General features: G+C 42.7%; 1 protein-coding gene and 1 pseudogene across 1 annotated transcript; both read right to left on the reverse strand.

Moving 5' to 3' along the window:
• Positions 1 to 1,090: 1,090 nt before the first annotated feature.
• LOC139422419 (protein AATF-like) lies at positions 1,091 to 5,954 on the reverse strand (annotated as a pseudogene).
• Positions 5,955 to 7,808: 1,854 nt separating this feature from the next.
• LOC139421949 (LIM/homeobox protein Lhx1-like) lies at positions 7,809 to 11,716 on the reverse strand. Its single transcript, XM_071173086.1, has 5 exons — positions 11,547 to 11,716; positions 10,136 to 10,359; positions 9,355 to 9,629; positions 8,550 to 8,715; positions 7,809 to 8,182 (listed from the first exon to the last, which is right to left on the reverse strand). The coding sequence occupies exons 1-5, from the start codon at positions 11,714 to 11,716 to the stop codon at positions 7,809 to 7,811; spliced, it is 1,209 nt and encodes a 402-aa protein (XP_071029187.1).
• Positions 11,717 to 70,240: the final 58,524 nt, after the last annotated feature.

The raw sequence follows: 70,240 nt of genomic DNA on the forward strand, positions 1-70,240 counted from the left end.
TTTAATCCTAGTAAAAATTCCCTCTCTTAGGTCAGTTAGGATCACCACTTTACTTTAAGAATGTGAAATGTCAGAATAATAGTATAGAGAATGATTTATTTCAGCTTTTATTTCTTTCATCACATTCCCAGTGGGTTAGAAGTTTACATACACTCAATTAGTATTTGGTAGCATGGCCTTTAAATTGTTTAACTTGGGTTAAATGTTTCAGGTAGCCTTCCACAAGCTTCCCACAATAAGTTTGGTGAATTTTGTCCCATTCCTCCTGAGAGAGCTGGTGTAACTGAGGCAGGTTTGTAGGCCTCCTTGCTCACCTACGTTTTTTCAGTTCTGTCCACATAGCTTTCTATAGGATGAGGTCAGGGCTTTGTGATGGCCACTCCAATACCTTGACTTTGTTGTCGTTAAGCCATTTTGCCACAACTTTGGAAATATGCTTGGGGTCATTGTCCAGTTGGAAGACCCATTTGTGACCAAGCTTTAACTTCCTGACTGATGTCTTGAGATGTTGCTTCAATATATCTACATATTTTTCCTTCCTCCTGATGCCATCTATTTTGTGAAGTGCACCAGTCCCTCCTGCAGCAAAACACCCCCACAACATGATGCTACCACCCCTATGCTTCATGGTTGGGATGGTGTTCTTCGGCTTGCAAGCATCCCCCTTTGTCCTCTAAACATAGCAATGGTCATTATGGCCCAACAGTTCTATTTTTTCATACTTTTCATGACTCTGTACTAGTACCCCCTGTATTTTACTGCTGCTCTTTAATTATTTGTAATGAAAAAAATGTACTTATCTATTTTTTACTGAACACTTATTTTTCTTAAAAACACATTGGTTAAGGGTTTGTAAGTAAGCATTTCACTGTAAGGTCTACCTACACCTGTTGTATTCGAGAAATGTGACAAAATTTGATTTGATTCTGGTTAACAATTAATAAGAACCTTACTGTAATAGTTTTCCATTCAAATGGTCAAAGAGATACAAAAATTGCTTTTTAGCAAAAAAAACTATTTCTCAAGCTAAAATGTTGCTAGGGACTGTCTGGGAGTGTTCTTAGTGTAATCTTAGTGTAATCTTGTAATCTTGAAAACTAGCTGTTATTGGCAGAGTTTTTATGTTAATTTATTGTTTTGGTACATTTTACCCCTTTTTCGTGACATCCAAATGGTAGTTACAGTCTTGTCCGAACGCTGCAACTCCCGTACGGACTCGGGGAAGGCGAAGGTCGAGAGCCAAGCGTCCTCCGCAACACGACCCCACCAAGCCGCACTGCTTCTTGACACTGCTCGCTTAACCTGGAAGCCAGCCGCACCAATGTGTCGGAGGAAACACCGTACAGTTGTTCACCACCTCATGGGTCTCCCGGTCATGGCAGAGAGGTTTGGAACTCGCTTTGTTATTGGTCTATATCAACTTATACCGCCTGGTGATGTCACCAGGCAAGCCCTATCAGGACATAACACAGCAAATGTATTCATACTTTTTAAGTGTTAGTTTCATCAGCTGTTGTACAATATGATACAAAACACAGGGGGAAAAAACGTTTGACTACACTGGGCCTATAAAGCCGGAAGTAGGTTGAAATTCCAGAGCATTTAATGTTAATCAGGAGAGTGGTCCATGTAGCAGAGTACAACGTGTGCTGTCTGTGGGTGTGGAGTGTGGAAGAGAGACAGTGCTGACCTGTGTGCTCCCCAGGTCTTACCCAGGGAGATGGGCCTATTGTCTGGGTTCTGATGGAGCAGCTGGTCCTGTAGCTCCAGTGGAGAGCCTTCAGGGCTTTGTGACCTTACAGAACATCATAGAGAGTACATGCTTTTGTCAGGATGTAATATACAAACAGAGAGATATGGGAACCAAGAGGGTAAAGATAGGAGGAAACATGCTATGAATATGGTGTCCAAAGTAACCTTAACATTGGTCTTTGTCAAACTCTGAAATTACGATTCGTAGTAAATATGATTACACATTTTTAATGAATTAGGGAAGTATGAGTGTAAATGGCATAACGGTGCAAGTCAAATCGTCAATATTAGCTGGGTGGAAAAGGGAAAATAATAAAACAAAGTTATGCAGCATAACAATAGAAAATGTAACTTCACTTGTCCAACCAATCTACAGAAAGTATTCCCCCCAAGCATAAAATGTTTTGGAGCAGATCTGCCTCGGCTGTTGTTAGTCCACATCTTGTCAACATCCATTAAAACATGCCACAAATCCTCGAGACTTTGCCCTCCAAATCACAGGTCGTAGGAAAAGAAAGGAGGTGGGGAACACTTATGATTCCTTCCTCTTCAACTTTAATCAAAAGTACACTGGCACGCTGGAGCCCCCTCCCTCCCTTTCATAATAATGGGCCGCTAAAAATTCAGGAGGCAGGCTCCACATCAATCACTCGCCAGATTTGAGTCCAATGTAATAAATATGCAAATGAGGAGAAGCCAGTGTCTCGTAGCTTTGAGATCAGCGCAGGGAGAAAGAAAGAGAAAAACTGTATTAATTGCCCATGGCCAGAGGAATCCTATTACTGTGGGCATTGATTCTAAAATTGTGTGAGTGATTTTCATGAGGGAGGTGGACTACCATCACGCCTTGAGAAAAATAGTATTAGAAGAATCATGACAAATCTGTCAGGTTTAAACAATAATGAGAGAAAGGCAAACTTGCGTTTCACATATGATTCCACTGTGGAAACACAAGGATTAAGATATTCTTATAAGAAAAGACAGAAAATATTATTTGGTTATGACAATCTTCCTATAGTGATGTTTTTACCGAGAGCCAAGCCTATTTCAGATTCTAGTCACATAGTTTGAATTATTTTCTACACACCAAATACTAAACCATAACACTAGCTCCAGCCTTGTCCACCAAGATTAAAAATTAATGTTTCAAATGCCATTGCGTTTAAAGTAACTTATTTTACGCACTAATAATCACTGCATATGCAGGCAAGCAATACTAATTTTCTAAATCTGTGTCTGGGAGATAACATGTCTAGACAAAACATTCAGTATTATCACCACATAATTTACTGGGTTGTAAACTTTAATGTGTGTTTTTGTGTAATTTTCCTTTTTTCCTCAATTTCCCCCTGGGGATCAACAAAGTTAAATTAATTTCATATTCTTGGTAGCTGTAAAATAAAATGTACTGTTTAAAATATAACCAGAAACAATGCACTCACTATTCTTCAACGCTCCAGCAAACACTGCTCCATCCCTCTTCTTGAACTATGGGAAGGTATGTGGTTGTGGCAGCTTATTGGCTGTCAGAAGAGCTTTCTGCACATTCATTTGCCCCTCAAGTAGCTGGTCCCAAAGAGCTGTGAAGATTCAATAAAATAATGACAAGGTTGTCTACTGAGAAAAAGAGATGATAATATGGGCTTAAGTTGTTTCATCATAGTGAAGAATATATATTACACATAGCAGGTCTATCAAAATACATACCAAGTTGATCTTTCCAAGCTTTCCCTTTCTCCACCTCTTCATCCACCTTCTCTTAAGAAAATATCATCACAGCTCCCACATCGTCATCTTCATCCTCCATCTGTTCATCCTCATCTTCCTCGTTCCCTCCATCCTCATCGCCACTTTCTTCATCATCATCATCTTCCTCTTCGCTCTCTCCAAAGTGATCCATCCCCTCTGTTAGCTTATGTAAGTCTGTCTCTGAGGGAAGTGTGATGTCCGTCTCCTTCTGCTTAGACACCAAGCTTTTCTTCTTAGCAGTGTCACTCTCAATCTTTTCATCATCTCCATCTTCAGCCTCTCCATCCTTCAGATCAGCATCATCAACATTGTCATCTTCAGCTTCCTCCTTGTTTTCATCATCATTGTCCTCATCCTCTCCTAAAAACCCAAATCGCAATAGAATGATAAGACCAGGATTCAATATTACATTTGAAAAAAACAAACAGATGTTCATTAACAACCATACGGCAATAAAATGTAGCATTTCTAACTAATGCAAGCAGTTAAGGATGTAGATGGCCTTCCACTCAGCAGCTGAATAATAGTAGTGCATGCCGTGTACACAACAGCTTAATGCTGTTTATCAGTTGTCTTCTAAGTTTAAATTGATTAGCTGCATGGCCCGTGTTTGACTTGTAAATCTTTGCCTTAATCAAGGCATTTTGTTTGGATAAACAGGGATTAGCTTGATTAACAGCAATGCAATTTCTCCATTTAATAGCCAAAAAAAAAAAACAGCCCACTTGAAGATGTAGGCCTAAGCTATTCTATGTTACATGCTTATTGTAATTAAACGTCTAGACATGATATGACAATACACAGCTGAGCATAGATTAAATTGGAAATAAGGAACCTACATCATTCTATTAAAGCTACGGTATCTTGTTGACCAGCAAAGTGTTATGGTAATAATTATAGGAGACGTTTACAAGATTATAAGAGAATCTAGTGTGGCGTGAGAGGCACATTTACTTGTAATTTATTTTGAACTGAATGATGGACAGTTACTAAATGTAAAGGTGTCCCTTGCAGAACCACAAGAGGGCAGAATTCTACAAAAGACCATTTTCAAATGCAGTGCCTTGATGAAATTGCTTTTGAAATACATTCTTCCTTCCTCCCGTCCTATTTATTTATTTTTTATTTAACCACGCAAGTCAGTTAAGAAAAAATTATTATTTACAATGACGGCCTAGGAACAGTGGGTTAACTGCCTTGTTCAGGGGCAGAACGACATATTTTTACCTTGTCAGCTCGGGGATTCGATCTAGCAACCTTTCGGTTACTGGCCCAATGCTCTAACCACCTGCCGCCCCAAAAGTGTGAGCATGTATCCTAAGGGTAATCATGTATCTGATTAAATAAGTAAAATCAAGGTTACTACCTTATCGTTTCACCAGTCCAACCTTGTCCGATCAATTCCAGGGACAGAAGGAGAAAAATATGCAGTTCAAGTACTTGAACCCAAACAACCAGCTCTCATCCAACTTTCTAGAAAGGTTCTTTATTTCCTTTTCCCTGTGGTCAGTTGCATTGATTATCCAACATACATGTTTAACATTATTATAAATGACACATTCATGTTCCAACTCACCAGAACCTTCGATCCCCTTTAGCATGTCTTTACGAGGTTGCCTTGCCCAGGTACCGTTTGTCTGTCTCTTCCAGCAGAGTTCTAGCTTTATTCCGGAGGCCACTCAAGGCAACCACATCATCACCACCACCACCACCCTCAAATGCCTCTACCACCTTGGCTTTCGTCTCTGGGAGGTATCCAAACAGTGAGATTGAATGATTGAAAATCATATCTGATCAATATACAAAGTGGCTGGCAATAATAGCTTACTGTTCAGGATCAGAATGTTACAATTAAATCAGAAGAATTCTTCAGGAGAAAGACAAGTCAAGTGGAATAACTGACAGGATATTGCCCCTCTCCATAAGGTCATGTCAATGTTGATTTGTACTCTTCAGCATCGAGCCGAATAACTAGCAATGACAATGAATATAAGAGGTTTGGAGAGATAAGAATACTAGCTAGTGAAAATATTAAAATTGTCATCATAGCTAGCTAGCAGCAACAATAGCAGAATCATGTTATTGGAACTGGTGCAGTGGGTGTTCATCCTACCTCACAACAAACACATGTCTAAGTGGATGGTTGCCAGTACTGTTGATAACTTTTGGCTAACAGGGTAGTCCTTTTTGAGCATCACAATCGTTTATATAGGTGTTTCGTGCTTTCAGTGTACTACTAGCCTGTTAGCTAACTGGCTAGCTTAGTTTTGCATGCTACCCGGCGTGTGTGTAACGAGTTGATACATGAAAACGGAAACATTGTTCTCAAATTGAAAGCAAAATATACCTATAAAACATTACAAATAGTGTATATCATTATCATCCCCTGGATCCGTGAACTTGGGCAGAGGATTTAATAAATCCTCGAGCTGTTGTGATTTGTAGCCAGTCATCGTTCCATGCACTCACAACTAACACGTGTTAATACCTACGTCATCAAGAGGCGACTCAAAGAAAATACAAATTGATTGACGAAATAGATCTGCAACAGTTTAACTTCAAGCAACCGGAGGTTGTTGTTTAGGCTATTGATTTTGGATTATTAAAATAATTCAACCAGATAATGTCGGGTGGACGAATACTATTCGACGTAATTGTTGTTCAGCATAATACACCTTAAACCCTTCAGATAAAGTGGGTTATAATATATGGTAAATGAATAATATACTTTCTATATGTTGTAGGCCTACTTCTATAATTAGTGTCACAGGGTTGTGACTGCAATTTTTTGGTGCCAATTCATACATGTAGGATCTCATTATCATATTTAAAAAATCTTATTGCATTTGAGAAATATGTAGGTCTACCGTTATATCATATGTTCTTAATTTATAGGCTTGATCTTCCTCTTTCCAAACTCCTATCCACTTATAGGAGAGGCCTGCTCAGACATCCTCATGTCAATGTATCTGATGATGGAGAGCTGAGTAGCGTTGTCGACGTGGATGTGGCCCTCTGTGTACTGTAGTCTAATCAGTGAGTGGATTCTGTTCATCGGACACACCCAATGTCAGGGATTTAAATAACGTAACACTAGGGCCTAGGGGCAGTTGGGTAAACTGTACTTTAGGTCGACTGTTTAGAAATCAAGAAGTGTGCAGAAGGTGTGTTAGAAGTGAGTGAGAAAAGAACAGTAGCGTCCATCTTTTCAACCTAAAAATGTCCACCCCTTTATCGTTAAAAAAGCTTGCAGTTTTTTTGTACGTGTTTTATTATACAGTGAATGGTCTAATATGCACTAGAGGTCACATAATCATATGAGAGTTGATATTTCAAGAATATAGCAGCTGCTGGTAACATATTTGACCATCAATGTTTAATCATTTGGACTTTCATGTAAAGACACAAAATAAAGCCTTTCGGACACAATAGACAGCCTCATTGTATAATTAACTATAATTTAACACATTCTGTTAAAAATGCTACTATGTTTCTTGTAGTATGTTCAGCAGTTGATGACGCAAAGCACTAACGAATTGTGCTTTTATCCTTATTTGGCAACTGTCTATTTGTGTTTTTAAATGTTCTTCGAAGTAAACACAATAATACAATCTAGCACAGTGAGGAACCATGACCATAATATAAATAGAATAAATACAAAAGTTTGGTTTGTTGCTTGAACGATGTTCACATCTGAATCAAGAGGTTTCAAACAATGCTCATATTCAAACCCCTGAAGTACAGTAAATATATACGTAAACAGTTGACTGTTCTACTGTATGTCCACCTCAAACCATTGTCCATAGATTTTTAGAAGGTTGACTTCTTCTTCAAATTCAAGTTATTTTCAATTAAATAAAAGATTATACAACTTTTTAAAGTTTTCCTTTTGAAGGCAAACTCTCTAGGATTTGGCAAAACACAGAAATATACAGAGAAACAAAAACAAATTTAGAAATAAGCACGAATACCAAAGCCATCATAAAAGCTTTAGGTAAAAAATCATTATCATTTGATATGGTAGACCCTCTAAAGCAAAAGTTCTGCTGAACGCTTGTACAGTATTCACCATTATATGACTGCTTTAGAGTCTACACTGTTACTGTGTGAATCTTTAAATAAAACTGCAACAATCAAAACAGCAGTAAAGGTAGTTAGAGACAAGTAATAAATTAAACGCGTATATATTATTATATATAAATTAATTGATGAATAAATAAATAATATAAAGTAAAAGGGATACTCGCTCAGGACTTCAGTTGCCTCCTAAGTCAATAGTTAGCCTTGGCTTCATAATGTCCTGTGGGCTACCAGACAGTGCCTTCGCTCATCTCTGAGGAGGGGTGTGACAATTGGTTGCTGTATCCACTGCCGTTGATGGACAGTGAGGTGAAGGGTGTGCTGACGCCACACATCTCACTGGAGATGCTGTGCATTGACCCGGGTCCGTTGGGCTCGGGGCTAGGCGAGTCCACTGGATGGTGAGATATGATGTCAGTGAAGCACTGCACCTCACCAGATGGGTGGTGCCCAGCCAGGTGATGGTCCATGCCACCTAAAGGGGTGCCAGCGGGGCCAGAGGAGAAGCCTAGGTCCACTGGGGTCTGGGCCTGCAACAAGGGGGGGCCTTGGGTGTAGTACTCAAAATTTCCTCCAGGTCCATAGTATTCACTCTGATAATCTACAAACATATACACCAGAATTATTATGGGAAATGCTTATGTGGTGAAAATAAAAACTTTAACAAAATGTCTTGTACCGGTACAATGCAACTATAGGAATGTCATTTAAATTACTAAAAAAGTACAACTATTCCATTTCCAGTAGTATAAAGGGTTAATTTGCCATAATAGTTATTTGGAGGATGACAGTATTGTAATTTGACTTTTTTTATGCTATAAAACACCTGTGAATTATGAGGGAAATTGGACATTTAAATAAGGTAAAAAGGCCTGTGCATGGCGCTCATAGTCAAAATGCATTTCTGATGATCTTTAAAACACAAATGTGTTATTTGGGTGAACCATGGTGAATATAAAATACCTTACCTCCATAGTATGAGAAATGGCCGTTGGGGACCAGCTCCCCGGGTTCGAGTCGGTCCACCAGAGTTCTCATTCTCCTTGGACTGCGGAAGAACGAGTGCCTTCTCGCCCCCAGTGCACTCAGCTGCTTCATGCGCCGCTCTTTAGACCGACGATTTTGGAACCAAACCTGCACACCACAAATTACATGGAAATGGCTGATTGAAATGGAGTTTTCAGCCCCGGTCAAATATTTATTTTGTACATCAGAAATGTGTGCAGCATCTCGAGGTCCCAGATCGGATGACATGTTGTGAAATGCCCTTTTAATAACCATGACGTGATTAGCCTATAGGCCTATACCTCTAAATGGGTCCTTGGCTCAACTGTCAAATGCTTAATGATCTTTAACCTAGTTTATCGTATGAAACATACGAAACGTGAATACCAGGGACTTAACAGCCAGGGACACCCCCCCCCCCCCCCCCCCCCCCTCCCACCACCCTTTTAATTCCACAATTGCCACATTCTCGTAACATATGCTAAAGCCTAAGAGTCCAACATTTAGCCGCTATTTCAAAATGAGAAAACAAAGACCTTTGCATTGATGTGTATAGACTATAGATAGCCTAGAGGTCATGGTGTGAAAACATTGTGAAGTCATGACAATATGTGCTTCTGCACCACTTTCGTGGTAAGCAATCTGCATATCTTGCCATCTGCCATTATTGACCTTGAAAATACTTTCTCACAGACCCGTATAATAATTCTGTTTTTTTTTTATTTTTATTGTTCATGTGATACAGACGTAAGCGAAATGGACTCTTACCTGGATCACTCTCATGTTGAGACCTGTCTCCTGCGCCAGCTGTTCTCGAATGTGTCTTGTGGGTTTTGGCGTGGCCGTGAAAGCAGCTTTGAGGACCTCAAGTTGCTTGGCTTTTATAGTTGTTCGAGGCCCACGTCGTTTCCCCCCTACGTTCTGCTCATCGTTTTCATTGCTACCCACCTCTTTATCGGATAAAGGCCCGATTTCCGAATCTTTACCATCATCCTGTGGGTCTTGGGAATCTGGAGATAGACTTGGGTCACTGCAGGTCGTGACTGTGAGATGAAAGAAACATGAAATGAAATTACTTTCAATCTATTCTTATGTCTTTATATACTCTTCATGAACGAATATACAAAAAATAATCGACAAGAATACATTTCATTAGAGTATTATTAGGCTACGATTGGGCCAATTAATATTGTCATTGTTAGTATTATGCACTAGACATATTAGCCAACTACCTTTAGACATATTATTATTGGTGATGATAACATGAATTAACAATCAATTCTAATCCTTATAATAATATTTTAATCGTCATCAAGGTCATTGTTTAGATTTGTACTGTTATTGAACCTATCAGGATACTGTTATCGTAACTGTTCCACCCCCCCCCCCCCCAAAAAAAAAAAACATTTTTTATAAATGGAATATAAAGCAATAGCAAAAAGTTGAAAATAATGATTCACAAGAGACTATAGAATTATATAGAATATACATATATATATTAACGCTTTATGGTTGAAAATTGGGATGTGGTTCAAGTCATGTTCCATACCTGAGAGGAGGGTTGTGTCCTTTCCGTTGCTATTGCTTAGGTAGTCCTCTTTACAAACAAACTTAAATTCATCTAAAATGTACATTTCCTCTCCAGTAGATAGCTGTTTGTTACACATCATGCACGTGAAACAGTTCAGGTGAAACACTTTGCTCTTTGCTCTTCGAACCAAATCGTTGGGCGAGATTCCCTGGGCGCAACCTCCACACTTTGTGCCAAATCTCCTAAAAGAAAGAAAGTAAAAATAAATACCATCATTGATCAAACAAAACAGGGTTGACAGTGTAGCAGCAAATAGCCACAGAAAATATTCACATCAGATTACCAATAACATGAAAACATTATTGGCAACATTATAGATGTTTACACGAAGGGATACGCGTTTTTCATGACGCAAAATATTTAATTTTCAGTATTTTGATGCTTAATATATTTTTGATGATTCCAAGTGAATATAAATATATATATCAATTTCGTATGCTTTTTCTTTTCAAGTTTGTTTGTGAATCTGGAAATTACAGGCTACACGGATGTTGGGCCTGCACTAGCTTCACCGCCACTATATTAATTTCACACAGATAACCAGTTATTTAGCAACCATAAATATAAGATAATAATTATGTTTTTTAGGCTAAATACATTTTTATAAATAAATATAAATGTATCTTATATTTAGGCCTAGGTTTACGTGTTGTAGAACTATTATTAGGCCTACCTAAAACTATAATTCAAGAAAGGCCACGCCGTTTATTATTAGGTTATTGTATGGAGAGAAGTCAAACATGCATCAAACAACGGTCCATTATTGAAATATATCCCATTTAATGCTTGAAAATTACAAAGCCACAGTTACATTTTCAATGTAGCCTATATTTATGTAAATAGTTGTGTATTTAAATAGTTAACAAACGTGTGGACTGGAGTTCTGTGATTGCAGTGTGGGTTTTCTCAAGATGATTTATTATTCAAATCCACTTATCACATTTTCACTAGAGTCTCAGCAAACAAACGGTCGTGCGCCGACTGATTGAACGCAGAATACACTTCCGTCAAGAATCCTGGCATAATTTTAATCCCCGCGGTTTGTTTGACAGCCTTTCCTTGTAAACAAAGGACGTTTTTCTTTAATCCGTCACAGAACATGGTGATATATGCTTATAATGTATCATATTTTCCTGGATCACCACTCATAATCTGGTTTGTTCAAATTATGTCGCTCATGAGGATAGATTAAACCAGATTGACACCAGGCAAAAAAATAATAATAATCTTGCAAAATAATTGTATAATTATAAAACTTGCATTTCACATAATCTGTTGTACATTTGCATAGTTCTGCTTAATTGGATACCCAGTAGAAGCTAAAGCTCTTCCGCACAATATTGAAAGGCATGTGCCCAGGCGTGCTTACCTAAAAAAGTCGTTTTTGCAGTACAGCCTCCCTTCCCGTGAAAAACATTTTTCTGTCAAATTGCATTTACAGTCACAGCACTGTACGCACTTGATGTGCCATGGTCTGTCCAGAACATTGAGTAGAAACCTGTCCAGAATAGGTCTTTCGCAGCCGGCACAGTGAACCATATTTGGATAATTCCAGCTATTCCAAGTGAATGTCTTTCTTTTTTTGTCCCAAACCAAAGCGATGTCTCCTTGGTCGCTTTGTTGATTTAGAGAATGACCTGCTCTAGTCCACTCCTACAATCCAGAGGATGCAGCTCATCCAGACGAATCTCTCAACAATGAGCTAGCATCATCATATCCCTTGAGCAAAAATATTATTGCATTCCTCTTGCATGGACAGAACAAAACTTGGCTATAAAAAATGGTATCAAAAAAACGAAAACGAACAAATAACTTATCAAAGTAAATACATTTCACAAGCAAGAATGCAAACTTGAGAGCAGCAAGGCCTCCGCTTGTCCATCAAAATGAGCCAAGAGGTGCGATAGTAGGCTAATGATTTAGTGTATCTGAACAAGGCATCATGCCACTAAAATTACGCACGAATACATAACTGCCACACAGCCAAATAATTATTGCCAAAGTCGAAAGTTAACACAAATATCACAAAAATCTGTTCAATATCTTGTCGATTCTGTCATAATCCTTCTATTCTTCGAGTATGATGCACTCTTTAGTCCAAGCTTCAGTATCCGTACCTCTGAAAGCGCACGAGCTAGCCTTATTACGAGCCTCCTGACGTCATGTTGAATCGACACCTATCAGCAGCTTGCTGTTGGAGTGGCAATTAATATGCCCGCTAAACTTGCCCGACGGACCCACTGAGGACTAGGGAGCAGAGAACGACTATTGCCTCGTATCTTTGAAACTGTCGTATTGTTTTAGAAACTCGTAAATTCCAACTCGATACAGCAGGTATATAACATATTCCAGGTCGAAGCGGAGCAAGGGTCTCCGGATAGGATACATTTAATAAGGTACAGTATTTCATGAAAACAACAACTTTTCTTGTAGCTTACAGTCATTTTGGCAGAGGGAACTAAGTTCGTTTACATCTAACATTATTTATCTGAAATTGGAAATATAATTTATTAGGCTATCATTATGTTTAGGCCTTCCTATATCATTTTTTTGCACGTCTTAGGAGAGGAGAGAAAGTGAATGACACGGACGCACTGAAGTTCACAGATCGATTAATCAAACGGAAATGCATCTCTGACACATGCATGGATATTTAGATAGTTCACTGAGAAACGTACGGATAATATGTGACTGACTTCTCACTTTATTCGAAAGGAAACCACCACCTTCACATGTGGAAGAAGGGCAATGCAAAACGACAGAGTTAGGTTAACTTGCAATTATAGAGTTTGATGTGGTCAGACTTGGACGATGATGATGATGATGAAGATTACATATATTTTATAATTACAAAAGTGGGCTATTAAACGCACATTAAGAGTTCGTTTGGATGTCTTTGACAGACATTAAAAACTCACGAAAAATATTTTTTAAATTAATAGTCTTAATTTAGTTTTCACTCTATGGCTCTTAACTTCAAACAGGACAATATGCCTGTGTAATAGTATCTGGCCCTGTATATGGTATGCTTACTTATTTCCTTATTATGTTCTTCATGTTTCTTCTTATTTCTCGTGTGTGTTTTGTCTAGTATTACATTGTTATTGATTATTGCATTGTTGGTTTTGAGTTTGCAAGAAAGGCATTTCACTGTACTTGTGCATGTGACATTAAAAACTTGACACTGGATGTTTTTCATAGAATAAAACAATTTTAACCTCCGGAAATGTACATAGTTACTTATGACTGTGTTTTGATGTCTTAATAATTTAGAGTAGCCTATATTTTCGCTAACTAGAGTTGAACTAACATAATTGTTATAACCTTGTCAACAACTATAACAATTTGTCAATTATTATAGTCAATTATTATTCACTATTTAGGCCTACTCTGTATACAGGTCTACATTTTACTAGCCTACATTGTTTTCCAAAGGGTATTGTTATAATACTGTATTAAAGCAACATAGCGAAAGAGTAGACCTGAGAATAAGACTGTGGAGCCGTGACAGAAATGACAAATCATCATGACTTCATCATCTGCAGATGAGGGGAGGGAAGGGCTCTGGGAAGTCTGAATACAAGCTTTCTACATAGATTAATGTTTCCCTGCGCTTATTCTACATTTTGGGTGAAAGGGCAAGGATAATCATTATAATATCATGTCTAGCGATAGGCGCTCCCTGAAAGATAGTATCGCGCAGTGGGCAATGCACTTGGGACAGTCTTCGGGGCTGGGAACATGGAGATAGCGGATTTTCATGCCCATTTTCTCCCACCGGCCACAGCTCTGCGTGCCGCTGATATCAGTTGCCCGGGGAAATGTATAAACAATCAACCGTGTGGACGACTGAAACTGTTGTTATATAGTCCCATTCAGACTCTGAAATATAAATCCAGGTCTATTCTTGTAGGCCCAGCTCCTCATATGATTTATGTATTTGTATATGTGCAAAGTAGGCTTCCCACTGGGCACAGACGTCAGTTCAACGTCTATTCCACGTTGGTTCAACATAATTGAATTGAAATGACGCAAGGTTTGGAACTCTATTGGTTTATTAACTAATTTAAACAGCTCTTACACTAAAATTGCATTATCATAATTTTCACAATTTCACACAGAACCTCATAGTTTGGAAATATATATATGTTTTAAAAACACAGGGAAATCGTTTTTGACTGCACTAGGCCTTTAAATTGATCAAATACAGTTTATCATAACACTGGGGGAAAAATCGGGTTGGAAAATTAGATTAAGATTAATTAAATCCGCGAGGGAAAAAAATGTATTTGCATAGCAACCACTGAGTCTTCAGAAAAAATAGAGCCGAAAGAGAACTGATTTCATTTGAGTAGATTATAGGGTGGCTCGCGCATGAGAATCACCACAATCTATTACATTCGTCTGATTGTCTTCATAGCCTTTTGTGTGCGCAAGTGCAGCTCTTGTTGAAGATAGAGCCACCACCGGTGGACGTGTTTAATTTTATAGCACATAGATCAGGAGAGAGGCAACGCTTTACTTTCGCCAGGAGAGAGATAGTTCACCACCGCCTTACGGTTTTATGTTGGGGATATGTCAAGCAGATGAAAAGAATGGCTAATGCATAAGCAAAACTCGGTAGTCCCTGCCCTGCGCACATTGAGATGACGTATGGTCCTTATTTAGGGTCCTTACCATGCATGTGCGAGGCCAATGCATTTTGAAATCAAGGATGTAAATTGATAGTGTAATTCTCACAGACACGCACACACACACACGTAGACACACACACACACGCCATACAAAAATATATAGAATAGGCCTAGTTTTGAATACACAACAGGTTTACAAATTCAGCAGTTAATATTTAATAGTCTAAAATTAAAATAGACGTTTCGGATAACTATTTTCATGCCCGTGTAAAATATTTTTTCTTGCAGTCGTAGGTTTAACTTAGCCCTAATAATAAAACCATTGGGTTAATTTATGTTTCCTATTTTTGGACCAATCATCCCTTGCACACAGCGTCTATTCAAATGACAATCTGGCTGTAGCTGATGGATGGCTGAAGTCTACCTCCTCTATCCTATACCCAGAGGCTGTGAGAATCTACAAATCACCCAAAACACAGTACACATAGGCCCCATCATTTCAAACACATTGTTGTTCCCCTGGTTACTTAATATTTGAATAGATTTGAGATGCAGGCAGAGAACAGGCCTGAGCAGAGGGTGATGGGAAAGACCTGGCTGTCAGACCTGCTTTAAGTACCAAAACACGCAATGCATGCAGTTCTTGTATGCTTTCAAATGCAGTATTATTCATGAAGATATGAAGATCCTGTTCCCACAAATGATCTGTTGATGAACACATATCATCAAAAATAAAGGGCTACATGTAAACTATATACAAAGATATACACTGAGTGTACAAAACATTAAGAACACCTGCTCTTTCCATGACATAGACTGACCAGGTGAATCCAGGTGAAAGCCATGATCCCTTATTGATGTCACTTGTTAAATCCATTTGAATCAGTGTAGATGAAAGGGAGGAGACAGGTTAAAGAAGGAGTTTTAAGCCTTGAGACAATTGAGATATGGATTGTGTTTGTGTGCCATTCAGAGGGTGAATGGGCAAGACAAAACTCAACATTAGGAAGGTGTTCCTAATGTTTGGTATACTCAGTGTACATTTAGGCTACTAAGTTGTTCAATTCCAAAATTCCCCCTTCTCCACCAAACTGAAAGACACCGATCTCTCTGCATCGTAAAGCCCAATAATACTACCTTTCTCCCATCCATACCCCTCTACCCTCTTACAATACCCTTTCCACTCCTCCTAGAATCCTAATGTTGCCCCTCCTTTGCCCCTGTAGAAAACTGCATCATAGTAGGTTACTGTTACTAGGAATAATCAGACTCTTCCCCACAGTGAGCGAAGCCTCCTTTCCTGTACCACTCTGATCATTCTATTTCACCAGGGAATTTCTCTACTACAGGGGTATTCAATCGGAGTTACTGCAGTGGGACCGTGGAAAAGTATATAAAAAAATGTTTCAATGTTTTTATGAATATCTCTAGTAACAACAGAATAAACACATTTTGAATTACATACCGACAGTAGAAAAGAGGAGAATATCTTCTTTCTAATGTCAACTTTATTTCCTAATATTGAGCAAATTACTAATTGGAGCCAATTAAGCTTATTGAAGTATCTGACATAGGCTTTGAAAAAGCACCCACGAATAGGCTACTAGTGCAGCAAGTATCGCTCGCTGCTGGTAAGCTTTCTTGACTTGGACTTTATGTTTTTCCAACACATGGCTAACCTTTGTTTAACAGCTGCTCTTAGCGGAAATGTTTTTGGCGTTACCTTTCCAGCTAATAGGCTTAGAGTTTGCACTTCCTCTTCCAGTTCTAATGTGAGGAGGTCAAAATAATGAAACATTATCTACCAAATCTAATCATTTTAAGATGTTGATTACTTCTCCTTGCCATTATCATTCACCTGATGATAACATAGGATGGGGGTCCCTGGGAAAGAAATGGTTGAAGACCCCTGCTCTAATATATCCAGTAGAGTAAGTAAGAATTCTTTCTCCCCTCTGTTTCTGTCCCTATCACACTACTCTTTCTCCCTGAGAATGTTACCGAATTGGTGGGAGAGAGTGTCTGATACAGTGTGAGCTGATGTTGTAAAATATGTATTTGCTAGCCACCATGTGGTTCTGTATACAACATATTTTAAATACTACCTACTTAACTACAATAGGTAGGTAATGGCATTTTCCATGAATGATCCATTTATCCATTTTCCATTCTGCTGAGGATCCTGTAGCCTTGTCTAGCTCAAAAGAATGTTAATTGTTGGACATTAAAGACTGTAAATACACCAGAAAATCAGCTCCAACTGATTTTAATTTAGGAAATCTGTTCTCAAATACTTCCACTTATAATAGAGAAACACGTGATCTTATACGAATGTAAGCAAGGTCTGAAATTATTATGTTTTAGTCAAATATTATATCTGTTGCGGTCAATTTGCAGTCTACTTGTATTTTTATTTATTAGAGATCCACATAAACTGCTTCCAAGGCAGCAGCTACTCTTCCTGCGGTCCAGACACATTAAGGCACTTACATCACACATAAAACAAAAGATAACACAGTCTATCATACACCATAATTACACAACTACATATCTACTCTACAAAGTGTATAACACCACCATACAACAATATTACAATGTACATGTGTAGAGTGTGTGTTCTAGCGTGTGTGCGTATGCGTGTGTCTGTACCTGTGTGTATCTCTTCACAGTATTTGTATCTGTTTTTTAAAATCTGATTCTATTGTTCGCATCAGTTACCTGATGTGGATTAAAGTTTCATGAAGTCATGGCTCTGTGTAGTACTGTGCACCTCCCATAGTCTGTTCTTGACTTGGGGATTTTGAAGAGACCTCTGGTTGATATGCATTGGTGTCCTGGCTGTGTGCTAGTAGTTTAAACAGACACATCGGTGCATTCAGCATGTCAACACTTCTTATAAAAACAAATCAAATCAAATGTTATTTGTCATATGCGCCGAATACAAAAGGTGGAGACCTTACAATGAAATGCTTACATACAAACCCTTAACCAACAATGCAGTTTTAAGAAGAAAAAAAAGTAAGAGATAAGAATAACAAATAATTAAAGAGCAGCAGTAAATAACAATAGCAGGGCTATATACAGGGGGTACTGGCACAGAGTCAATGTGCGGGGGCACCATTGTCGAGGTAATTGAGGTAATATGTACATATAGGTAGAGCTATTAAACTGACTATATAATAACAGAGAGTAGCAGCAGTGTAGAAGGGGGGGGGGGGGGGGCAATGCAAATAGTCTGGGTAGCCCTTGGATTAGCTGTTCAGGAGTCTTATGGCTTGAGGGTAGAAGCTGTTTAGAAGCCTCTTGGACCTAGACTTGGCGCTCCAGTACTACTTGCCGTGCAGTAGCAGAGAGAACAATCTCTGACACAGCCTGGTATACTGTAGAGGTCCTGGATGGCAGGACGCTTGGTCCCGGTGATGTACTGGGCCGCACGCACTCCCCTCTGTAGTGCCTTGCGGTCGGAGGCCAAGCACTTTCCATACCAGGCAGTGATGCAACCATGCTCTCGACGGTGCAGCTGTAAAATCTTTTCAGGATCTGAGGAGGCATGCCAAATCTTTTCAGTCTCCTGGGGGGGAATACGTTTTGTCGTTCCCTCTTTACGACTGTCTTGGTGTGCTTGGACCATGCTAGTTTATTGGTGATGTGGACGCCAAGGAACTTGAAGCTCTCAACCTGCTCCACTACAGCCCCGTCGTTGAGAATGGGGGGTGCCCGGTCCTCCTTTTCCTGTAGTCTACAATCATATCCTTTGTCTTGATCCCATTGAGGGAGACATTGTTTTCCTTGCACCCCACGGTCAGGTCTCTGACCTCCTCCCTGTAGACTGTCTCATAGTTGTCGGTGATCAGGCCTACCACTGTTGTGTCATCGGCAAACTTAATGATGTTGTTGGAGTTGTGCCTGGCTGTGCAGTCATGAGTAAACAGGGAGTGCAGGAGGTAATTGAGTACGCACCCCTGAAGGGCCCCCGTGTTGAGGATCAGCTTGGCGGATGTGTTGTTGCCGACCTTTACCACCTGGGGGCGGCCCGTCAGGATGTCCAGGATCCAGTTGCAGAAGGAGGTGTTTAGTCCCCGGGACTTTAGCTTAGTGATGAGCTTTGAGCTTTTGTCCAGGTGTGAAAAGGCAATGTGGAGTGCAATAGAGATTGCATCATCTGTGGATCTGTTGGTGCGGTATGCAAATTGGAGTGAGTATAGGGATTCTGGGATTATGGTGTTGATGTGAGCCATGACCAGCCTTTCAAAGCATTTCGTGGCTACAGATGTGAGTTCTACGGGTTGGTAGTCGTTTAGGCAGGTTACCTTAGTGTTCTTGGGCACAGGGACAATGGTGGTCTGCTTGAAACATGTTGGTATTACAGACACAGACAGGGAGAGGTTGAAAATGTCAGTGAAGACACTTGCCAGTTAGTCAGAGCATTCTCGGAGTACACGTCCTGGTTATCCATCTGACCCTGCGGCCTTGTGAATGTTGACCTGTTTAAACGTCTTGCTCACATCGGCTGCGGAGAGTGTGATTACACAGTTGTCCAGAAAAGCTGATGCTGTCATGCATGTTTCAGTGTTACTTACCTTAAAGCGAGCATATAAGTTATTTAGCTCGTCTGGTAGGCTCATGTCACTGGGCAGCTCTCAGCTGTGCTTCCCTTTGTAGTCTGTAATAGTTTCCAAGCCCTGCCACATCCGACGAGCGTCGGAGCCGGTGTTGAATTATGGTCAGATTTGCCAAATGGAGGGCGAGGGAAAGCTTTGTACGCGTCTCTGTGTGTGGAGTAAAGGTGGTCTAGAGTTTTTTTCCCTCTAGTTGCACCTTTAACATGCTGATAGAAATGAGGTAAGACTGATTTAAGTTTCCCTGCATTAAAGTCCCCGGCCACTAGGAGTGCCACCTCTGGATGAGCCTTTTCCTGTTTGCTTATGGAGGAATACAGCTCATTGAGTACGGTTTTAGTGCCAGCATCCGTCTGTGGTGGTATGTAGACAGCTACGAAAAATAAGTCTGAAAACTCTCTAGGTAGGTAGTGTGGTCTCCAGATTATCATGATATTCTCTACCTCAGGCAAGCAAAACCTCAAGACTTCCTTAGATATTGTGGACCAGCTGTTGTTTACATATATGCAGAGGCCACCGCCCCGTGTCTTATCAGAGGCTGCTGTTCTATCCTGCCGATAGAGTGTATAACCCGCCAGCTATATGTTATTAATGTCATCGTTCAGCCGCGACTCGGTGAAACATAAGATATTACAGTTTTTAATGTTCCGTTGATAGGATATAGTAGTGATGAAGTCAATCTCTCTTCCACTTTGAGTCATGAGAGATTTACATGCATATTATTAATGTTAGCTCTCCGTGTACATTTAAGGGTTAGTGGTGCTGCCCTATTCTGAGCCAATTGTAATTTTCCAAGGTCCCTCTTCGTGTCACCTGACCACACATCTCCAGGTGCGACAAAACTAGGGCTTGTAGGAACTGCCTTGTTGATAGAGTTTTATTATGGACAGACTTCTAAATATTTAGGACTATCTTATTCCTTGCCACCCATTCTAAATCAAACTGCAGCTCTTTGTTCAGTGTTACATTGATTTCACTCGCTGTAGTATACATGGACACACTGGCTTTACTCTTTAGTAAAGACTGAAAAAAGTAAGGGGCCTAGACAGCTGCCCTGGGGAATACCTGATTCTACCTGGATTATGTTGGAGAGGCTTCCATTAAAGAACACCCTCTGTGTTCCGTTAGACAGGTAACACTATATCCACAATATAGCATGGGGTGTATAAAGCCATAACACATACATGTTTTCCAGTAGCAGATAATGATCGATAATGTCAAAGGCTGCACTGAAGTCTAACAAAACAGCTCCCACAATCTTTTTATCATCAGTTTCTCCCATATTCAGTCATATGTGTAAATGCCATACTTGTTGTCCAATGTCCCTCCTCATAAACATGCAGAAAGTCTGTTGTCATTTTGTTTACAGTAAAATAGCATTGTATCTGGTCAAACAATTTTTTTCTCAAAAAGTTGATTTAGGGTTGGTGACAGGCTGATTGGTCGGCTATTTGAGCAAGTAAAGTGGGCTTAACTATTCTTGGGTAACATAATTACTTTTGCTTTCCTCCAGGCCTGAGGGCACACACTTTCTAGTAGGCTTAGATTGAAGATATGGCAAATAGGAGTGGGAATATCATCCCCTATTATCCTTAGTAATTTTCCATCCAAGTTGTCAGACCCCGGTGGCTTGTCATTGTTGATAGACAACAATAATTTTTTTAACCTCTTCCACACTCACTTCACAGAATTCAAAATTACAACGTTTGTCTTTCATAATTTGATCAGTTATTCTTGGATATGTGGTGTCGGCATTTGTTGCTGGCATGTCATGCCTAAGTATGCTAATCTTGTCAATTAAAAAATCATTAGGCCTCCCGGGTGGCGCAGTGGTTAAGGGCGCTGTACTGCAGCGCCAGATGTGCCATCAGAGTCCCTGGGTTCGCGCCCAGGCTCTGTCGTAACCGGCCGCGACCGGGAGGTCCGTGGGGCGACGCACAATTGGCCTAGCGTCGTCCGGGTTAGGGAGGGATTGGTCAGTAGGGATCTCCTTGTCTCATCGCGCACCAGCGACTCCTGTGGCGGGCTGGGCGCAGTGCGCGCTAGCCAAGGTTGCCAGGGGCACGGAAGCCAGCTGACACATTGGTGCGGCTGGCTTCCGGGTTGGATGTGAGCTGTGTTAAGAAGCAGTACGGCTGGTTGGGTTGTGTATCGGAGGACGCGTGACATTCAGCCTTTGTCTCTTCCGAGCCCGTATGGGAGTTGTAGCAATGAGACAAGATAGTAGCTACTACAACAATTGGATACCACGAAAAAGGGGTCAAATTTAAAAAAAAATAATAATAATAAAAAAAAATCATTAAAGGTTTTGTTGGTTTTGTGATGAATGAACCATCTGAGTCAATGAATGATGGAGCTGAGTTTGCCTTTTTACTATAATTCTTCATATCATTTAGCTTTGTTTCATACTATACTACTCTTTATTCAGTTTAGACACATGATTTTTAAATTTGCAGTATGTTTGCCAATTGGTTGTGCAGCCAGACGTATTTGCCATTCCTGTGCTGTTTGTAACAACCCTGGTAGGTTGACTGATAACCTGAACCAGGCTTGAGTGGGCAGCTTGATGAAAGCCAGTCAATATTTAAATCACTCAGAAAATATACCTCTCTGTTGATATCACATACATTATCAAGCATTTCACACATTATCCAGATACTGACTGTTAGCACTTGTTGGTCTATAGCAGCCTCCCACAAGAATGGGCTTTAAGTGAGGCAGATGAACCTGTAGCCATATTACAGTATTTAACATGAGATCCTCTCTAAACTTTACAGGAATGTGGTTCTGAATCTTTCACACCCGCGGCCCAACGATGGTACTGTACCTGAAATAAGTGGCCGCTTTATGGAATCTTTCAGCGCTAGAATCAGTTCTTTAAAATCAATTTTCAGAATTTCCGAGCTATTCCTTCTAATGTCGTTTGACCCCACATGGACTACGACAGCGTCAGTTCCTGGCAACTGTCGTAGAATGGTCAGAAGCAGCATTGTAATGTCCTTTACTCATGCTCCAGGATAGCACAGGGTTTTTTCCCTGGGAACCATGATGTTTCTTACCATAGAACTGCTGATGACGACAGCTGTTGCAATGGCTGAGGAGGTCCGGCCGTTTCGCCTTGAGTGGTTTCACAAACCCCTTGAGGACCGAGGGGTGGTGGGGCCCAATGGACCTGAGCCAGCTGTAGTATCCATCATGGATGATGAATTGTCTCAGATAACTTCACGGTCTGCTGAGGATGGAAGCTCTGAGGATCTGAATCTGAGGTAGAAGCCATTGGAGAGGAAGACAGAACAGAGGATGAAGGCGCAGGTACCTCCGGATCCGATCTGAAATAGGAAGCCCCCAGGGAAGAAGGCGCCGGAGCCTCTGCATCCAGGGTGGCAAAGCTTATTCTAGTCTGTGTCCGGTCCGGGCTTAACATCTCCAAGGAGGCCCCCGTTGCCAGAGGACACTGTTTTCCCCAGTAGCTTGTGTAGGTTCGCTAAGTGTTTGTTAAGAGTAGCCACTGTAGTCCTCTGAAAGCAAACAGTTGCTACAGTCTAGAAATGATTTGTGAATATGTTCTGCCCCCCGACCATCCATTCAAAAAACAATCGGCCCCCTAGTTGTTAATCCCTGCTGTAAACATACTGTATGTGATCTCCATTCACTCGGTCTCCCATTTGAAATGCAACAAACACCAATATGATAAATATCACAATGAAAGAAATCTGTTGCAACACGTCAATGGAAAGTGAAAATGATTTGCTTGGTTATATTGAATGCTGCTGTGCGGTGGGGCTGGGAGCCTCCAGCTAGGTTTGTGTTCGTTCCTCTGTGAGATCGAGGTGTTGATTGGAAGCCTGGCCCAGTGCACTTGGTCTCCAGCACCACTCCAACACACAAGAGGTCTGAACAGCTCTGGAATCAGGCAGGGTGCACGTTGTTTGTTTTGGACTCAGAAAGCATCTCATTAGTGTGTGCTAATTGCAGCTAATTGTCTCTAATGAGATGAACAGGCAACCCGGTGGGATCATTCATACAAATAATTTGTAGGAAAAAATAAATGACTAGATGCTAATTGGAGCCAATTAACGCTGATTACGCAATACTGGAATGTGGAAGTAATAGATACAAATATTAAATAGCAAAGAAGCTGAAAATACACAGCATATAATAACAGCCTAGTGCTGCCTGAGCCTTTGAAACAAACTAATTCTCACCTGCATGTACAGCACTTCATCAGCTGTAGTTGATATAACAAACTCCTGTTGCTCTCTCTCTCTCTCTCAGCTGATTAATCAGAGACTCTCCTACAGTGCCAATCACACTTCACCAGAGCTTTATCCATTCATCAACCACCACTCTGTTCTGAACTACAGAACGACTTCACTGTAACATTGCAAAATTAAGGGCTCCATTGTGCAGCACCTCAAACAATGGGAAGTGATGTATATAAAAAGAGAGAGGAGAGGAGCGAGTGGGTGAGACTATATCCTCTCACTTGTTGCAGAAACAGGGCTGGGCGACGGGGCAGATGGTTCAGTCTTTGTTGTGGGCAAGCCCCTATCTGGCTCCCAGATAGAGGCTTGTGGCTCAGCCCGCCGTGCTATTCCCAAAGAGGTGACAAATAAAGGTATGAACACTTAATAAAACAAAGACATGCCACTCATAGTGAGTGCATAGAGTGTAGGCTATTCATAAAGAGGCAGTTAGTCCTTGAGCATGGGATAGCTGACAGGCACGGCTGAGACAGAATTTGAAATCAGCACCTCCACTATGTGGACAGCTCCATTACTGTGTCCAATGTTGTGAGAAGGCTCAGTTCTGACTAATTCAGACTCAAAGTGGTTGAGAACAAAAATACTACTAATTCTAATCAATGACATCATTGAAATAATTGAACCCCATGAAAGTAAGACAAACTGATATGTTTTTATTGGAATTATCTCAACATCCTTGTTACTGTAATGTCAATTGATAGTTACATTTTTTGACACCATTGTCTAATTTTTAGTTAGAGCGGAAGCAGGGTAAATAACACAAGAGGTACCAGAAGGCTACATTGAGAGACTTAAGCAAGGTTTAAGCCTCCTGACACCACAACACCTGCACCTCCTGTCCTCTCAGCAAGCAGTGCCGAAGGCCATTGAGAAATGACACACTTCAGCAATTCTTCAAGGCAGGGAAGTGGGGCAGCACTAGACCCCTCAGTGTAGCACTCAGCACGTAGAGCGCTCAGCAAAACCAAAACACACCACAACAGTCCTTGAACACCTTACGTACATGCACAACACCTTTAGGTAGGTGAAATATATGCACATGATTTTGCTGTGTTTTTCCATTCCCAATCATCTACTGAGGTCTTCATCCTATCCAGTTGACTAGTGATTGTGTACCTGCTTAGTGCCTGCCCAGCTGGCAGTGGTTGGTCTGTGTGTGCCAGCACATTGTGACTGGGGAGGGCAGGGATAAGAGTGGTGGAGCTTTCAGGTATAACAGTGGTCTTCACCCTGCCAGTTAGGGCCCACCCCCAACCCCACAGAGCAGGGGCTTCTGGGAGAGCCTGTCAATGCCAGGGCCAACAGCCACAAAGAGAAGAGGCTTAGCTGTAATCCGTATCGACCGCCTTTCCCCTTGTCTGCCAATTCATATCATGGATTTGTCTCGCTCAATGATGTGCCTTCATCAAGACACCCCCTGTTAGTCCATACCATTGATAGTCCTCAATGTCACCATCATCATTTAGGACTCTGCCAAAACTACCACAGAGGGAGAGGGAATGGTGCAGACAAATATTCATTTACATACCAAAACCACCCAGGGAGAGTACAGCACATTAGGTTAATGAAGCAGTCTTCAGTGTCTCTAATCAAACAGCTATGCTCACTATGGTGGGGAATCATTCACACAGATCATGGTGCAGTTTTGTTATGGAATAGACTTTAAAAATCATGACCCTGAAGAATACATTTAGCAACTGTTAGGTTTCGCAGGCTTACAGGCTATGTGACATTATTAGTTCATACAATAACCTACCATCCAATATAAGGCAATATTAGGTCATAAGTAATAATTTATATAAATAATTAGTTCAAGACAGGCAACATAATTTCAAACCTCAACTTATTTTGTTTTTCTTAATAGATGGTAAATGTGCAATTTTTTTTTTGGTAACATGAGGGCGGAACCAGGCAGTGTGACAGGGGTTGTGTGAGTGATGATGAGAGAGGATGGAGGAGAGCGGGTTAGGTAGAGGACAGGGGACAAGGGAGAGAAGGAGAGGGGCTCCCCCAGGGGGAGAGGATGCCTGGGGGCCTTGCAGTAAGAGAGCCTTAGGGACAATGTGCCTGGAGCCCAGTGATGATGGTGATTGATACAGGCACAACTCAGACACCCCAGACGCTCAGGCAAATTAAAAGGCTATTTTGTAAAGTTGTAAAAGAGCAGAATGGCAGAAGGTCCTCCCCACCCCTCTCTGTCGCGGCTGCTTCTGTTAGGTCTCTTTAGTGTCATCAACCCCTCAGGGAGAGGGGCTGTTACACGCCTTTCACTCACACTCACACTGGCCACGTCTGTGAAGCATGCCATGTTGCCCCGCTCTCTGTGTATGTGTGTGGATATGAGAGAGAGAGATGTTGAGGAAGTATGTCAAATCTGTACGACATCATAGTAGAGTAACACTCAGTAAAACAGCAATACATTTTTGCTAATTAGAATTCTGCTATGTTTTGAGTTATATCGTTTGTCATCTGTAAACACAGTCAATATGCCAATATCAGTCAGGCATTTCCTCTCAGTTCCATGAATCCATTAACACAATAACCCAGACTATATGAGTAAAGTCTCAGCTTTTGTAAACCATAAAGAGGAACTTACCTTGAATTACTCTCTTATTTGTAGATAATTTGCAGATCATTTATCCTCAATTTGAATTTAATTGACCCATGTGACCTGAGGACGCACACAGGCCCTGGATGGCTGCCCCAGCGTGTTTGGGGAGAGGAGATAGAGAGACAGCCTGTGTCAGGGTGGAGGTGCAGCCTACAGGGAGGACATACACAGCACAGGTCAAACTTGTGTCAAGTGGGGAGTGGAGGCCAGCTGAGCTGGCCTGCCCCATGCTTTGTGCTCATTTAAACAGCCATGGCCAGATACCGGGGATGTGTGATGGGGGTAGTGGAGGGCTGTATGGGGGCTTGACGAAGCTGGAGGGCATGTGGACCCTGGCCAACAGGACCTGGGGTAAGAGGGACCTGTGGTGTGTTCCTGTCCAAAACACATGCCAACTCTCACACAAGCAAGTCGCCTACCCCATATCCCTAACCTGTCTGGGTTTAATGCTCCTCTCAGATCATCTACACAGACATCATGGAAAATATCACTCAAAGTATGAAAGTTTTCATTTTGCCAAAATTATTTTGAAGGCTTACATTACTTATTGCACTAATTCCATATTGAATCATTATGTTTTCTCTCTTTCATATCATTGGATTTCTATAAATGATTTAGGGTTCTGTTATGGAAATTACAATATGGCTGTAAGTTCTGGCTATAGCCTCACTACAAACTAGGATTTTTCTCCGTAACTAGGGTGAAGCAAATCCCATGACTATTTTGACATATGACATAAAATTATCATTGACATTTAATGATCTGATGGGTGACAAGTATGACATAGTAAATAGGGCTTGACATGAAAAATCACAAACACAAACACAAACATTAACAGCTATCCTTACTCTAACTTTGGGGTTTCCAACAATCTACCCCTAAACTTTGTTTCAACAAGTCAAAATACGTTTCTATTTACTCCTCAGATACCCTAACCCTATAATATATTTTTCGGAAAGAAGTATGTTTTTTTAAAATTTAATTTTACCCCTTTTTCTCCCCAATTTCGTGGTATCCAATTGTTCTACTCTCTTGTCTCATTGCTACAACTCCCGTACGGGCTCGGGAGAGACGAAGGCTGAATGTCATGCATCCTCCGATACACAACCCAACCAGCCGTACTGCTGTGCGCAGTACTGTACTGGATGCTGTGCGCATCCAACCCGGAAGCCAGCCGCACCAATGTGTCGGAGGCTACACCGTGCACCTGGCAACCTTGGCTAGCGCGCACTGCGCCCGGCCCGCCACAGGAGTCGCTGGTGCGCGATGAGACAAGGAGATCCCTACCGACCAATCCCTCCCTAACCCGGACGACGCTAGGCCAATTGTGCGTCGCCCCACGGACCTCCCGGTCACGGCCGGTTACGACAGAGCCTGGGCGCGAACCCAGGGACTCTGATTGCACAGCTAGCGCTGCAGTACAGCGCCCTTAACCACTGCGCCACCCGGGAGGCAGAAGTATGTTCAATAGGAAACAGATTTTAGCAGGTGCGTAATTCCTTTATTGCACACGGATTTCCAAGTCAGTGTCCTCATACTAAAACTGTTATTTCTTATTTGTTTTTGAAGTTACAAGCCTGAAACATTGAACATAGACTGCTGACACCCTGTGGAAGTCATAGGAATTGCATTCAGGGAGCTATTTTACAATATTTCTAAGAGTCTCTCAAACAAAAAAAATTCTGGTTGGTTTTTCTTTGGATTTTCTCCTGCCATATCTATTGTGTTATTTTCTCCTACATTATTTGAACATTTCTACAAACTTCAAAGTGTTTTCTTTCCAATGGTAACAATTATATGCATATCCTGGCTTCAGAGCCTGAGCTACAGGCAGTTTACTTTGGGCATGTCATTCAGGTCAGAAATAGAGAAAAGAGGAGCCTAGCCCTAAGAAGTAAAAAAAAAAAATATATGTTGCAAGCTACTAATTTCTTTCTAGCTTTCAAATAGGCACGTTCTTCTCTTCTCCCCTGCAACTCTTCTTCAGGTCCTTAGTCTACAAGAGAAAGCAATGAACATGTTTTCTGTCAATATACCTGTTAAAATAATGGTTCATAAACAACTTTAAGGGGGATCCTATAAAATATTCTATATGTTTTTATTTTAGTCCCAAATGATGTTCTCAGTTTTATTTTTCACTCTCAAAAATTATAATTGTTTGTAGAGAAACAACAAAGTTGGATGTCCTGAGTCTATGTCAATGCTTAAATCACATCAGAAGACAGGTTTCTTTAGGTCAGAAAGAAAATAAACACATTTAGATTGTTGAGTGTAATTCCCCTTTAATTGCACATGGCCCTTTAATCTAGCATGGTTCTCTACTGCTGCTGCTCATTTCATGGAAAAGTTTGCCAATAACAAATAATCGATACAAATTATATACTAACTCATGATATACTTCTACCAGGTAAGCCTACTTTGCAGTTAACATTTAATTGAGAAGGTTTTTCTGTCAACCAACAAGATGGTTATCACATCAACTGGCTACACTCGGAGTGAGAAACAAATGCGCACACCACACAGACAGGGGCAAGAGTGCTGTAAACTCCTTGGCAGATTTTGTGTTAGGTTTGTCTTTTTAAGCCAATAGTGGCTAACCACGGATGGGATAATGTCAATGTTGCTTGATTAGATAGCAGCTAAGAGCTGGTAGCTCGTGATCGACCTGTTGGAGACCCCTACTCAAACGTAATGTGTGATCTATTGGTTTCTACCATGTTAATGGGTTCCTCCATGGTGTTTGTTGTGAGAATATGTTGCAAGGGATAATTTCATGTGCCACTGAGAGCAGAGAGCCAGTAACAATGGGTGGTCCATGGAGGTAATCAGGCTGTTTTGCAGCGAGGTCACGACTCCTAGCTGAGTGATATGACTGGCCTGCTGCAGCTTATCATCTGCACCCACACCTCCCCATCCTCTCACTACAGACAACAGGGAGGGAGGCCACTGTATCAATCGATCTGGGCTCACACAGAAATGTGCTTCTCAGGGGTCACTGAGTCTAGGTAATATGTACATTGGCAAGTCAATAAGAAAATATTGGCCAAACTGCTGTGCCTGGAGAGGGAAAAGAAGTGGGAAACATACAGACACAATCTTGGCGCGCACACACATGCATGCACACATCTAGGCTTGTACTACCACCATACACATATGCACAGGCGCGCACACACACTGTGTGATTCCCTGTGTGTGTCTAGCAGCAGTCTCTGATCTCTGAGTTGTATGCATGAGGGGTAGTCCAGGATGCTCCATTAGAATAAGAGAGCACTGTGACACACGGGGAGGAAGGAGCTCCACAGACTGGCGTCCTGAGGCAGCCGCCCACCCTTGTGTTTTCAGCTGGCCCCTCTCACACTCGACCTTTCATCCAGTCCTCTCAGTGGGAACCAGCCCGTTCCCGTGCACCAAACAGATGGGCGCCTCACAAAGGCCCCCGCGCTTCAGCAAGCTGGTGTCCTACACGCCCGATTACACCCCAATACCAAAGTTAGAATTGATACAGTGGCTCGTGGGGACTTTGTTTGTGCATAGGGCACGGAGAACAAAAAAGCAAGAGGTAGTTAGAAAGCCATTTTCCTCTCCGCCGTTATAGTGCGGCATGCGTGGAAGGGGGAAATCGATGCTCTGGTGAACCTGTGTGTCTTGTTCTCTAGGGCTGCGTTTGGAGGTAGTGTGTGACAGCAGACACATTTGTATGCACTCCATGGATTTATACCCTGCCAGGCGACCATGGAGAATTCAGTCGAGGTAGATTTACCTTTTAGGAGAATATCACAGTATGTTCTATGAGGATAGAAAAAAACGTATATACTGTGAGACTATGAGAACATACAGAGGAATAAAACATGAATGAGAATGAACAAAATCAATCATATTAAATCAATGAAAATATATGAAATGTATTATATTCCAACTATATAACAATTATAACAATCTAAACTATATAACAAAATAACTATATATAACTATATAACTATATAACAATCTAACAATTCCTTTATTTTGTTCCAAGTACTCCACAACATTCATCATTATAGGTGGGACCAGATAGTGACATAGGGTAGTGGATAAGGTTACATAAATACACTGTTGTATCTTAGGTATTAGGAAACAAATCATTTCTAAATCCATTGCTGTAAATTAATGGCATAGAATTCAGTTTCACATGAAGGGCCACCCCACCACCACCCTTCAGTGATGCTTCTGCACCTCCAGAATATTACCCAGTCAATATAGGGATTGTATCTACAATGCTGTAAACACCAGCCAAGCGTGCGTTAGGCGATAGTGGATTTTGACAGGGAGGAGGCAGATACAGGGAAAATAAACCATGAAGTATGTGTAGATGTAGGTGAAAGAGAGATCAGAGGGAGAGACAGAGACAGAGAGACAGAGGGACAGAGGGAGAGAGAGAGACAGAGCCAGAGGGACAGAGAGAGAAAGAGAGAGAGAGGTTGGGGGAGAGAAAGTGAGAGAGAGAGAGAGAGAGAGAGAGAGAACCAGAAAACCTATATATATACACAGAGAGAGAGAGAGGAGAGAGAGAGAGAGAGAGAGAACCAGAAAACCTGAGCCTTCACTATGGTAATCACTAAAACATTACAGAATTTCACTACGGAAAAAGAAGGAACAGCATCATCCTCAGCTCTGGCATCTTCCCCAATATTTGGAACCAAGGACTGATCACCCTAATCCACAAAAGTGGAGACAAATTTAACCCCAATAACTAACGTGTGATATGCGTCAACAGCAGCCTTGGGAAAATTATCTGCGTCATCATTAAAAGCAGACTCGTACATTTCCTCAGTGAAAACAATGTACTGAGCAAATGTCAAATTGGCTTTTTTACCAAATTACCGTACAACAGACCACTTATTTACCCTGCACAGCCTAATTGACAAACAAACCAAAACAAAGGCACGTTTTCTCATGCATTGTTGATAAAAAAATATATATTTTGACTCAATTAGGCATGAGGATCTGCTATATAAATTGATGGAAAGCGGTGTTGGGAGACATTATTAAATCCATGTACACAAACAACAAGTGTGAGGTTAAAATTGGCAAAAAAACGCAAACATTTCTTTCCACAGTCCTATGGGGTGAGACAGGGATGCAGCTTGAACCCCACCTTCTTCAACATATATATCAACGAATTGGTGAGGGCCCTAGAACAGTCTGCAGCATCCAGCCTCACCCTAATAGGATCTGAAGTCAAATATCTACTGTTTGCTGATGATCTGGTGCGTCTGTCACCAACCAAGGAGGGCCTGCAGCAGCACCTAGATCTTCTGCACGGATTCATTCAGACCTGGGCCCTGACAGTAAATCTCAGTAAGACAAAAATAATGGTGTTCCAAAAAAAGGTCCAGTTGCCAGGACCACGAATACAAATTCCATCTAGACACTGTTGCCCTAGAGCACACACAAAACTATACGTACCTCAGCCTAAACATCAGCGACACAGGTAACTTCCACAAAGCTATGAACGATCTGAGAGACAAGTCAAGAAGGGCCGGCAGGTAGCCTAGTGGTTAGAGCATTGGGCCTGTAACCGAAAGGTTGCTAGATCGAATCAAGGTAAAAATCTGTTGTTCTGCCCCTGAACAAGGCAATTAACCCACTGTTCCTAGGCTGTCATTGTAAATAAGAATTTGTTCTTAACTGACTTGCCTAGTTAAATAAAGGTAAAATAAAAAAAATGGTACACCATCAAAAGGGATTGTGAGGTCTGGGGTCTGCTCACCAACCAAGAATTCACAAAATGGGGGAAAAAAAACTAATTGAGACTCTGCATGCAGAAATCTGCAAAAATATCCTCTTTGTATAATGTAAAACTCAAAATAATTCATGCAGATAGTAATTAGGCAGATACCCGCTAATGAGCCAAATCCAGAAAAGATACATTAAATTCTACAACCACCTAAAAGGAAGCAAACCTTCCATAACAAAACCACCTACAGAGAGATGAACCTGGAGAAGAGTCCCCTAATCAAGCTGGTCCTGGGGCTCTGTTCACAAACACAATAAAAAAAACAGGACAGCAACACAATTAGACCCAACCAAATCATGAGAAAACAAAAAAATAATTACTTGACACATTGGAAAGAATTAACAGCTAACTAGAATGCTATTTGGCCCCAAACAGAGTACACAGTGGAATAATACTGTACCACTGGTGTGGAATTATTGTAATCAAAAGGAGTGGGACTTTTAGATTTCTTCAAAACAATTTAACTTTATTAATTAATTACTGCAGTAATGGAGTTTGTCAACGAACCCCCCCCCCCCCCCCCCCCCCCCCCGGTGATTCGTGGAGAGCCCAATGACAAAAGATACCATGGCCTTTTATAGCAAAGATACACCCCCTTCAGTCTACATGACAAACATAACAAAACTACTACTTCAGTCTACATGACAAACATGTAGACTGAATGGGTCACAAGGTAAAGATTTGTGTGAAAAATACTTATAATTCACAGCAGACAGTATCTGCTGTAAAAACAGTTCTCATTGTGTAGAGACCAGGGTCTGGCCCTGGAGTCATCTCTCCCTGGCACCTTATAGAACAGAAACATTAACTCATGCTCTGGAATGCGGTCTTGTTAGGCTTATAACCTAAAGACATCGTAAATCTTCTGTCAGTGTTACATCTCCCAGAGGCCCATCCTTAGTAGAACACACACAGATGAATGTGTTCTAAAACCCCCTATCCTGTTGCATAAAACAACCATTTGATGCAATAACAGCGTTATAACACAATCTTGTAATTTTTGTTCAGACACCACTGTGACTGACCCAAACTTAAGGAAAGGTTTGACTATGTACAGACTCAGTAAGCATAGCCTTGCTATTGAGAGAAGCCGCTCTATCAACTGCACCATGCTCTAGCAACTGAGCTACAAAGGACCACTTATTTATTTATATTATTTTATATCATTTGTATTTGTAAAAAAAATAAACATTTACATTTGAGTTGTAGCAGATGCTCTTATCCAGGGCGACTTACAGTAAATAGTGAGGGCATACATTTTAATATTTTTAAATTCCCATATCCCTATTCCAATATCTATTGGGTGAAATACCACAGTGTGCCATCACAGCAGCAATATCTGTGACCTGTTAACACGAGAAAAGGGCAACCAGTGAAGAACAAGCACCATTGTAGTTACAACCTATATTTATGTATATTTATTTTCCCTTTTGTACTTTAGCTATTTGCACATTGTTACAACACTTTATATAGCCATAATATGACATTTGAAATGTCTCTATTCCTTTGAAACGTTTGTGAGTGTAATGTTTATTGTACATTTTTTATTGTTAATTTCACTTTTGTTCATTATCTATCTGAAATGTTGGAACATTGCTGAAGGGACCTGCTTCCACTCAGCCACAAGAGCGTTAGTGAGGTCGGGCGCTGATGTTGGGCGATTAGGCCTGGCTCGCAGTCGGTATTCCAATTCATCCCAATGGTGTTCGATGGGATTGAGGTCAGGGCTCTGTGCAGGCCAGTCAAGTTCTTCCACACCGATTTCGACAAACCATTTCTGTATGGACCTCGCTTTATGTATGGGAGCATTGTCATGCTGAAACAAGAACTTCCCAAAACTGTTGCCACAATGTTGGAAGCATAGAATCGTCTAAAATGTCATTGTATTCTATAGCGTTAAGATTTCCCTGCACTGGAAATAAGGGGCCTAGCCTGATACATGAAAAACAGTCCCAGACCATTATTCTTCCTCCACCAAACTTTACAGTCGGCACTATTCGGCTGGTAATGTTCTCCTGGCATCCACCAAACCCGTATTTGTCTGTCGGACTGCTAGATACTGTAGCGTGGTTCATCACTCCAGATAATGCATTTCCACTGCTTCAGAGTCCAATGGCAACGAGATTTACACCACTCCAGCCGACTCTTGGCATTGCGCATGGTGATCTTGACCCATTTCATGAAGCTCCCGTCAAACTGTTATTGTGTTGATGTTGCTTCCAGAGGCAGTTTGGACTCAGTAATGAGTGTTGCAACTGAGGACAGACGATTTTTACACCCTACGCGTTTCAGCACTCGGTGGCCCAGTTCTGTGAGCTTGTGTGGCCTTACACTTCGTGGCTGAACCATTGTTGCTTCTAGATGTTTCCACTTCACAATAACAGCACTTGCAGTTGACCGGGGAAGCTCTAGCAGGCCAGAACTCTGTCGAACGGACTTGTTGGAAAGGTGGCATCCTATGAAGGTGCCACGTTGAAAGTCACTGAGCGCTTAATTAAGGCCATTTTATTGTCAATGTTTGTCTATGGAGATTGCATGGGTGTGTGTTCGATTTTATACACCTGTCCGCAACAGGTGTGGCTGAAATAGCTGAATCTACTCATTTGAAGGGATGTCCACATACTTTTGTATATATACTTTCGTATATATATAGTGTACACTGCACATAGAGCTGCATGACTAGAATAATCTGTCTCCCTGAAGAAACCTTATCCAAAATGACAATTGTGCTTTCTGTGTTCAGGCTTTCATGTGTCTGTCTTTCTCTATGATCCCTGATGGGGTGCCTTCTCTCTGTGTTCGTGTGTGTGCGTGTGTGTGTGTTTGTGTGTGTGTACGTGTATCTGCAAGCGTGTGTGTCAAAACAGCGCCCTTAGCCATCCTATCCACATTTTACATCGACATAAAAAACAAGCCAGTGTCTTATCAGCAGCCACTGTCCTTTCATTTCTCTCACTGCCCTCCCACCCCTGTCTGTCTGGGCTTCAAGATATGCTAATCGTTGTGTAAGAATATCCTGTTGGATAATTACCATACATTACCCTGTGCTCATCTCCGGATGAATTCTTCACGTGCATAATCGCATTGGGGTTTTCTTCCTCGCCCAATGTGAAAGGAGAGCCATGGGTAAATACAATCTATCATTGATTGAATATCAGCCACAATTGTATAGGTAGTATGAATATGTTGACAAATCTTAGCTTCAGGACGCTAGCTGTCTGAAGACACAAATAAAAAAACACAGTATTGGGGATTATTTCTACAATATGCAGCCCAGAGTATATATGTATGTTACCAAGTGGAACATTTCTAAAGTGTCACCAAAGGCAGTATTAGATAGAGAGGGAGGCCATATTTTATATACAATTCTATATTTCCTTCTGATGGTATTAGATATGGTTCTACTCTCTGGATTGTAGATGTCAGAACAATACATATTTGTAAACTACCAGAGATCAGTGAGAAATGACTTTGCATGTCTTTATTAAATGTAAGAATGTTCTTAATTCACTTACCTGGTTAAATCAAATGGAGTAAAGTATGATTGAGTGAACTTTAGAGCAATTTGATGAGAAACACCACCTTGTGGAGAAACACCAGAGGAGAGGGGGAAGACAGCCAGGTGGAGGGGAGGACAGGACAGGCAGGGTGAGGGAGAGGAGAGGTTTGCGGAGGACTGTCCTATACCTGTCCCAGCCAGGGGACTGACAATGGACATTTACCCTGTCCCTCCCAGGAGTGGAGTTCCCACCTCCACTTCCCCTACATAGTCTTTTTTTCTTTGTTTCGTATATATTTTAATCTCACTTTTCATCTACGAACTAAACATACCTTCCTGCAACCCGTCGCACCCAATGTGGTACGGAGCTGCTCATTTTTTTACCTTATAACTGCTGGCCAGTAAACTAACTACTAGCTATTAGCCATTGTTTGCCACTGCTAGCGGTCTTCACCTTTAGCTCGGACACTAGCCAGCTTTCAGACAATTACCTGCCAGCCTGCACAGCACAATATCAACCCAGAGCATATCGGACTGCTTTCTCCACCACATCAAAAGATTCCTGACTCAAGCTCTGGATCATTACACCGGATCATCGCAGCTAGCTAGTTGCAACCAAGTGGCTCCTGTTGGCTTACGCCTCTGTCCCGAAACAAGCACCAGTTAGCCTTGAGCTAGCCTCCAGCTAGGCTCATCTCCCGGCCAGCTAATTCTTGGGCTACAATATCTCTTTTGCCAATTGGCCTGGACCTTTTATTGTCGACACAGAGCCCCGCCAATCCATCACGACAGGTCTGCCGACGTAATTGTCTAATGTGGTTTCAACAGGCTTTTCCGTTGCGATGTCGCCGAAGACCGATCTACTACCCCGGCCCACTAGCTTTCTGAATGGCGTGTCTCCCGCTCACCTAGCGTAGTAGCGACCACCAAACAGCTCCCTGACTCACCTACTGCTGCTCATTGGACCATATGATCAATTGGCTACACAGCTGATGCCTGCTGGTCTGTTCATTAACCGTGTACCTCATTTTGTTTATCTGTCAGACACAGCCTCGAACTCAGGTCATGTGTGTACCATTTACCCGTTGTTGTCTTAGCTCTTCCGACCAACACCCGTGATTGCTTTATGCCTATCTCTAATGTCAATATGCCTTGTCTACTGCTGTTTCAGATAGTTATTATTGTTTTATTTCACTGTAGAGACCCCAGTCCCGCTCAACCTGCCTTAGTTAGCTCCATGCATGCGGAGACCTCACCTGGCTTAACTGGTGCCTCCAGAGACGCAACCTCTCTCATCGTCACTCAATGTCTAGGTTTCCATCCACTGTACTCACATCCTACCATACCCTTGTCTGTACATTATGTCCTGAATCTATTCTACCACTCCCAGAAATCCTTTTATTCTCTGTTCCCAAAGCACTAGACGAACAGTTCTTATAGCCTTTAGCCGTACCCTTAACCTAGTCCTCCTCTGTTCATCTGGTAATGTAGAGGTTAACCCAGGCCCTGTAGCCCCCAATTCCACACCTATTCCCCAGGCGCTCTGATTTGATGACTAGACAAACATTTCACCGGATCATCGCAGCTAGCTAGTTGCAACCAAGTGGCTCCTGTTGGCTAACACATGCACAAAGTAGATGTCCTAACCGACTTGGCAAAACTATAGTTTGTTAACAAGAAATTTGTGGTGGTTGAAAAACTAGTTTTAATGACTCCAACCTAAGTGTATGTAAACTTTCGAGTTGAACTGTATATATTATCCTGACCAACTTGCCCTCTAAATACAACTCTGCTGTCTTCAACCAGGATCTCAGCATTCACTGCCTCATTGCCTGCGTCCATAAGGGGTCCGCGGTCAAACGACCACCCCTCATCACTGTCAAACGTTCCATAAATCACTTCAGCGAGCAGGGCTTTCTAATCGACCTGGCCTGGGTATCCTGGAAGGATATTGACCTCATCCCGTCAGTAGAGGATGCCTGGTTGTTCTTTAAAAGTGCTTTCCTCACCATCTTATATAAGCATGCCCCATTCAAAAAAAAATTAACTAAGAACAGATATAGCCCCTGGTTCACTCCTGACTGCCCTTGACCAGCACAAAAACATCCTGTGGCGTTCTGCATTACCATCGAATAACCGAATATGCAACTTTTCAGGGAAGTCAGGAACCAATATACAGTCAGTTAGGAAAGCAACGGCTAGCATTTTCAAACAGAAATTTGTGTCCTGTAGCACAAATTTAAAAAAGTTTTGGGACACTGTGAAGTCCATGGAGAATAAGAGCACCTCCTCCCAGCTGCCCACTGCACTGAGGCTAAGAAACACTGTCAGCACCGATAAATCAACGATAATTGAGAATTTCAATAAGCATTTTCTACATCCGGCCATGCTTTCCACCTGGCTACCCCTACCCCAGCCAACAGCTCTGCACCCCCCGCAGCAACTTGTCCAAGCCCCCCCACTTCTCCTTCACCCAAATCCAGATAGCTGATGTTCTGAAAGAGCTGCAAATTCTGGACCCCTACAAATCAGCTGGGCTAGACAGTCTGGACCCTCTCTTTCTAAAATGACCTGCCGCAATTGTTGCAACCCCTATTACTAGCCTGTTGGCTCCAGGTCATCTATAAGTCTTTGCTAGGTAAATCCCCACCTTATCTCAGCTCACCGGTCACCATAGCAACATCCACCCGTAGCACGCGCTCTGGCAGGTATATTTCACTGGTCATCCCCAAAGCCAACACCCCCTTTGGCTGCCTTTCCTTCCAGTTCTCTGCTGCCAATGACTGGAACAAATTGCAAAAATCACTGAAGCTGGAGACTTATATCTCCCACACTAACTATAAGCATCAGCTGTCAAGGCGGCTTACCGATCACTGCACCTGTACACAACCCATCTGTTAATAGCCCACCCAACTTCCTCATCCCCATATTGTTATCGTTTTTGCTCTTTTGCACCCCAGTATCTCTACTTGCTCATCATCTGCACATCTATCACTCTTGTGTTAATACTAAATTGTAATTATTTCGCCACTGTGGCCTATTTTTTGCCTTTTGTATATAGACTTTTCTCTTGTGTTATTGACTGTATATTTGTTTATCCCATGTGTAACTCTGTGTTGTTGTTTTTGTCACACTGCTTGCTTTATCTTGGCCAGGTCAAAGTTGTAAATGAGAAGTTGTTCTCAACTGGCCTACCTGGTTAAATAAAGGTGAAATAAAAAATAAAAATACATCTCCCCTTTCTTCCCTAAACAACTTCCCTGACAAGCGGCCTTCTCCCTGACCTTTGACCTCACACCCTGCCCCTAAGCTGTGTGCCAGTCCTTATTTTACACCAACACACACTCCAAACTCTTATATCCATAGCCTTAATAAATAAAAACAAGTTGTCAAACCTACAGTATGCATGACTATTATTCTTTAAACCTACTCTAGCTTACCGTGTAATCATCCGTCTCAGTGGTGGGCCATATTGGTGTGTAGTGCCACTATGGTGATAGAGAGTGAGCAGTGTCTGCGATCACAGACAGACAGGAATACAGCTGAGACGCTCCCAGTATTGGCTCACCCTGCCCCTGTTTTGCATGTCTCATTAGAATATATTGAGTGGGCCATCTGTAAGCCATTTATCTCATTCAAAAAGCTGTTAGGACTGTTTCTCCTCCCCCCGAACCTTCCTCCAGCCATGTCAACACATACAAATCAACACATGCATACACACATGTAGGTGAACACACTCATGCACATGAACACCAATAGGTGTATGCAGACATACTTGAACAAACAAAACACACAGAGAGTCAGATACTCCAACAACAGACACAGAGAGTCAGATACTCCAACAACAGGCACAGAGAGTCAGATACTCCAACAACAGACACAGAGAGTCAGATACTCCAACAACAGGCACAGAGAGTCAGATACTCCAACAACAGACACAGAGAGTCAGAAACTCCAACAACAGGCACAGAGAGTCAGATACTCCAACAACAGACACAGAGAGTCAGATACTCCAACAACAGGCACAGAGAGTCAGATACTCCAACAACAGACACAGAGAGTCAGATACTCCAACAACAGGCACAGAGAGTCAGATACTCCAACAACAGACACAGAGAGTCAGAAACTCCAACAACAGGCACAGAGAGTCAGATACTCCAACAACAAACACAGAGAGACAGATACTCCAACAACAAACACAGAGAGTCAGATACTGCAACAACAGTCACAGAGAGTCAGAAACTCCAACAACAGGCACAGAGAGTCAGATACTCCAACAACAGACACAGAGAGTCAGATACTTCAACAACAGACACAGAGTCAGATACTCCAACAACAGACACAGAGAGTCAGAAACTCCAACAATCACAGAGATTCAGATTCTCCAACAACAGATACAGAGAGTCAGAAACTCCAACAACAGACACAGAGAGTCAGAAACTCCAACAACAGACACAGAGAGTCAGATACTTCAACAACAGACACAGAGTCAGATACTCCAACAACAGACACAGAGAGTCAAAAACTCCAACAATCACAGAGAGTCAGATACTCCAACAACAGATACAGAGAGTCAGAAACTCCAACAACAGACACAGAGAGTCAGAAACTCCAACAACAGACACAGAGAGTCAGAAACTCCAACAACAGACACAGAGAGTCAGATACTCCAACAACAGACACAGAGAGTCAGATACTCCAACAACAGACACAGAGAGTCAGATACTCCAACAACAGACACAGAGAGTCAGATACTCCAACAACAGACACAGAGAGTCAGATACTCCAACACACACAGAGAGTCAGAAACTCCAACAACAGACACAGAGAGTCAGATACTCCAACACACACAGAGAGTCAGAAACTCCAACAAAAGACACAGAGAGTCAGATACTCCAACACACACAGAGAGTCAGATACTCCAACAGAAGACAAAAGACACAATAATACTTTATATCTATCTTATCTCCCCCCCCCCACACACACACACACACATACTTTTTTTGCCCATTTCTACTCATTACACTCAGTGATTTCTCAAATCCTTCAATCCTTCAGCTGGGTGTTTGGACGTCGGTCCGGCCATCCATCACCAGCATTATCCACTACGCTGGACATTGTTTTTTATATCATCTTCATGTCAACCTGACAAGTGATGCCTGGGTCCTTCTCTCCATCCCTGCTCTCCCTGGAGCCACTGGGTCTGTAACACACGAGACCTCTCGGTGCTGACCGTAAAGCACTATTACAGGAGTAATGACCAAATTTAACAGCTTCCTTCAGCACACCTGGGTTCCAGACAGGGACGCATCTCTCCTCCCACAGTCCCACACCTCTGCCGAGCAGCGAGGCACCCGACCACTGAACCAGAACTTCACTGACAGGGCCAATAAAGCCATTCAACTGTTCCAGAGCTTTTCTTTGTATAGTCTGATTGGACATAAATATTTCACTTTTAAAATAATGTGAAATATAATACTCTGTATTTGTATTTATTATGGATCCCCATTAGCTGCTGCCAAAGCAGCAGCTACTCTTCCTGGGGTCCAGCAAAATTAAGGCAGTTAATACAATTTTAAAAACATAACAATACATTCACAGATTTCACAACACACTGTGTGCCCTCAGGCCGCGACTCCACCACTACCACATATCTACAGTATTAAATCCATGTGTAAGTATAGTGCGTATGTTATCGTGTGTGTGTGTGTGTGTGTATGCATGTGTCTGTGCCAATGTTTGTGTTACTTCACAGTCCCCGCTGTTCCATAAGGTGTTTTTTTTGTCTGTTTTTTACTGCTTGCGTCAGTTACTTGATGTGGAATAGAGTTCCATGTAGTCATGGCTCTATGTAATACGGTGCGCCTCCCACAGTCTCTTCTGGACTTGGGGACTGTAAAGAGACCTCTTGTGGCATGTCTTCTGGGGTATGCATGGGTGTCCGAGCTGTGTGCAATTTTCTATGAGGATGCGTTCATTAAAAAAAGCTACAAAAAAACACTAACAACGGGTGCATGCTTACAGCCAAAATCTGTGGTACAAACATGCATTTGTAGAAAGAGGTGTGAATGTAGAGGCAGAAAAAGAGCGAGAGTGAAAGGGAAAGAGAGAGGGAGGAGGAGCAGTTGATTATAGCCTCTAAAAGCCCTCCATCACATGCAGAGAGAGGGAGGAGGAGCAGTTGATTATAGCCTCTAAAAGCCCTCCGTCACATGCAGAGAGAGGGAGGAGGAGCAGTTGATTATAGCCTCTAAAAGCCCTCCATCACATGCAGAGAGAGGGAGGAGGAGCAGTTGATTATAGCCTCTAAAAGCCCTCCATCACATGCAGAGAGAGGGAGGAGGAGCAGTTGATTATAGCCTCTAAAAGCCCTCCGTCACATGCAGAGAGAGGGAGCAGTTGATTTTAGCCTCTAAAAGCCCTCCGTCACATGCAGAGAGAGGGAGGAGGAGCAGTTGATTATAGCCTCTAAAAGCCCTCCGTCACATGCAGAGAGAGGGAGGAGGAGCAGTTGATTATAGCCTCTAAAGGCCCTCCGTCACATGCAGAGAGCGGAGGATGATAGAGCAGAGTGACATCAATGAGGGGCAGATGCTCTGATACCCAGACAGCCAGCAGACCTTAGCCTGGAGGCAGCACAGCCTAGGCCAGAGGTCCTCCTTCAGCCCCCACTAAGCTAATGTGCTAATCTGTTTTCTCTAGTGCGCCCCGCGGCTATCTATAGCCATGTGTGAGGCCTATGAAATTGTCCTTTACTTAAATTGGTTAATTGATCACACTATAGGGACAGTAAACCGATAGACAAAGTTCAATTTCATCATGACTATGTATACTGAACAAAAATATAAACGCAACAATGCAACAATTTCAATGATTTTACTGAGTTACAGATCATATAAGGAAATCAGTCAATTGAAAAAAAATTAAATAAGCCATAATCTATGGATTTCACATTGGGAATACAAGTCTGTTGTTCAGAAATACATTTAAAAAAGGTAGGGGCCTGGATCAGAAAATCAGTCAGGATCTGGTGTGTCCACCATTTGCCTCAAGCAGCGCGACACATCTCCTTCGCATAGAATTGATCAGGCTGTTGATTGTGGCCTGTGGTATGTTGTCCCACTCATCATCATTGGCTGTGCAAAGTTGCTGGATATTGGCGGGAACTAGAACACACTGTCGTACACATTGATCCAGAGCATCCCAAACATGCTCAATAGGTGACATGTCTGGTGAGTATGCAGGCCATGGAAGAACTGGAACATTTTCAGCTTCCAGGAATTGTGTGCAGATCCTTGCGACATGGGGCTGTGCATTATCATGCTGAAACATGAAGTGATGGCGGTATATGAATGGCACGACAATGGGCCTCAGGATCTCATCAGGATTTCGATCTCGTTTTTGTTCAGTTTAGATGCAAGGTATACCCATTCCCAAAAGGCAGTCACTGTCACGCCTTGTGTCTGCCTCTGAAAAACTATATCTGCTCCACAGTGCAGACGATCATCTACTACAAGAAAGTATGAAGGATATTTGGTCTTTACAAAAATTCAAATAAAGACATAATAATTGTGGTTTCAGCATACAGTATCACCAATGAAAAAACCATCTTTCTGGATAACTCCTGGATATCAAGCAAAAACGAATATTCTACATGACAGATGTGCGTTATGTGGCATCATTCATTGACCATTGGGGCTTCCCCCTGTCTGAGAGCAAGTGTGTGATGGGCAGAGGGAGAGAGAAAGAAAGACAGGGAGAGGGAGAGAGAGCGGGGGAGCGTGGGAAGTGCTAATGTAGCTAAGCAGAAGAACAGCTGATCACAGCACTGAGACCCTGCCAATGTCGCTTCGCCTGGCCTGGCACTCTGAGGTTGTTCGACGCCTTGTGACTAAGACATATGCTAATGTAAAAACCCAAAACACATCCAGCTCTGGGGCCCTCTCTGCTCCCTATTCAAGCCCCCCCGTCCCCCGTCCCTTCCTGCATGCAGCCCTCCCGGTCAATACATCATCCAGCAGGCTGGGGGCAGAGTGCAGAGCTGAGCCCTCACAGCACTACCCTGACTGGGGATGGCTGGCTGGGCTGGGTAGGGCATTCACCTGCACTGTGCAGCTTGGATCACACCCCTTCAACAACACTGAGATATGGAGACAAGTGCAAAAGTGGACCCTGAGAACGCAGTGTCATTTTTTTGTTGCTTTGAACACACAAATATGTCCTTCCTATATTTCTACAGGAAACATAATCATCTAACATTTTTATCTGATGATTTTACATTGAAGTAGATCTAAATCACACTACCAGTCACTCTGCGTAGAAAGATGTCCGGTCTCAACTCCTATTAAACTCTTGAAGAAGTATCAAGATAGACATCCTTACTCATTCATATATTCATGAACTGACATGATAGAAGTTATTAGTGTCGTAATTAAGTGACCATTCATCTGCTTGAGCGGCAGGTTCATTTCCAAATGACAAAATAACTTCACATTAAATATTGTACAAATTGCTTGAGTAGTAGAAGTCCATCGCAACAGATCCAACAGGAAAAAAAAGTAGAATTACTTTTAAAAATAAATTATATTTTATGGGATGGTACTTATCAAGCGTTATCTAGTGCTGGCTGGCAATTATTAAAATCTTAATCAAATATAGATGGACCTCTTAATTAAATTATTCCAGGCCATCAGAGTCTTTTGTATGGTGAGACATGATGACACATATTTTAAATTATTCCAGGCCATCAGAGTCTTTTGTATGGTGAGACATGATGACACATATAACTGAAATATACATGTGGAGGATTCATTAATAGTATCTGGGTGGTTTATGGGAATGTGATGAAGACTGGTTCATCAGATGAATATGAGACTCGAACTGATCACTGATATCTATTAGGGCCAAACAGATTATATCACATAATGCCAAGACTATCTCACAAGACTGCTTACAGCATATCTAAAGGAGAAGCTCAAGTGGATGGCTGTTGTCAACCAAGTGTATACCCCTCTGTTTTTGAACAGTTTGTTGTCGTTTTATTTGACAGCCTTTTCCTCTGCATATTCTGCTCTTCTGTCTTATTGCACACTGTTTGTCTACACAGCTCTGTCAATGCAGATGTAACATTTGTCATGTCAATAAAGCTATTTGCAGTGCATTGATCAGCTGCAGGCCCTTGGTTCCCACACGGGGCTCCTGAGAGAGCCAGAGAGGCAGAGGGAGTGAGTGAGGAAGCTCTGATTCGCCAACCCCAGATGGTATCAGTGGCCTTGTGATAACCACTCCTGTGTCTCTCCATGGCCTGCTACATACAGCACTGCTGCTGCTGCTCCCTGGAGATAGAGCCTGATAACACTGCCCCTGCCTGCCTGGCTGGCCTGATATCCCCACTCAGCTGGCTGTAACCAGAGAACCATCTAACACGCAGGGGGAGAGAGGGGTTCTGCAGGGAGGGAATGGGGTACAGTGGGTGTGTGATTCTATATTGGCTCTGTCCCCTCAATGGACAAAGACCACAGAGCTGAAATCCTCTACAAAATGCTAAACTCAAATGACCTGACTAGATGTCAAGAAGTTGGCCTTCACCCTGAATGTGATGTAGTAGTGTTTCCTTTATAATCCTGTTCTGACTGCTAGGTCTTAAGGTGCAGCATGATCAAACAGAATATTCCCAGAGTCAATGTCTTCTCTCCTCAGGATGCTCATGGCTGTTTCTCTTTCTGTCCAAAAAAGGAAGACAGCTCTGTCAGCTGAACAAATCGTCAATTTTTTAGAGAAAGATATAGATTTTCTCCCTATCTCCAATCTGTGGAAACACAATCAATTCGTCTTGGGTCTTATCCCCTCGATGGAGATGAAAGTACATAATGGAATATGGTCATTTCAGGGTCAGAGCAGACTTTGGGAGAGAGCTGTTAGATGAGGCGCTTGTGCTGCACACATCCTCCTGTATTAAGGCTTCTATTGATTTCTCTCACCCTGGGTGACTACATGAACCACTGTGCTCTTTCACATACAGGGACAGGAGGCAACTCAGGACTGCATGGATGCTCACTTGCTTTCTCTCGTTGAGTGGAGGAGACTGAGGAGTAAATACATTTGACCTCTCAGTCTCTCTGCCTGGATCACATTTACAGTGGCAAAGGCCGGCTCATCCCTAACTTCTGACAATACACTCTTAGCACCATTTTTTCTCTAGAAAATTGTTATCGGCTGGCCCCATAGGAGAACCCTTTGAAGAACCACTTTTGGTTACAGGTGGAACCCTTTTTTAGGTGTCATGTTGAACCCTTTCTACAGACAGTCCTACATGGAACCCAAAAGAGTTCTACCCGGAACCAAAAAGGTTTCTACCTGAAACCAAAATGGGTTTTCCTACGGGGACAGCCGCAGAAACCTTTTTAACCCTTTTTTCTAGGAGTATATTGACCACCTCCATAAAACTCAGAGGCACTGGGAATTGTGTGAGTTGAAGAATTGTGCAAGGTGTTAAATGGTAGGGCTCTCTTTTTTGTTAGCACACCGTGTTTACAAGCGAATATGTGTAAATTGCTAAATCTTCATGGTCCTCCAGAGTCATGGTACTGGTTAAATTGCCCTAAAACAATATAATGCAACAGTGCATACGTGTTTCAAGATGTGGAAATAAAACCCAACAGTGACAAAACCTTTGGCTGCGTTTTAAAGCTCCACAATGACGTCTTTTCTTTCCAAATTAAAGAAATAGCCTGCGGACTACAAGCTGAGACTACAAGCATTTAATTAATTGAGGTTACTAAAAAAATATTTTAAAAACGAGACTAGAATTTCAACTAGAAATTAGTCTATGAATAGACAGTTAAGCTATTAGTCCTGTTGTGGTTCTAGTATAGTGATGTACAATGTCAAATCAAATCATATCAAAATGTATTGGTCACATAAACAGGTTTGCAGATGTTATCGCAGGTGCAGCTAAAGGCTTGTGAATCTCCAACAATGTAAGATGAGAATAAACAGCATGCTTCATTGTTAACAAACAAATGTCATGACTCTGATGAACACAACAATGTTATAGTGTTATTGGCCGTGCCAGACTAGTTTAAGGGCTCTATTCAATCCGTATCGCGGAGGTTCAGCATTACAGTGCCTCTTATTAACTGAAGACGATGTGGGTGGTGAAATTATGGAAACCATTCATTTCCAATGGAAGAGAAGCGAAGTGGGCTGGGGACCGTTGGGCAATGTGAGCAAAGGCGAGGGACGTGAACAGGGCAGGACCAAAGTTGGGGAAAGCTGAACTTTATGCAAATACTCTGCGATATCGCAACGCTTTTGACCAACCGAAGCTCACAATAGCTTCCAGCACTTAATGTATTGGCTGTTGATACCTAGCATTACCTAGGCTGCTTGCTAGCACCCACAAGAGGGCAAAGCTAGTGTGGCTATCCGAATCATCATGTTAAGTTGAAATGCACTGTAACAGCGTGATTCAAATTTAAAGGCAACGTTGTCGAGTTAGCGGCGACTGCATTCACGGTAAACGCTGTATATGTCGGCTCAAACGGAAATGACCTTTACATTTCTACTGAGCAGTCTGTAGCGCTTCAGCAATAGATTGAATAGAGCCCTAAATCATATTGTAGCACATCACATTACATTGGAACAGTTGATTGCATTGTGAGGAATAATAGGTTGTGCACGACAGATCACAATGAGTTTTGTAAAGCTCAATTCTTTATTACTGATTAAAGTCCCCTAAACTCAGCCACAAGAGCCATAACTTCTCAAATCATTCCTCACAGCAGTAATTGGTAGACTGATTGAGTGATGGTAGAATGTCTGCCATGCAGCAATGACATTTTTACTATACATTGATGGTGTGTGAGGGAAGTTACTCAAACAAATGTAGCCCTTTGATTTCACTATGGATGGTCCAACTTTCGTCAGGCAGAGCAGTCGGTGGGGGGAGGTAGAAAAGAACAGAGAGCAGCAGCAATTGAAATGCACGTGGCATTCAGTCTATCATTTCATAAACAAGGCAGTGGCTACATGCTCCTTCAACATAATAGCAAATGAATAATAAAATGCTATTTAGAATAATGCTTGACCAGAATGAGCCCCATATCAAATTCACAAAGTGTAGATAATTTGTTATTGCGCTGTAGATGCACCAAAATATAAAACACTGTCTGTATGAAACAACCCAATTAATGATTTCATTAGATTCTTTTCAGGGGTGACAAATTCAACATTTGCTGATTTGATTCTAGACATTTGCTGATTTGCATTGTGAAACGCAGTCCAAGTTAATCTTGTGGCGTGCCACAGCAATTGTCAAGGCCATGAAAAGATGATTGGGGATGGAAAATGAATATCGACAGAGCAGATAGAAGAGACGGTGTAAACATTGATGAATAAACTATTAACATAAATAGCATTGAAGGCCTTGGTCCTGACACCAAGAAAATACTACTGGCCTTTAAAGCAAATCAAATTCTATTGGTCGCGTACACATACTGTATTTTGCAGATGTTATAGTAGGTGCAGCGAAATGCTTGTTTCTAGCTTCAACAGTAATACTTAAAAATACAAAACTATACACACACGTCCCAAAATAATTAAAGAAAGAAATTAAGAAATGTCAGAACGAGCAAAGTCAGTATATTATTATTATTATTTCAGCTCATGAAACACAGGACCAAAACTTTACATGTTAGGTATATAAATCTATACACTGAACAAAATATGAACCCAACATGTAGAGTGTTGGTCCCATGATTCATGAGCTGAAATAAAAGATCCCAGAAATGTTCCATATGCACAAAAAACTTATTTTTCTACATTTTTGTGAACAAATTGGTTTACATCCCAGTTAGTGAGCATTTCTCCTTTGCCAAGATAATCCTTCCACCTGAGAGGTATGGCTTATCAAGAAGCTGTTTAACAGCATGATCATGACACAGGTGCACCTTGTGCTGGGGATAATAAAAGGCAATTCTAAAATGTGCAGTTTTGTCACACAACACAATGCCACAGACGTCTCAGGTTTCGAGGGAGCAACTGGGTGGGCCTTCACCCCCACAGGCCAACACATGGCTGCTCACCTGCCCAGTCATATAAAATCCATAGATTAGGGCCTAATGAATTTATTTCAATTGACTGATTTCAATATATGAACTTTAACTCAGTGACATCGTAGCATGTTGAGTTTATGCATTTGTTCAGTATATATATATATATATATATATATATATATATATATATATATATATATATATATATATACACAAACACACACACTAAGTTCAAAAGTTTGGGGTCACTTAGAAATGTCCTTGTTTTTGAAAGAAAAGCACATATTTTGTCCATTAAAATAACATAAAATTGATCAGAAATACAGTGTAGACATTGTTAATGTTGTAAATGACTATTGTGTTAGCTAGTCCAAGTTTATAATTTTAAAAAGGCTAATTGATCATTAGAAAACCCTTTTGCAATTATGGTAGCACAGCTGTAATCTGTTGTTCTTATTAAAGAAACAATAAAACAGGCCTTCTTTAGACTAGTTTAGTATCTGGAGCATCAGCATTTGTGGGTTCGATTACAGGCTCAAAATGGCCAGAAACTCGTCAGTCTATTCTTGTTCTAAGAAATGAAGGCTATTCCATGTGAGAAATTGCCAAGAAACTGAACATCTCATACAACGCTGTGTACTACTCCCTTCTCAGAACAGCGCAAACTGGCTATAACCAGAATAGAAAGAGTGGGAGGCCCCGCTGCACAACTGAGAAATAGGACAAGTACATTAGAGTATCTAGTTTGAGAAACATACAAATCCTCAACTGGCAGCTTCATTAAATAGTACCCGCAAAACACCAGTCTCAATGTCAACAGTGAAGAGGCGACATTGAGACTGGTGTTTTGCGGGTACTATTTAATGAAGCTGCCAGTTGAGGACTTGTGAGGCTTCTGTTTCTCAAACTAGACACTCTAATGTACTTGTCCTCTTGCTCAGTTGTGCACCGGTGCCTCCCACTCCTCTTTCTATTCTGGTTAGAGCCAGTTTGCGCTGATTGAAGTGGATTTCAATAAGGGATCATAACTTTCACCTGGATTCATCTGGTCAGACTATGTCAAGGAAAGAACAGGTATTCCTAATGTTTTGTAAAATATATATATATATTTAATTTTTAATTTTTTATTACTGTTTCTCATGATAACATAATACTTTTTTATTTAAAAAGAGATCCAGATCCAAGCTCCCATTCAAGCGATAGTCTACATTTTTCTTAAATTAAATATTGAGAAACATTGACTGAAAGAAAGTTGATAGAAACAAGGCTCTCTGTAGGAGATGAATAAGACCTGGCTTTTATTTTCCAGTTTAATTTCCCAACAGCAAAAGTACTGTGTTTCAATCCTAGGATTAGCAGGCCATTGTTCTGCTATTTATTGCTAACTCTCTAATCATTCAATACACTGTTTCATTATTTCATTTTCATGATCTATTTTCTAAAATTCCTCGTTTGACTGAAGCCTAGATAATCCATGACTGGCATGACATTGCTTACATTTGGCCTCCCGGGTGGCGCAGTGGTTAAGGGCGCTGTACTGCAGCGCCAGCTGTGCTATCAGAGTCCCTGGGTTCGCGCCCAGGCTCTGTCGTGACCGGGAGGTCTGTGGGGCGACGCACAATTGGCCTAGCGTTGTCCGGGTTAGGGAGGGCTTGGTCGGTAGGGATGTCCTTGTCTCATCACGCACCAGCGACTCCTGTGGCGGGCTGGGCGCAGTGTGCGCTAACCAAGGTTGCCAGGTGCACGGTATAGCCTCCGACACATTGGTGCGGCTGGCTTCCGGGTTGGATGCGCGCTGTGTTAAGAAGCAGTGCGGCTGGTTGGGTTGTGTATCGGAGGACGCATGACTTTCAACCTTCGTCTCTCCCGAGCCCGTACGGGAGTTGTAGCGATGAGACAAGATAGTGTATCTTGATACCACGAAATTGGGGAGAAAAAGGGGTAAAAAGACATTGCTTCATTTGTCACAGTCACATGTTGAATAGTGCAGTGTACATTTTGTCAGTAGTTTTCCCCACCACCCTAGCTGACTTGGCCAGACTCTATGATGAGACTGCTGTGTGCCTGAGTGGCATAGTTTCAGTCCATCTCCAGCTCCTACACCCTTGACTACAGAAGTGGCTGTGACCACTGTGTTAGTGTGGCCTTGGACCTAGGACCAGTTCCGGACAACATGAGAGTCCACAGACACGGAGGGTCAGAGAAACATTTCACCAAATTTAAATGCTACATATTCTTCTTTCCTATTTATTTTGTCCCAAGTACCAAATACAAATTGGTAGAGGGTTGGAAACATATAGAGCCAATAGGTAAACTCACTATCTTGCCCCAAAATCACAGGATCATAATGAATTGATTGAAAAAATATGAAACAAGTGGCTTGCCTTGGGGCCACTGGCCGTCCGAATCCATCAGTGCATTTTTTAAGGTCACTTTCTTCCCCTTTAAATCAGCGACTGAGGTGAGAAATGAGAAGCTGACTTTGAATTTAGACTGTTCATTAATACAATATTATGTCAAATCGCTGCCATGATTCAACTCTGCACTTGGCTCTGATTTAAGGATTTGTTCACAGGTCTGATATGATGAAAGTATTGGGGAGGTTAGTACTGGGCATGGTGCGAGGTAAAAAGATAAGTCCTCTTTTTACATATTACAGTATGTCATTCATGACCCAAAAGTGCTGTGTGCCCCACTGGCCAGGTCTAGCAGCAAGAGAGGAGCAGGTAGTTGTGTAGTGGTGCTTCCTCTCTGTAGACACAGAAAGAGAGAGATAGAGAGAGAGAAGGAATGAAAGAGTCAGACAGTCAGAGGGAGACAGAGAAAGGGAGAGAGGGAAAAAGAGTCGAGGGACCATCTGTCAGTGGTGGTGATAAATGGAAATGGACCTCTCAGCCCTCTCCTCAGTGCTACAGCCTTCCCCACCACCCCAGCTGGGATCCCTCTGAAGCGCTGTGTTTTATAAATTTGTGGCAAATTACTCCGTCAGATGCAGCCGGCGCCTGTCCTTCACGCCGGAGGGAAGGGTGATGTCACACAGACAGGTGAGTGACAAGGACGAGCCAGGAGGGAACAAGACAGAAGGAGCAGTGAAAAGAGGAGGGGAAGGGAAAAAAGAGAGCAAAGGATGAGAAAAGCCAGGGGCTCTTCTAGCCATGAATCCCCCTGGGCCGGGCAGTATCAGTCAATCTGGGGCTAATTCATGTCAAAGCGTGTATCCTATCTCCTTGAGAGGCTAGCAGAAGGTTGATAAAATTGAAGTGGAAATGAAGTTGGGAGGCACCAGAGGATAGGCACAACAATGGTGAGAAGAAATGGGCTTGTGTCCCTAGTGCTCTCTGCCTCTCTCAGTGTATCCCTCTGACCTTGGCTGAATTCATATACAGGCATAAGCATGAGTTACACGACATTACTGGCATTATGCTAGCATTAGGCAAACACATCTTACGAGACAATGCATGAACAAAGAGATGCCTAGAAGCCTAGGAAATTAGAATTTCTCATACAACCTTTCCGTAGAGTGCATAGCAAAACAAGAGACACAAACAAAGGCAAAGGCATTGCATTCCATTTATAACATTTGAAGGTGTGACTTTTTCAAATCAAAACCAACCACCATTGACGAATCAGAAACACCAAGTTAGAGTAACATGATCAACCTAGCTCAATGATGTCACAGCATCCAAAGGCTTGTGTGGGGGATGAAACCAATGCAAATACGGCAGAATTCAATAAAACACTTTTGCATACAGCAGTTTAGAGTTCACCCTGTACAGCCTAATCTCATTGAGGCAAAATGGCGCCGACAGATAGGGCTGCCGTGTTTCTAGCACTTAGGAAACTTTGTAGTATTTTGTTTTTGTATGTGCAATTTCTTACATTATTAGCCCAGAAATGTTTTTATGTCATACAGCCGGGAAGAACTTTCGGATATCAGAGCGATGGCAACTCACCAGCATTACCAGCATTACGACCAGACTTTCCCGAATCAGATTCTTTGTTCGTACCCCCCAGGACAATTTAACTGATTCCAGAGGCTGATCCAAAACACCGCCGGCGAAGGAGATGTACCCGGAGTGGACTTCTAGTCCGACTCAGTAGGCACGCACACAACCCACCGCTTCCGAGTATATTACTCACTAATGTTCAGTCTCTGGATAATAAAGTTGACGAGCTCAGGGCGAGGATTTTCTTCCAGAAACACATCAGGGATTGTAACATACTGTTTCCCGGAAACATGGCTCTCTTGGGATATACTGTCTGAGTGCGTACAGCGAGTTGGGTTCTCACTTCATCGCGCAGACAGGAATAAATATCTCTCTGGGAAGAAGAAGGGTTGGTGTGTATGTTTCATGATTAACTACTCATGATTGTGAGAACATACAGGAACTCATGTCCTTTTGTTCACCCGACTTAAAATATCTCACAATCAAATGCCGACCATAGTACCTCACAAGAGAATACTCTTCTTTCATAGTCAAAGCTGTGTATATTCCCCATCAAGCCAATACCACAATGGCCCTCAAAGAACTACACTGGACTTTACACAAAATGGAAATCACATATCCTGAAGCCACATTTATTGAAGCTGAGGATTTTAATAAAGCAAATTTGAGAAAAACCTAAGTTTGATCAACAAATTGACTGCAGTACTCGCGCTGCTAAAACACTCGGACCACTGTTACTCCAACTTCCGGGATGCCTGCAAGTCCCTCTCCCGCCATCCCTTCAGCAAACCTGATCACGACTCCATTTTGCTCCTTCCTTCCTATAGGCAGAAACTCAAACAGGAAGTACCCTTGATAAGAACTATTCAACGCTGGTCTGACCAATCGGAATCCACTCTTAAAGATTTGTTTTGATCACACGTACTGGGATATATTCCCAGGTAGCCTCCGAGAATAACATCAACGAATACACTGATACGGTGAATAAGTTATTCAGAAAGTGTACAGGAAATGTTGTACCCACTGTGACTATTAAAACCTAAAAAACCTTTTAAAAACTTCCATTTAACCATGACAAGGTGACTGGGAATACAGCCGAATACAGTGTAGTTATTCCTTCCGTAAGGCAATCAAACAGGCAAAATGTCCGCACAGAGTCAAAGAGGAGACGCAATTCAACGGCTTAGACATGAGAGGAACAGTTGAAGTCGGACTTAGGTTGGAATCATTAAAACTCATTTTTGAACCACTCCACAAATTTCTTGTTAACAAACTATAGCTTTGGCAAGGACAAACTATAGCTTTGGCAAGGACATTTGGTTAGGACATCTACTTTGTGCATGACACAAGTAATTTTTCCAACAATTGTTTACAGACAGATTATTTCACTGTATCACAATTCCAGTGGGTCAGAAGTTTACATACTCTAAGTTGACTGTGGCTTTAAACAGCTTGGAAAATTCAAGAAAATTATGTCATGGCTTCTGATAGGCTAATTGACACCATTTGAGTCAATTGGAGGTGTACCTGTGGATGGATTTCAAAGCCTACCATCAAACTCCGTGCCTCTTTGCTTGACATCATGGGAAAATGAATAGAAATCAGTCAAGACCTCAGAAAATAAATTGTAGACCTCCACAAGTCTGGTTCATCCTTGGGAGCAATTTCCAAACGCCTGAAGGTACCATGTTCATCTGTACAAACAATAGTATGCAAGTATAAATCCCATGGGACCACGCAGCCATCATACCGCTCGGGAAGGATGCACCTTCTGTCTCCTTGAGATGAATGTACTTTGGTGTGAAAAGTGCAAATCATCCCAGAACAACAGCAAAGGACCTTGTGAAGATGCTGGAGGAAACAGGTACAAAATAATCTATATTCACAGTAAAATTAGTCCTATATCGACACAACCTGAAATGTCGCTCAGCAAGGAAGAAGACACTGCTCCAGTGCAAGAAAAAAAAGCAAGACTATAGTTTGCAACTGCACATGGGGACAAAGATCGTACTTTTTGGAGAAATGTCATCTGGTCTGATGAAACAAAAATAGAACTGTTTGGCCATAATGACCATTGTTATGTCTGGGGGGAAAAGGGGGAGGCTTGCAAGCCCAAAGAACACCATACGAACCGTGAAGCATGGGGGTGGCAGCATCATGTTGTGGGGGTGATTTGCTGCAGGAGGGACTGGTGCACTTCACAAAATAGATGGAATCATGAGGGAGGAATTTTATGTGGATATATTGAAGCAACATCTCAAGACATCAGTCAGGTTAAAGCATGGTCGCAAATGGGTCTTCCAAATGGACAATGACCCCAAGCATACTTGGCTTAAGGACAACAAAGTCCAGGTACTGGACAATATATATATATATATATATATATATATATATATATATATGTATATATATATATATATACTGTGCCTTTCAAATGTATTCATCCCCCTTGGTGTTTTTCCTAATTTGTTACATTACAACCTGTCATTTAAATGAATTTTTATTTGGATTTCATATAATGGACATGAACAATATAGTCAAAATTGGTGAAGTGAAATGTTTTAAGAAAAAAAAAAGTAAGGTAAAAGTGGTATGTGCATATCTATTCACCCCCTTTGCTATGAAGCCCCTAAATAAGATCTGGTGCAACCAATTACCTTCAGAAGTCACATAATAAAGTCCACCTGTGTGCAATCTAAGTGTCACATGATCTGTCACATGATCTCAGTATTTAAACACCTGCTCTGAAAAGCCCCAGAGTCTGCAACACCACTAAGCAAGGGGCACCATAAAAACCAAGGAGTTTTCCAAACAGGTCAGGGATACATTTGTGGAGAAGAACTGTTCAGGGTTGGGTTATAAAAAAATATCAGAAACTTTGAACATCCCACGGAGCATCATTAAATCCATTATAAAAAATATGGAAAGAATATGGCACCACAACAAACCTGCCAAGAGAGGGCCACCCACCAAAACTCACAGACCAGGCAAGGAGGGCATTAATCAGAGAGGCAACAAAAATACCAAATATGACCCTGAAGGAGGTGCAAAGCTCCACAGAAGAGATTGGAGTATCTGTCCATTGGAATACTTTAAGCCATACACTCCACAGAGCTGGGCTTTACGGAAGAGTGGCCATTAAAAAGCCATTGCTTTAAGAAAAAAAATAAGCAAACAGGTTTGGTGTTCGCCAAAAGGCATGTGGGAGACTCCCCAAACATATGGAAGAAGGTACTCTGGTCAGATGAGACTAAAATTTAGCTTTTTGGCCACCAAGGAAAACTCTATATCTGGCGCAAACCCAACACCTGTCATGACTTCTGCCGAAGTCGTTGCCTCTCCTTGTTCGGGCGGTGCTCGGCGGTCGACGTCACCGGCCTTCTAGGCATCATTGATCCATTTTTCATGTTCCATTGGTTTTGTCTTCCCACTCACCTGTTTTCAATCCCATTCATTACCTGTTGAGTATTTAACCCTCTGTTTCCCCTCATGTCTTTGTCAGAGATTGTTTTATGTCAAGTGTTGTTTTATGTTGTATAGGTGCGCGACGGGTCCTCGTACCCATGTTCATTTATGTATGTACGTATTTAGTGTTTGGAGCATGTTATGTGGACTTATATTAAAAGATTCCATTTACACTCCGTTTGACTCTCCTGCGCCTGACTTCCCTGCCATCTATACACACGACTCTGACAACACCTCTCATCACCCCAGAACACCATCACCACAGTGAAGCATGGTGGTGGCAGCATCATACTGTGGGGATGTTTTTCATGGGCAGGGACTGGGAAACTGGTTAGAATTGAAGAAATTATGGATGGCGCTAAATACAGGAGAATTCTTGAGGGAAACCTATTTCAGTATTCCAGAGATTTGAGACTGGGCGGAGGTTCATCTTCCAGCAGGACAATGACCCTAAGCTAAACACGTGTATGTGACAAATACAATTAGATTTGATTTTGATTTGACTAGACGTAATATAGTACATGTAAATCCAGGACAATCTAATTCGTGTGATATGTTACGTTTGGTATGGTTACAAAAGACAGAATGTTACTTAAGGCAGAAACTAAAGTAATGTGGTTGGGTAGGCGTATAACCCTAACCTCTAGCAACGCAAATGTTGTGTGTTCAAATCTCATCACGGACCACATTCGAATTTTTGCTAATTAGCAACTTTGTAACTACAAACTACTTTTTAGCTACTTCGCAACTACTAGCATGTTAGCTAACCTTAACCCTTTAACCTAACTCCTAACCTTAACCCCTAACCCCTAGCCTAGCTGACATTAGAGTTAGCCACCTAGACATCTAGCAAACGGTAGCCACAACAAATTGTAATTCATAACATATCATACATTTTGCAAATTCGTAACTTCTTGTGTGAATTGTAATTCATAACATATCATATGAAAAGGGATGATGGACATCCAGAAATTAATACATACCATACCGTATTATATAATACTAATCCCAGATTGACATGTACTATATTATGTCTAACCCTGAGTCCAGGTTGTGTACAGATAGATACAACTTACCATAGAGCTCATAAATCCATATAGATAGCTTCAAAGTGGCATCACAGAGAGAGAGAAAAAATGTCTCTCTCTCAATAGGGGAAGGGCTGACTGCCCCCTGGGCATTGTCTTGGGCCATTTGCCATGCGTACCCAGAGGTGACATAGTCAATCAAACTTCAATCAAATGTATTTATAAAGCCCTTCTTACATCAGCTGATGTCACAAAGTGCTGTACAGAAACTCAGTCTAAAACCCCTAACAGCAAGCAATGCAGGTGTAGAAGCACGGTGGCTAGGAAAAACTCCCTAGAAAGGCCAGAACCTAGGAAGAAACCTAGAGAGGAACCAGGCTATGAGGGGTGGCCAGTCCCCTTCTGGCTGTGCCGGGTGGAGATTATAATAGAATATGGCCAAGATGTTCAAATGTTCATAGATGACCAGCAAGATCAAATAAGACTGACCCCCCGACACATAAACTACTGCAACATAAATACTGGAGGCTGAGACAGGAGGGGTCGGGAGACACTGTGGCTCCGTCAGACAATACCCCCGGACAGGGCCAAACAGGCAGGGATAACCCCCCACCCACTTTGCCAAAGCACAGCCCCCACACCACTAGAGGGATATCTTCAACCACCAACTTACCATCCTGAGACAAGGCCGAGTATAGCCCACAAAGGGCAGAGTCTGCAACTCTTTGTCACTGAAACCAAAGTCAGTACACAAGGGGAGATAAAATACCAAGAATTCCAACAAATAGTAATATATACTTATCTTTTATGTCAGCTTCACCTAATTCCTCATTAATTTTCTCTTTGTCTTTTCTTCATGGACTTGAGCTAAATGTTGGTTTGCACAAGAGCAGAGACCAATGTTGGCGAATTCATGATGAGAATTAATATGTTGGCTATGATTCTTTCTCCCACTGTGCACAATAATAAGATAGGTCTACACAAAGACCTATAGGAGTGGCCTTATCGGTCTCCTCAGCTCATCTCATTCTGAGACTAGCTGGCTTTGTTTGGAAGCCACAGAAAGTTGGGCTTGACAGTGGGCATGCAGGCAGGCATCTCCTCGCAGATAACACAGAGAGGCTGCAGAGAGGGAGAGAGAGAGAGGTGTGACCCGGCACAGCATCTTAGTGTGTCAATCCTTCTGCTTGGATCTCATGTGGGATGTAATATCCTCTCCAATCTTTTTTTAGCCCTGGGAAGCGTTTTCGCCACATTATTGCCCTCAAAAAAAGCTGCAGCTTCTCCCTTTGTCTGAGCCTTTATTTATGAAGGTAAGAAAAAATCAATAGTGTTTCTTTGCTCAATTCACCTGGTCTAGAAAAAGACTGTATTGTGAAAGACGTGCGAGTGGGTGTGTGCACGTGCCTGCGCTTGTGTGTGGTTTTGTTTGTGTTTGTCATTCAAAAGCTTCCCTGAGCAATCCCTGACATCATTTGGAGATTGTATTGATGCCTTCCTTCCTTCCCTGTTTCGGTTCAATAGAGATAATCTTGGTTATACAATGTGTGTGTTTGATTTCAGAGGCAAGGCCTTTTGGGGGAAGCTCATGAAACAAACTGAACATGTCATCACAGGTCAAAGGAAGACAATTGTAAAATATCAAATCTGACATAAAATCTAATCTCATGATTAACAACTATTTTATGAAAGTGAGCACAGTAAAAAAATAAAATAAAATAAAATCTACACAGTCAAGATAATAATTATTAACTTCTTTAAATATATATATATATTTTGACCTGTATGGTTCCTATCTCAAAGAGCAGCACTCCCTACTTCTCCTCTGTGTAAGCATTCCACTGCCGCTCGCTGGTCTCCACCTAAAACCATGCACATTTTACTACTTGTTTTTCAAGAAGAAAAAAATATTGCCAAGTTCCCTCTAGCTAGTCAGGTAATTGAATTGTGTCAGGGAAATCTGTAAGCTGACTTGTTCTAATAACCTTTCTATATTCAGTTTAATAAGCTTGCTATAAATTGCCATTTGTCTCACCGGGTAGGCAATAGGTTGAAGGGGAAATACAATATTGTAAATGTAAGAGTTTCAGCAGGTTTAATCATCAATATCTTTCCCCTCTAGCCTATCAACTAGCAGTGCTGACACTCACTGGATAGTTCATTTCTACATGAGCACATGAAGACGCAACATAGCTCTGGCAGACAGAGGAAAACCCTTGAAGTGGGGTACATTATCCATTGTCCTGCTAGGTGATCCCATTCCCTAACAGGCTGGATAAACATGCTAAGATCATTACAGTGCTGTGAGGGGTCATTATGGTCACTTGCCTTTGGAGGGCACAGCATTTTATAAACACAATCCAAAAAGATTTCTTAAGGTTTAATAAGCTGACAAATCGGTTACAATTCTGTCACAAAAAAAGCAAATTAACTGAAAAAAGAAGAGTAAATGTGAGATGTAAGGGTGGGAAAGATGAGAGGAAGGTAATATGGGTAGATGATATCTGATGAAAACAGTATCCCTAGTCTTGCACACACCAGCATCCAAAGAGTGTGCTTGGATCTTTAGAAGAGACAGATACTGAGTTGCACTACAAGCGCCATAATCACTGTCTGTTGTAGGAGTTCAGAAGTTCAGCTACCTGTGAATAGCGAGGGAGAATGGACGAGATGGAAATAATGACATAGCAGAGAAATGCAGTGATAGATAGATGGACCATTAGCTTCCCATAAAACACTAACATCACGAGTAGATGATCTAACATTACTTGTTTGGCGTTTGAGTAGGAGGCATACTCTTTAGTTATCGGTCCCTATATCACAGTTAAGTAAATCCCTGTAAAGTAAAGTACTTTTGTTGGTACTGTGGCTTGTGCACGTGTAACGCAACACATTATCATCAGAAAAAGCTTTATGTCATTTTAACTCCAGGAAACAGAGGTACTCAGAATCTCATTGATTGAAATGTTCTCTCCCATATTTTTGGGTTTAAAGATTTAAACAGTAATCAAGGGACATTTTGAAAAGGAGAAAGGGGATTAAATAGAGGAGAGTGTGTGAGAAAGTGAAAGATGGAGAAATAGAGAAAATGAGTAGAGATGAAGAGGAGGGTTTGTCAGTGGCAGGTGAAGAGAGGGGGAACAGATGGTGAGGTTGGGGTCCCCAGACCAAGAGAGGTGATGTCTAAATTAATATGATCTGCTCACCGTTGATATTCAAGAGGATTACACCTTGTGTTCAAACAGAGTGGGCTGAATGGAGGGGGATGAAAAGTGACACAGTGCAGAATAGAATTAGCGGCTGCTTAAGGACTTCTTCATTCATTGTTAACTCCTTGAAGCTCATTAAGCCTAATCCTTATTAGAGTGTAAGTAACGCAGGTCTGAATGGGTTGGTAACTAGGGGGACATGTGTCCCCATTGTGGGGCTAGGGGGTTAATCCTGCTCCTGTGGTGGTGACGGGGTGGGGGGAGGGAGGGAGGGGGAGGGGGTCGAGGGAGTCCATCCGTCACTCCCCTCCTCTCCATGAAAGAGCGAGGGGCTCTGAAGCCTCCCAGGCTCTGAGCTAGCTGCCTGACGAAAGGCCTGAAGGACAGCCCCTTTTGTTTCTCAGGCTGGCAGCACCCTCTGTTCTCCTCTCCAGACTACACACATAGCCTGCCTCATGGGGTAAGGCCAGGGTGAGAATCATGTTCATGCTTATAGGCTAATCAATGTTTAGATACAAAGGACTAATGGGAAACTACAGTGCTCCTCTCTCTGAACTGTTGGTCTGACAGACTGACCGGCTGACTTTGGGACACCATATTTCTAAATTGGTCAATACTCTACCCAAAGGGTTTGGTCTGAAACTTTACTAGTCTAGCAAAGGGAGAAAGGCAACGAACAATATCTATTCACATCTATACACAGGGATGTTTAAATCCTCACAATTCACTCAAGAGTAAAAGTATTTGTTACAGAGAAACACAATGTACACCTGACTGAGGCTGTCCATAAAATAAACTCTGGTAATGCTTTAAATACTACCGTTTACAAACAACCAGAGCCCTGACACACTTTTGCTCCAAGACAGACACCTCAATGCTTTCAGTGCACTGTGCTGCTCCCTGTGGTTCAAGTAATAAAGTGGAAATCATCCCATTTCCATTTAGATGAAGCTGGGGGATTGGACATTTTTTTCTCTCCAATCATTAAGTTGGGAATGACACTCATTATACAGTATAAGTGATAATTATCTACATTTACAGAGCTGCCAGACAATACTATTAAAGGTCATTTGTGTTACTTTTTTCTTTTGTACCCTAGGGGGAGTAAAAACGAAGAGCAGCCCTGACCATGCCCAAGTGCTACCGTGTTGGGATGGGACGGGGAAGAGCTGCCAGGTACAGTGGAGAGAGGAGATGATTTGGCAGCTGATGTCTCTCTCCCTCCAACACAACACAGAGAGGGTGGGGGGGATTTATGTGTCACTGAAATGTGGCATCTGCCTGAGAGACAGAGAGAGGGAGTGGAGAAAGAGAGAGAGGTAGGTATGGGTATGGATGAATCGATGAGCCTACTGCAGTGGTTCACAAACATTTTAGCATTGTGACCCACATACAGATTTTGAAGTTTTGTTTTGACCCATCAGGATCAGAGCGAAAATAAATGACAGTAGTGACAGTCAGTAATGACAGTTTACTAAATGGCAACACTGGCCTAATGTACTGTATTCTTCAAGACTAATCAATTTGATGTGAAACAGCGTAAGCAATCAGCCTTTGTATTATCACGGCAATGAATGTACCATATGGTGCAACAGTCAGTGAGTGTATAGGATTGTGATTCATTGTGGGAGGTCCAATTTGCCTCTGGCAATGCACACCTGCAGTACAGCTTGGAGACAACAGATGCATGTACTGAACCTTCAAATTATTGAAAGCAGCATCCACATATGCTCCATGTGAATCTAAGGAAGTCATTTAAAAAATCAACACTTCGATTCCTTTTCTTGCAGTTTTGACAGGGCCACCACAATGATTAATCCTCTACTGTTAGTAGTAGAAACCATTTCGCCACAGAGGAGAAGAGATGGTTTATTAGAATGCTGTGTTAATGATGGTTTACACGTTTACAGGAAGTGCATCCCTTCTGTTGGTCCTCTGTCATGATGGCCAACTGGCCCTGAGTTCAAACCTGACTCCCTGTGTGTGTGTGTGTGTGTGTGTGTGTGTGTGTGTGTGTGTGTGTGTGTGTGTGTGTGTGTGTGTGTGCGCGCTCGCCCTGGCTGCCCTTGTAACAATCCCCTCCCCGGCAGCCAGTTGGCCCCACATGGATCACTGTGGGCTGGCTCCTCGAATGTCCGCCTCTCCAAGCCTAGTCAGCAGCCCCAGCAGTAAACTAGAAATTAACATCTCTTTTCCCATTGTAAATTACATGGGCCTTACCTGCTGGGAGCTCTGACAGAGATCTGAGGTAAAGGGCTAGTCATAAGTATAGCACCTGCTTTCCACAGAGTAAGCTACACTCTCATCATGAACGTAACCAGCCACAAAGGCAATACACTATACGTATCGGTAGTAGGTCAATCGATTCTACATTCACACTATACCTTATCCAACCTTTCAATTACACCACACACACATGCGATGACATCACCTGGTTTCAATTATGTTTCTAGAGACAATATCTCTCTCATCATCACTCAATACCTAGGTTTACCTCCACTGTATTCACATCCTACCATACCTTTGTCTGTACATTATACCTTGAAGCTATTTTATCGCCCCCAGATACCTCCTTTTACTCTCTGTTCCAGACGTTCTAGACGACCAATTCTCATAGCTTTTAGCCGTACCATTATCCTACTCCTCTGTTCCTCTGGGGATGTAGAGGTGAATCCAGGCCCTGCAGTGCCTAGCTCCACTCCTGTTCCTCTCTTTTGATTACTTCTGTAACCGTAATAGCCTTGGTTTCATGCATGTTAACATTAGAAGCCTCCTCACTAAGTTTGTTTTATTCACTGCTTTAGCACACTCTGCCAACCTGGATGTTTTAGCCGTGTCTGAATCAAGGCTTAGGAAGACCACCAAAAATTCAGACATTTTCATTCCTAACTACAACATTTTCAGACAAGATAGAATGGCCAAAGGGGGTGGTGTTACAATCTACTGCAAAGATAGCCTGCAGAGTTCTGTCCTACTATCCAGGTCTCTACCCAAAGAACTTCTACTTTTAAAAATCCACCTCTCTAAAAACAAGTCTCTCACTGTTGCCGCCTGCTATAGGTCACCCTCTGCCCCCAGCTGTGCTCTGGACACCATATGAACTGATTGCCCCCCATCTATCTTCAGAGCTTGTGCTGCTAGGCGACCTAAACTGGAACATGCTTAACACCCCAGCCATCCTACAATCTAAGCTTGATGCCCTCAATCTCACACAAATTATCACTGAACCTACCAGGTACCACCCCAAAGTCGCAAACACGGGCACCCTCATAGATATCATCCTAACCAACTTGCCCTCTAAATACACCTCTGCTGTTTTCAACCAAGATCTCAGCGATCACTGACTCATTCCCTGCATCTGTAATGGGTCAGCGGTCAAACGACCTCCACTCATCACTGTCAAACGCTCCCTGAAACACTTCAGCGAATAGGCCTTTCTAATCGACCTGGCCGGGGTATCCTGGAAGGATATTGATCTCATCCAGTCAGTAGAGGATGCCTGGTTATTTACAAAAAAAAAAGCCTTCCTCACCGTCTTAAATAAACATGCCCCATTCAAGAAATGTAGAACCAGGAACAGATATAGCCCTTGGTTCTCTCCAGACCGGACTGCCCTTAACCAACACAAAAACATCCTATGGAGTTCTGCATTAGCATCGAACAGCCCCCGTGATATGGAACATTTCAGGGAAGCTAGAAACCAATATACACAGGCAGTTAGAAAAGCCAAGGCTAGCTTCTTCAAGCAGAAATTTGCTTCCTGCAACACAAACTCAAAAAAGTTCTGGGACACTGTAAAGTCCATGGAGAATAAGAACACCTCCTCCCAGCACTGAAGATAGGAAACACTGTCACCACCGATAAATCCACTATAAGTGAGAATTTCAATAAGCATTTTTCCACGGCTGCCCATGCTTTCCACCTGGCTACCCCTACCCCGGTCAACAGCACTACACCCCCCACAGCAACTCGCCCAAGCCTTCCCCATTTCTCCTTCTCCCAAATCCAGTCAGCTGATGTTCTGAAAGAGCTGCAAAATTTGAACCCCTACAAATCAGCCGGGCTAGACAATCTGGACCCTTTCTTACTAAAATTATCTGCCGAAATTGTTGCCACCCCTATTACTAGCCTGTTCAACCTCTCTTTCGTGTCGTCTGAGATTCCCAAAGATTGGAAAGCAGCTGCGGTCATCCCCCTCTTTAAAGGGGGGAGACACTCTTGACCCAAACTGCTGCAGACCTATATCTATCCTACCCTGCCTTTCTAAGGTCTTCGAAAGCCAAGTCAACAAACAGATTACCGACCATTTCGATCCCACCATACATTCTCCGCTATAAAATCTGATTTCAGAGCTGGTCATGGGTGCACCTCAGCCACGCTCAAGGTCCTAAACGATATCTTAACCGCCATCGATAAGAAGCAATACTGTGCAGCCGTATTCATTGACCTGGCCAAGGCTTTCGACTCTGTCAATTACCACATCCTCATCGGCAGACTCGACCACCTTAGTTTCTCAAATGATTGCCTCGCCTGGTTCACCAACTACTTCTCTGATAGAGTTCAGTGTGTCAAATCGGAGGGTCTGTTGTCCGGGCCTCTGGCAGTCTCTATGGGGGTGCCACAGGTTTCAATTCTTGGACCGACTCTCTTCTCTGTATACATCAATGATGTCGCTCTTGCTGCTGGTGAGTGTCTGATCAACCTCTACGCAGACGACACCATTCTGTATACTCCTGGCCCTTCTTTGGACACTGTGTTAACAACCCTCCAGGTGAGCTTCAATGCCATACAACTCTCCTTCCGTGGCCTCCAATTGCTCTTGAATACAAGTAAAACTAAATGCAAGCTCTTCAACCGATCGCTGCCTGCACCTGCCCGCCTGTCCAACATCACTACTCTGGACGGCTCTGACTTAGAATATGTGGACAACTACAAATACCTAGGTTTCTGGTTAGACTGTAAACTCTCCTTCCAGACTCAAACATCTCTAATCCAAAGTTAATTCTAGAATTGGCTTCCTATTTCGCAACAAAGCATCCTTCACTCATGCTGCCAAACATACCCTTGTAAAACTGACCATCCTACCAATCCTCGACTTCGGCAATGTTATTTACAAAATAGCCTCCAATACCCTACTCATTCAATTGGATCCAGTCTATCACAGTGCCATCTGTTTTGTCACCAAAGCCCCATATACTACCCACTGCTGCAACCTGTACGCTCTCGTTGGCTGGCCCTCGCTTCATACTTGTCGCCAAACCCACTGGCTCCAGGTCATCTACAAGACCCTGCTAGGTAAAGTCTCCCCTTATCTCAGCTCGCTGGTCACCATAGCAGCACCCACCTGTAGCACGCGCTCCAGTAGGTATATCTCTCTGGTCACCCCCAAAACCAATTATTCCTTTGGCCGCCTCTCCTTCCAGTTCTCTGCTGCCAATGACTGGAACGAACTACAAAGATCTCTGAAACTGGAAACACTTCTCTCCCTCACAAGCTTTAAGCACCAGCTGTCAGAGCAGCCTACAACTTACTGCACCTGTACATAGCCCATCTATAATTTAGCCCAAACAACTACCTCTTTCCCTACTGTATTTATCTATTTATTTTGCTCCTTTGCACCCCATTATTTATATCTCTACTTTGCACATTCTTAGTGTTTTACTTGCTATATTTTATTTACTTCGCCACCATGGTGTCACACCCTGACCATAGTTTACTTTGTATATTTCTATGTTTTGGTTGGTCAGGGTGTGATCTGAGTGGGCATTCTATGTTACATGTCTAGTTTGTCCAGTTCTATGTTCGGCCTGATATGGTTCTCAATCAGAGGCAGGTGTTCGTCATTGTCTCTGATTGGGAACCATATTTAGGTAGCCTGGGTTTCACTGTGTGTTTGTGGGTGATTGTTCCTGTCTATGTGTTTTCAACAGATAGGCTGTTTAGGTTTTCGTTACGTTCATTACGTTCTTTATTTTTGTAGTGTTTGTATTGATTCGTGTTTTACGTTTGTTTATTAAAACATGGATCGAAATCTACACGCTGCATTTTGGTCCGATCCTTGTTCTACCTCTTCATCAGAGGAGGAGATAGAAGAAAACCGTTACAGAATCACCCACCACCAACGGACCAAGCAGCGTGTCAACAGGCAGCAACAGCAGCGTAAAGAGGAATGGACATGGGAGGACGTTATGGACAGCAGGAGTATGGACTATACTACTTGGGAGGAGATCGACAGGTGGGCGGCCGACCCAGGGAGAGTGCCGGAGCCCGCCTGGGATTCGCTGGAGCAGTGCGAGGAAGGTTATCGTAGAATGGAGGCGGTGAAAGCAGAGAGGCGCTGGTATGAGAAGGCAGCACGGCGACGCGGATGGAAGCCCGAGAGGCAGCCCCAAAAATTTCTTGGGGGGGGGCTAACAGGGAGTATGGCTACGCCAGGTAGGAGACCTGGGCAGACTCCCTGTGCTTACCGGGGGGCTAGAGAGGCCGGACTGGCACCGTGTTATGCAGTGGTGCGCACGGTGTCTCCAGTGCGGGTGCATAGCCCGGTGCGGTATATTCCAGCTCCGCGTGTCGGCCGGGCTAGATTGAGCGTCGAGCCTAATGCCATGAAGCCGGCTCTACGCAGCTGGTCCCCAGTGCGTCTCCTTGGGCCGGCTTACATGGCACCAGCCTTGCGCTCGGTGTCTCCGGTTCGCCTGCATAGCCCAGTGCGGGCTATTCCACCTCGCCGCACTGGCAGGGCGACCGTGAGCATTCAACCAGGTAAGGTTGGGCAGGCTCGGTGCTCAAGAGCTCCAGTGCGCCTGCACGGTCCGGTTTTTCCAGTACCACCTCCACACCCCAGCCCTCTGGTAGCAGCTCCCCGCACCAGGCTTCCTGTGCGTGTCCTCGGCCCAGTACCACCAGTGCCAGCACCACGCATCAGGCCTACAGTGCGCCTCGCCTGTCCAGCGCTGCCAGAGCCTCCCTCCTCTTCAGCGCTGTCGGAGTCTTCCGCCTGTTTAGCGCTGTCAGAGCTTTTCTTCTCTTCAGCGCTGCCGGAGTCTCCCGCCTGTTCAGAACTGCCAGTCTGCATAGAGCTGCCAGTCTGCATAGAGCTGCCAGTCTGCATGGAGCTGCCAGTCTGCAAGGAGCTGCCAGTCTGCAAGGAGCTGCCAGTCTGCAAGGAGCTGCCAGTCTGCAAGGAGCTGCCAGTCTGCAAGGAGCTGCCAGTCTGCATAGAGCTGCCAGTTTGCAAGAAGCTGCCAGTCTGCAAGAAGCTGCCAGTCTGCAAGGAGCTGCCAGTCTGCAAGGAGCCGCCAGAGCTGCCTGTCTGCAGGATGCCGCCAAAGCTGCCAGTCTGCAAGGAGCCGCCAGAGCTGCCAGTCTGCAAGGAGCCGCCAGAGCTGCCAGTCTGCAAGGAGCCGCCAGAGCTGCCAGTTAGCATGGAGCAGCCAGGGCCGCCAGTCAGCATGGAGCAGCCAGAGCTGCCAGTCAGCATGGAGCAGCCAGTCAGCATGGAGCAGCCAGAGCTGCCAGTCAGCATGGAGCAGCCAGTCAGCATGGAGCAGCCAGAGCTGCCAATCAACCAGACTCTTCCAGATCTACCAGTCAACCAGACTCTTCCAGATCTGCCAGACAACCAGACTCTTCCAGATCTGCCAGTCTACCAGACTCTTCCAGATCTGCCAGTCTACCAGACTCTTCCAGATCTGCCAGTCTACCAGACTCTTCCAGATCTGCCAGTCTACCAGACTCTTCCAGATCTGCCAGTCTACCAGACTCTTCCAGATCCGCCAGTCGACCAGACTCTTCCAGATCCGCCAGTCGACCAGACTCTTCCAGATCCGCCAGTCGACCAGACTCTTCCAGATCCGCCAGTCGACCAGACTCTTCCAGATCCGCCAGTCGACCAGACTCTTCCAGATCCGCCAGTCGACCAGACTCTTCCAGATCCGCCAGTCGACCAGACTCTTCCAGATCCGCCAGTCGACCAGACTCTTCCAGATCCGCCAGTCGACCAGACTCTTCCAGATCCGCCAGTCGACCAGACTCTTCCAGATCCGCCAGTCAGCCAGGATCTTCCAGATCCGCCAGTCAGCCAGGATCTGCCAGAACCGCCAGCCAGCCAGGATCTGCCGGATCCAACTACCTGCCTGAGCTTCCTCTCAGTGCTGAGCTTCCTCTCAGTGCTGAGCTACCCATCAGTCCCGAGCTACCTCTGTCCCGAGCTGTCCTTCTGTCTCGAGCTGACCCTCTGTCCCGAGCTGTCATTAAGGAGGGTCACCTATCTAGGGACGCTAAGGAGGTGGACCAAGACTATTATGGAGTGGGGTCCACGTCCAGCGCCAGAGCCGCCACCGCGGACAGATGCCCACCCAGACCCTCCCCTATAGGTTCAGGTTTTGCGGCCGGAGTCCGCACCTTGGGGGGGGGGGGGGTACTGTCACACCCTGACCATAGTTTACTTTGTATATTTCTATGTTTTGGTTGGTCAGGGTGTGATCTGAGTGGGCATTCTATGTTACATGTCTAGTTTGTCCAGTTCTATGTTCGGCCTGATATGGTTCTCAATCAGAGGCAGGTGTTCGTCATTGTCTCTGATTGGGAACCATATTTAGGTAGCCTGGGTTTCACTGTGTGTTTGTGGGTGATTGTTCCTGTCTATGTGTTTTCACCAGATAGGCTGTTTAGGTTTTCGTTACGTTCATTACGTTCTTTATTTTTGTAGTGTTTGTATTGATTCGTGTTTTACGTTTGTTTATTAAAACATGGATCGAAATCTACACGCTGCATTTTGGTCCGATCCTTGTTCTACCTCTTCATCAGAGGAGGAGATAGAAGAAAACCGTTACACATGGCCTTTTTTTGCCTTTACCTCCCTTAACTCACCTTACTTGCTGACATTGTATATAGACTTATTTTTCTACTGTATTATTGACTGTATGTTTGTTTTACTCCATGTGTAACTCTGTGTCGTTGTATGTGTCGAACTGCTTTGCTTTATCTTGGCCAGGTCGCAATTGTAAATGAGAACTTGTTCTCAACTTGCCTACCTGGTTAAGTAAAGGTGAAAAAAAAGAAGGAAAAATTCTCAATGTACATTGAGTCTTACATCTGCCATATAGGTATATGCATAACGTACACTTTTCCTACCAATGCTCACCATAGATATTGCTTTTGAATCTAGTTTCATTCATAGTCTAGTTTCCTGTTAATCTCTGTTGACCCAGAACTACAATCTCACCTAATTGGTCAGCTGCTGCACTATGTTCTGGGTCCATACATGTTAAGAGAAAATATCTTTTTTTAAACGCTAGAACGCGGAGTGGAACCAGAACGTGAAGCTCCAACCTCTCTCTTTGCAAGTTACAGGCCGAATGTCCCCTCCCCTTACAGAATTTGAAAGAGGCAAAATCATATCCAAATAACCAGTGACTAAAGAAAGAAAACACCTACTGCTGCTCGTTATCCTACACCTGACGTATTCTCTCAGTTTACACACAGAATCTTTCCACAAGAGATGAGTTTCATGTTAATACCATGCATTCACTAATATCTACTGTTCATCTCTCAGCATTGTATCTCTGTCAGAGCTCTGTCTCTTGAAGACACCCTGGTTGAGCCCTCAGAATGGGGATCTTCTCTCAAATAACAGGACTGAGAAACATGAATGCCATCCACACTATCTGCATCCCTCGGTGTCTACCCTCGCCCTCCCCAGGGTAACTGGCTTCCATCTAATGCCACGGTTTTCTAGCTAGCCCCAACACGCTCACACACACATTATGCCAAATCGTATCATGCAAATTAATCCAGGCTCATTTGAAGTGCCGTGGGAGATCAGTGGTTTATCTGGAACATGTCTGCCAGAGCGCGCAAGGATTGTCCATTCACACCTGGGAGCGCACAGGGAGTACACAGGGAGTACACAGGGAGTACACAGGGAGTACACAGGGAGTGCACAGGGAGCGCA

This window comes from Oncorhynchus clarkii, chromosome 12 (genome assembly GCF_045791955.1).
Source record: "Oncorhynchus clarkii lewisi isolate Uvic-CL-2024 chromosome 12, UVic_Ocla_1.0, whole genome shotgun sequence".
NCBI lineage: Eukaryota > Metazoa > Chordata > Actinopteri > Salmoniformes > Salmonidae > Oncorhynchus > Oncorhynchus clarkii.

What these genes read in the sequence shown, in the direction of transcription:
- LOC139421949 (XM_071173086.1), bottom strand. Translation starts at nt 11,716, where the DNA reads ATGGTTCACTGTGCCGGCTGCGAAAGACCTATTCTGGACAGGTTTCTA. An exon ending in TCAACATGAGAGTGATCCAG is followed by an intron (nt 8,716 to 9,354) that starts GTAAGAGTCCAT and finishes TGTGGTGTGCAG; the next exon opens with GTTTGGTTCCAAAATCGTCG. An exon ending in CCATTTCTCATACTATGGAG is followed by an intron (nt 8,183 to 8,549) that starts GTAAGGTATTTT and finishes ATATGTTTGTAG; the next exon opens with ATTATCAGAGTGAATACTAT.